The sequence below is a fragment of the Acomys russatus genome, chromosome 2, assembly GCF_903995435.1.
Source record: "Acomys russatus chromosome 2, mAcoRus1.1, whole genome shotgun sequence".
Taxonomy (NCBI): Eukaryota; Metazoa; Chordata; class Mammalia; order Rodentia; family Muridae; genus Acomys; species Acomys russatus.
Genome location: NC_067138.1, coordinates 64054014 through 64126102, shown reverse-complemented (window position 1 = coordinate 64126102; position 72089 = coordinate 64054014). Strand labels below are relative to the sequence as shown.

Here is a 72089-nt window from a genome sequence, read left to right as displayed (position 1 = left end):
CCATCTGGAGGGAGCCTGTCCAAATCAAGAGTGGGGTCCACACATGTCCAAACCCCCAAAAATCTCATCTTGAGACCAGCTGGAGTAGGACTGTTCCCTTCCTGTTCTAGGCCTGCGTGTCCCAGAGCAAGTAACCTCAAGACCCACACCTCTGCCACTCTGAATGTGGTCAAGTAGCCTGGCAAGCAGATTAAACGTCCCCTCTCTTTATAAGGTCATGTCCAGCAAAGACCTGGAATTCTGGTTCATGCAAATGAGGCATCCCCAACACCTTAGCCTCTTGCTAATGATGTACACTCACCCTGAAAACCTCTACCCACTCCCCAAAGGTTTAAATAGCCTCTGTTTCTCCACCCCACCCCACAAGCACACACAATTAAAGGAGAGCTGCCTCACTGACTTTGCCTGCCTCCCAGGAAGTGTGTTTCTTTCTCACCACTCACTGCCACCTGAGGTCTCCTTACTCCTGGCCATTCTGCCTCTGGATCTGGGCTGACCATGTGGAGAAATGAAGCCCAAATGGCATCAAAGCATTACGTCCAAAGTATTCTAGTTTTTCTATAACAATTTTATTCAGATAGAGTTCACACACTGTATATTTCCCCCAGTAATGTACACAGTGCAATGCTGAGCAACCATTATCATAGTCGGTTTGGGAACATTTTCATTAGCCAAGAGAAACGCTAGCCTCTAAACTCCTCAGCACCAACAGCCCTAGACAGTAATGGATATATTTTATCCATTCTGTGGTTTTATCCATTCTAGGCAAATCATATAAATGGCATCATACAATATAGGGGTATTGTTGGGATTTAAACCCAGGGCCTTGGGCCTTGACAAGCTAAGCAAGCACTCTAGCAATGAACTAGACCTCTAGCTCAATAGACAGTCTCAATAATATTTTGAGGTGTGTGTGTGGGGGTGGGTGGGTGGGTGGGTGGGTGTGTATCATGCATTAACAGTTCATATTCTCTATGACCAAGGTATAGTTGGTTCTATAAATAGACATTTTGTTTATCCTTCATCAGTTGGCCAACAGGTGACTTGTTTCGAGCTTTGCGATATTAGCAATAATGTCACTATAAAAAACAATTGATGTAGAGGCTTTCTTGTGATGTGATTTCCTTCCCCCTCCTCTTGGGGTCAGTGCATGCTTCCATCTTCCTGGCTATATTCCTAGGAGTGAACTGCCGGTCATGAAGGAAGGCAGTGTTTAGGCTTCTTGGGACTCCGAGGCTGTTTCCCAGAGGCTGCTTCCCAGCGGCCTTGATCATTCTAATGACTCACAATGCTGAGCATCGTCTCGTGCACTTGTTGGCCATTTGTATGTTTCCTTCAGAGAAATAATCTTAACTAGACTGCCTATTGATTTTAAATTGTGTTTTCTATTACTTTATTAGACATACGGCTTCCAAATATTTCTTTCCACTCTGAATTATATTTTTACTTCACTGATAGGATTCTTTGAAAACTTCTGAAGCAGGAAAAGTTTACATGACCATAGTCAAGTTTATCAGTGCGGGACTACAAACATGCCTCAGTCCCCAGCACCTGGTGCCTGTGCTCCCAGTGCTTGAAGAAATTTTTGCAAAATACAAGATCATGGAGATTTGCAAATTTCCCTTGGGTACCTCACATTCTGAGTTATTTTCCTCTACTGTGTGTGGCAGGAGCTAGACCTCTTTCTCTTGTATCTGCATGTCCAATTACACAGCATCGATCTACGCTTACAGGTGACTATGTCCCTTAATAGCCAAGGACAATAACCTAAAATGTCAACCTCCCACAGCTGCAAGACATCCTGTGACATTATCAATGGCTTATGAATTTCTGCAGTGGGGTCATATGTTTATACCTCTCATCTTTTATTCTAACTGTGGCTCCTGAGTTTTCTCAGTAGCTGTGTGCATCACAAACAGCCTCGAATTCCACGTGTTGCAAAAGAAATGCAGTTCACTTTCCTGAGGAGAAAAAGGATCCCAAGCAAGGCTTTGCCAATAGAGATTCCCTGGCTAGAGCCACTTGAGTGAAAGGTGTATCTTTGTTACTTGCTTTGTAACTTGAGTTACTTCTGTACTCAGTGGATGGTGCCAGCAAGCAGCCACAAAGGCATAAAGGAAATTAGAAACTTGTCAAGTGCCTCGATACCCTCCCCTTCAGAGAGGCACATCCCATAGACTAGGCAAATGGAGCCAACCAGATGCTGTCTTTTGTAAATGTTCTCACTGTTTCGTGAGATTAATGGGAATCCAAGACCATCACAACCAATAACTACCATGTATGGTTTGGGGTGACTTTCTAGTAAAATAGACGTAATACTCTATATGTTTTTTTTCTTATTTATTTATTTAATCACTTTAAAGTCTGATCCCATCCCCTTCCCTCCTCTCCTCTCAGTCCCACACTCACACTCCTTCCCTCTTCCTCCTTCTCCTTCTTCTCAGAGAAGATGAGGCCCCTAAAGGATACAAATCCACCCTGGCATCTCAAGTCACATCAGAACTAAGCACATCCTCTCCTCCTGAGGCCTGACAAGGCAGTCCAGCTAAGGGAAAGGGATCCAAAGACAGGCAACAGAGTCAGAGACATCCCCTACTCCCATCGTTAGGGGACCCACATGTTTATCACACTGCACATCTGCTACATATGTATAGGTGGCCTAGGTCCAGCCCATGCATGCTCTATATGTTTTATTATTACACACTTTGTTGGCATTTATTAAGGCACTTATATAGTTGCTTTTTTTTTTAAAAAAAAAGTCTTCCTGTAACAGTTTAATATCTTATTGTAATAAATTCCTCAAAGTAATCCTGTCTACTGAGGGATAAAGTATATGGTTGTGTTGGGTCATCTTTTGTTCTGTCTCTTTAAAAGATTGAAATTTTCTAAGTAAATAATTTTCCAGAAAAGAAAGATTCACACGTTAGCCTATGAACTATCTTTGCATTTGCCTCTGTTGAGGATATTAAATTGTGTTGCATTTTAATTGGCTTTATACTCAGGTTCTGTGTTTTACAACAGCTCAAGTGATATGGAGATCTTCTGAGCCTTGTCAGTCAGGGAAGAATACTCAAAGTTACCGCCAGCCTAGAGTTGGGACAAGGTAAGATTCAATCCTTCTTCTTCTTCTAGGAAATGCATCACTTCTTAGAGAGTCTCACTCCCTGCTGCAGTGCTGATTGCTAACTTGCTGTGTGGCTTTACTGCTAGTGCTCCGAGCCACCCTTTTGTTTTCCCCACTTCCACCTGAAGAATTTAGGAATCTGTCTGCTTCATCAGAACTAGGTCTAATATTATTCATGCCCTTCCTCTGTACATTTTTATTTAGCTTTCCTTGGATTACCAAATTGGTACTTTTTTCTGATGTTGGAATTGAACCCAGGACCTCACGCATCCCAGGAAAACATTTTACCACTGAGCTACTGTCTCTACCCCTATTTGTACTTGGTAAAAATTAGGTTCCTGGTCTTTTTCTAGTCCAATGTAGTGGTGTGTGTGTGTGTGTGGTGTGTGTGTGTACTTTAATTGTGTATTTTTTTCTACCTTGATTTCTATAAAGAGATATTTACAAAGGTAGAAATGCATGTTTAAATGTTATGTATCCTGTGGATACTTGAAAGTGCATGTGTTCTATCTTTATGCTGTTACTATAATGATGCTGATTAAAATATTTAGATAATTTAATTGTTTATTGAATTGCTCTGTTTCATGTCAAAACTGTTGAGATTTGGTGCTCTGTTATGTGTCTCGTGTTTATTATGCATGCTTCGTATTACATGAGCTCTCTCCACCAGCAATCTTTCTTCTCCCTCAGCGCCTTAGTCCTTTTCCCACCAGCATCTGTCTCCTCTAGCAGCTGGCCAGACAGCAAATTCCCACACCACACCCCACCTCAGACCTGAAGAAATGGAAGCTGGGTGGGGGCCAGAGATGGCTCTTCAGAGTCCTCCAGGACATTCCGGTCCCACTCCACTTAGAGCATCGCTGATCTAGGTCACAAACTTTTACACTCAGAAATTATTTCTGTAAACACAGGACCTCACACAGCATGAAGTGGCTTCACACTTGATTAGTAGTCAAAGACAATTTTGAACTCTTGATCCTCCAACTCTGCCTTCCTAGGGCTGGGATGACAGGTGTGTACCACCAGGCCTAGTTTATAAGGGCCTGTGACTCAAACCCCCAGGTTTCGTGCACTGAAGAAAAGCACTCTCCACACTGAGCTACACCCAGCCCAGTACGAAAGGATATTAAATGCTTGGTTAAATGAGGGCTGCCGTGTTATGCTTTCTTTCTTTTTCTTAATGTTTTATTAATTTATTCATATTACATCTCAATTGTTAGCCCATCCCTTGCATCCTCCCATTCCTCCCTCCCTCCTGCTTTCCCCCTGCTCCCCTCCCCTATCTCTGTGACTGAGGGAGACCTCCACCCCCTGTTATGCTTTCTTTCTTAATTTTCTGTTTTCCTAATATATTTTTGCATTTTATTTGTGTATGTAAGGTTTGGCTAAGAATATTAAGCATACTAGCACACCACTGAGTCTTCTTTTATGATCTAATTGTAGAGAATATTAATTTAAATAGAGAAAGACTGTCACGTCTTCTCACATGCTTTATGCTCGGTTGCTGTCACATACTCTTTCTCAGTTTGTTTCTTTGATATTTCCTTCCCATTCTATTTTTCCCAGTGAGTCACTCTGTGCCTTAACCTCCTGCAAATATTTAGAATTCTAGTAGCAAATTGTATCCAAAACTTCTAAAATCTGTATTTTTTTTTTTATTAACTATAAAGAGTGTAATTTTTACTCTGGTCTATTGAAAAAATCTAGAAATTAGAAGTTGCATTTTCATGCCCTCCTGTCCTTTCTCTATGCTGCCATTTATTTTGGATCCAGGCAGTATTTTCCCTTTTAAGGAACTACCATTTCTTTAGATATAATCTTTGCTTTCACTACAAGTGTATCTATTGCCATGTTACGTTTAGGAGACTCAAAGCACACGGTAGGAAGATTCACATTTCTTGGATCTGACTACCTTGCTCAGCTATGGTGTGTAGCTGTAGTGTGTACGTGTTGCATTACGTATTTATGTATGAATGAATGTACACTTGCCAGTGTGTATAATATGTGTGTGCGTGTGTGCGTGTGTGTGTGTGTGTGTGCGTGTGTGTGTGTGTGTGTGTGCATGTGGGTGGGTAGGTTCACACTCCTATGCATACAGGGGCCAGAGAAGGATGTCAGCTGTCCTGTTCTAGCACTCTCTGCCTTACCCTCTTGTAACATGGTCTCTTGGTGATCTTGGAGCCTGCAGTCCTTTTGCTGGGCTGTCTGTCCAGCAGACGCTAACAACACCCTGGTCTCTGCCACTCGGGTTTTGTTTTAATGCTACCATTTTTTTTTTCACTTTTATACCTCTTTTTATTTTCTTACCCTCTTTCCTCCCCCTTAGCAGCCTGGACCATTTAATGGAAGAAAGTATCCATCCACGTGTATCTTATTAGGAATTGATATTTTTTTTAAATGTGTCCTTCTCTTTTAAGATCTATTCTGGAGGGAAGTGAATACACTTAGCTACAGTACATGACTATGCCTCCTGGGCTACAGAATTACTCCATAAACCTTGCATTGATTTTCCTAGGCTCCCAACTTCAGGAGCAACTTTATTTGTCCAGTGCTGAAGCAGTGAAGCATGGCCATGAAAGAACCAGTCTGGGAATAGTGAGAGACTGGGTGAGAGAGCAGTGAAAGACTGGGGGGTCTGCTCAAACTGCTGCACCAACCAAGGACAATACATGCAGTAAACATCGAACTCCTACTCAGATCTAGCCAACGGACAGGACATTCTCCACAGATGAGTGAAGAGAGGGGACTGACTCTGACATGAACCTTCATGCGCCGTATCTGACCACTTCCCCTTGGTGGGGAGGCCTGGTGGCACTCAGAGAAAGGATAAGCCAGCTACCAAGATGAGACTTGATAGTCTATGATTATATAGTGGGGGAAGAGGTCTCTCTCCATCACAGACATAGGAAAGGGGAATAGGGTGAAAGCAGGAGGGAGGGAGGAACAGGAGGATACAAGGGATGGGATAACAATTTAGATGTAATCTGAATAAATTAATTAAATAAAATTTTAAAAAACAAACAAAAGAGAAACGGTCTTCTTAAATCCTTTACTTCCCATCTTCAGATCGAAAGGAGGAAAAATAATGCACCAGGCTGAAAATGGAAAGAGTAACCAACCCAGAGAATTGCAGGAACAGTCAACAGGCAAAGCTTTCCTGCTATGCCGTCCTCGAGTGCACTCCCGGTCCCACAGTGGTCTAGAGCCAGAAGGAAATGAATGTAAGGCGCAAGGCATCAAGTCAGCACTCCCGCTGCAGCACAGACAGCACGTGAGTCCGGGCTTCCTGACACCCACACTCAAGCCATCACTTGTAGGCACACCAGTCAGCAATCTTCACTCACATCGTTCCTGGCAGAGGGCACCTACAGCTGTGCGTAGGACCAGCCTTCCTTCATTCATTCATTCATTTGCTCCTTGCTCACTAGTTGCCTCTGTATTATAAGAATCTCTTCCATTTCATGAGAATAACAACATCCCCACAAATTCCTATCTTTAACATCCCTTCTCAAGTTACCCGCTTTTCCCTAAGTTACCACTGCTTTCCCTAGGCCGGATCCGTTGGTTCCTTCTCATCCACACTGCCTGTTCTCTTCATGACGCTGGTGGTCACTGGGTACCCACTTACATTTCTGAAGAAAGGTCTAGTATAAATAGATTCGTGGGAAGATGGGCTTATCTGCCTCTGGCCTGAGGTGAGGGGACTGTGAGACTTCTGCCTGTAAGGAGCCTTGTTCAGTAGCCAGCATCTCTGGAGGGAGTATGGATGGGGATTCCCACTGACCTCGCCCCCTTGACTCCTGCCTGCAGCAAGAAGACTATTCTGGCTTACAATACTGACCCTGCGGCCCCTTCGTTGTAGAGTTCCCAATTTCTTTAGGAAATACTCCCTCCCTTCAGTTTTGGATAGAAAAGACCCCTGTTGTTTGGGGGGATGCCTATGAGGAAGAAGGGGGGGATGGAAACAAAAACAAGGCAGCCCTGGCCAAAACAGTTTGCTCAGCATCTCCAGGCAGTCCATTTCCATAGTGCCCTGGACTCTGAAAGAGTTCTCACACTCCCCACGCAAGCCTGGTCCCACCTGTTTCCCTCTGCTCAGCATCGCCATCACAGGCCACACTGAACCCTGGGCCTCTCCAGGCTTGTTTGCTCTTAAGTCTATATAACATACCCTCTGTGTTCCAGAAACTCACCACTTTCGATCGCCTAATCGGCCACGGCCAGCCTCACTTTTTTAGGGAGCTCGCTTATTTTCAGATGCACTTTTACACTGAGTTAACTTGTTGCTATTTGCAAGGCTGGAACAGAATGACTGCTTGGACTCCATGTTCCATCTTATGCCAAAACCTGGGTAGAAAACTTCAGTGGTTCAAGTAAGAAGCACACAGCAATTTAGTATAGTCAGAACTCTCTTTTCCTTCTTACAACTTTACTTTTAAAAAATCATTACCTTCTCTTCATTCCAAAGCTTTAAATGTTATGTTTATTTAGTCCACAGTCCATGTAAGGTTTAGAAAAAGTCTATTTTCACATGCTCTATTTACAATTTATATTTTATATAATCTATTTTAAAGTCATGAATTTGAAAAGGTTCTAAGTATTTGGTGCAACCGTGGAAGCGTATTTTTGAAGGGTGTTAAGGAAACAGTTATTAGAACCGTGATTTAAAACCCTCTCCCATGAAGACATAGGGTTCAGCTGAGGTGGCTCAGGGACAAAAAAGCTGGATGTGGGAGATGCCCCAGTATTGCCGCCCCAGCTTCAGATGGGGCAGTGGGGCTCTGATCTGTGGGAGACTCTAGCTGCTGAGGCGCAGGCCGTCTAAAGCACTGTTTGCCGCGCACTGCGTCGGAAGCTTATGTTTGCTTTATTCTGAAATGCTGTGGTTTACAAATAGGCTTTGTTGTTTATTTAATAATCACTAACCAGCTGAAGCTCTTAACAATCAGTATTTATTTTATTTCACTAATTCTCTTGGCACATTTGGCCTCCTTAACTGGAACGCAGGTTTCTCCTGCCACCTGGTGGCAATATATGCCTATTGTGGGGGCAATTTCCAAATTTAGCTGGTTATCTGCTGGGGTTGAAAAGGCAACTCTTAAACAGTGATGATTCGTAGGGGGCTTTTTTTTATATCGCTGCAACATACGATGTACATATATATGCATTTCCTCCTGCAAACCTCTCGTGTGCCTCAAGTAAGCTCTTTCAGGTTGTATGATGACTTGTTTTATTGTCAACTTGACACAACCTAAGCGCCTCACCCGAGGAGAGGGGACCTCAACTAAGGCACTGCTTAAATAATATTGACCTGTGAGCATGTCTGTGGTGCATATTTCTGATTGCTGTAAGAGGGCTGAGTCCACTGTGAGTGGTTCCATGCCTGGGTAGGTGGTGCTGAGCCGTATAAGAAAGTTAACAAAGCGTGTGCCTATGAGCAAGCCGCATTACAATACTGACCCATTGTAGTGGGAGAGCAGGCCTGCCTATGGCATGGTGTAGTGTCTTCATATCATAGCAGACGAGGACTCAAAGAGTAGGCAGGAACCAGGCTCAGGCTATAACCTTCACAGGCCTGCCCCAGTTACCCACATCTGTCACCCCTAAAGGCTCTGCACTCTCTTGAAATGGCACCATTACCTAGAGACTAAGTGTTCTAATGAAGGAGCCTGAGTCAAACCATCCCAGACAGGAGGACGAGCATGTGTTTTATCAAGAAGCTTGAGTGGCTGGCAGTGAAAATGCATCATCTGAAAACTGAAAGTCTTGGTGATTGAGAGAGAGCTCGGCAGCTAGAACAATAGCTGCTCTTCCCGAGGCCCTGCCTTCATTCGGTTCCCGGAACCCACGTCCAGCAGCCCACATCACAAGCACCAGTTAGACCAACTCTACATCTCTTTAGGCCTCTACAGGTACCTACATGCATATAATGCATGTGCACAAGCACACGCATGCGCGCACGCACACACATATACACACACACACACACCATTGGGGGAAGGGGATAAAAACAAGTATTTTTAAAAGAAAATTTTAAAGTGAAAATATTGTGTTTAACAGAGAGAAAGAGAGAGACAGAGAGAGAGAGAGAGAGAGAGAGAGAGAGAGAGAGAGAGGAGGTCCACTCCACTCAATCCGAATCAAACCTAAACTGCAATGCCCTGCTTTATATAGAAAGCAGAAAAAATAATAATAAAGTGTGAATTACCCCTACACTGCCCACAGGTTTTCCAACAGTCCCCTAGACACTTCTATGACTGCTACGCTAATCATAAAAGGAAGTAATGTAAGCAGAGAGGGAGACGCTGGGGTTTGAAAAGGAGGTGCCAAAACTAAAGAGAAAGGGAAAGACTTGGCACAGGAAAGGGATGCAGAGACTTGAGGGGCTGCAACAAAGACTCTTAAGGTGTTTAGTGGGAAGCGATGCTTTGGTGTCGCTGTTCCGTGTGGAGATGGATGGAAAGACTGGCAGAGTCTCATATGGGACACCGGGGAGGGAGGAGCCAACCCCCAGAGCAGGAACTTAAGAGTATGGAGCAACTCCAGACACACAGCAAGGAGGGCAAAACTGAGACAGAGGTCAACAGCCCCGGGAGGAAGCACACCGCCTGCTAGAAACTGAGACAAAGTCTGCACCAACCAATGCAGAAATCACACCCTCAGCCCGCAGGGCTTCAAGACAACAGACGTCAGAGTCTGAGTCCCCTGAAAGAAGGAGGGAGAAGGTGGCCACGGAAGCCTTCAGCCCTCAACCTTGCTGTTGGCGGTGGTCACATGGACAGCCCTATCATACATGAAGACTTCTCAGTAGAGTCGATGAGAGGAAGGTGCCGGCTCCACCCATCTTGGGGCTACTTAGGATTTTGGAGCCACTGCCTTTACCACTTGTTGTTGGGTGTTTGCCTTTTATTTCAGATTGTAGTTTCCACAAAAACTCACTAAACGTGTTCAGCCATTTATAAAATTACTATTAAATTAAGTTATTGGTCAGTAAAGGTATAATGTCAGGCAATTCTGACCCTCCTCACTGTATCCACTGCTATCCCCATCATCATTCCCCAGTTTGTCCACGCTGACCGCTCTCCTTACCTTGGTCTCCCCTCCCATCCGTTCCTCTTTTAACATTTAAGTCATATTTCCCTCTCGTCTGCTCAGAGCTCTCCTGAGGAATAAGAGAGGCCTCAGAGAGGTTTAGAGTCTATATAGTCAGATCTTTCCGCCTTGACCAACACATCTTTGCCTGCACTCTCTACTCACTTCCTTTCAGCCCATGCTAGCCTCGCTGGCCACTTCACAAACATGACCCAGCTCTAAGTGGGATTCCAAGGCTTTGTGTCTGATCACTGTGTGGCTTAGCTCATCGGAGCCTCAGTCCTTCCCTCTGTGTCATTTTCTCTTGAAGCAGTCCCCAGTCACTGGATCTGAACTCCACAGTGCCCCTACCTTGAAAACCTTCCGATCTTTCCCATGGTAGTTTTAAACAGTACTTATGACTTCACAGTATAGGACATAACTTACTATTTTACTTAATTTCTTTCTCTCCGGGGATGGCCTTTGAGTTTATTTTGCTCGTGACTCTATCTCCAGTATTTGTCACTCACTATTTGTTGAATAAAATTCCTGGTTCCCAAGTTGTTTAATCCCAGGATGATACCTCAATCTAATAAACTAGCCTAGCAGGCAAAAATAATTTGAACTTTATACTTTGCTCTTAGAAAAATATTTTTTTTAAAAAAATGAAAGATCACAGATACAACTCAAGTAACGATTCTTAAATTTTTTTTCTTATCTCTCTATTCTTAAGTGTTAGAGCCAGCTCTCCCAGTTGGAGATTCATCCATGCTCAGTAGATTCTTAGCTGTTTCTAGGTGCTTGTTTTTTACCATCTAGTCTTCCTGTACTGACCAAGAGTGAGTCTCAGTAGACTAGCTGGGACCCACCGGGCTGTCTGTGGACTGAGAGAGCATTGTCCCCTAAGAATTAAGCTTCTGTCTGTGTGCTCCAAGTGCAAGCTCAGGGAGCAAGCGTGCCGGGTCCTGCCGCCCTCTCCAAGGATCCTTCTGTGCACTACCTAGATGAAATACTTACTGTTTACTGTTGGTATTGTTGACTCACTTGTGACCAGGTCTGCAGAGGTCAGAAATTCCCCCTTTCTTCCAAATTCTAGTTAAAGAACCTTTCTGGGGAATTTTCTGGCAGAGGGTGTGGAGTGTTCTAAATCACTGAAGAGACAAACTGAGTCAAACTCTGGCATACATAATATGAAGGAAGAAATTCTAGTGTGTGTGTGTGTGTGTGTGTGTGTGTGTGTGTGTGTGTGTGTGTGTGTGTGTGTGTGTGAGAACCTGGAGGGGGGCCAGAGGCCAACAATGGATGTCTTCACTGCTCATTCTCCACCTTATGTTTAGACTAGCTGTCTCTCTGTCTATTTCTCTCTCTGTGTGTGTGTCTCTGTCTCTCTCCCCTTCTCTGTCTCTCTGTCTGTCTCTTTCTCTCTCTGTCTTTCTGTCTGTCTGTCTCTCTCTGTCTCTGTCTCCTTGTGCATCTCCCTCTCTGTCTGTCTGTCTGTCTGAACTTGAAGCTCACTGTAGGCATTCGCCTGGAGGAAAGTGCATAGGTGACAGGACCTTAGAACTCCCACCCTTGAACCAGAGAGATTAGGACCCACGATTAAAAAGTATAGAGAAGAATTAAAACCAAGGGCAAGAGACACAGTGTCAAACACCAGAGAAGATTCACAGGGCATGACAGGGTCAGGTTGCAAAGATGTAATTCATCCATTTAGCTGCACAGCTTCTGATGCTAATCACAGGAGTCTTACACAGCTGCTGATAAAGGGCTGGGAAGATGGCTCAGTTAATAAAGTGTTGGAGGTCCTAAGTTTGATCCCCAGTATCACAAAGGAAAAAGAAAATCCTTCCTTGGTCAAAATCATTGTCAGATTTGGAGGAAAATTAAAGCTCTGGGTAAATTCACTCATTCATTCAGCCACTATCTCCAGCCACACGTTTCTTCTTTCTTCCAGGGTGTGGCCCGGGACCTGCTTTCCTCCAGCTCTTCCAAACCTACTCAGCCCATACCTGTCTGTGGTCAACTTTGAAGAGAAACTTCAGGAAGCACGAACTACTTACACAGGACATAGACTTTAATCCCAGAAAAAGTTTAACAACCAAACCAAAAATCATGTCTTGAGAAATGAAAGTGTCTATCTGTGGCCAGTTTTATTGTTATGTCCTAGGACTCTTGGTAGCCTACTCAGGACTCCAGGATTCCACTGAGCACAGTTTAAGATCTTTTGTTCTCCATCAAGCTGACCTTCCCAAAAAAAAAAAAAAAAAAAAAGTGAGGTAGGCACATTGTCAGTTCTCCAGACAGCAGTAGTGCTGAGGTACATCAGAGTGAAGTGAACTGAGTTTCATTATAGGTGCTCTGCGCCCGGACCGCGTTTCCTAAAGGGACCATGCAGACTTATAAATAGTTGCAGTAAAGAAGCAAATAATGAATTTGTGCAATTGGAGGGAAAGCAGCAAGGCATTTCTGGTGATGGGGTGACAGGCATTTTAAAGACTGCCTATGCCTGTGCCTGCGTCTCACCCTGCAGATATAATGACTTCATATCCATTCATGAGCTCTGGCCTCCCAACCCTTCTTCTTCTTTTTCATCCCTATTGTAAAAGACAAAAGGAAAGGGAAGAGCAGCCAGAAAGATAAACTTTCAGGGCCCGAGTCACAAACATAACCTGCAGTTTGTAAATTGCTTGGAGACCTTTGCAGGAAGAATCCAGAAAATGAAAAGCAGAACGTACAGGAATATTGCTGTTCGGGGGAAAGCCTGTGCTCTGGGCGTAAAGCCTTGTCTGCAGAACGGTCATGAGGCACTGGCTGAGACGTGAGATTGCTTTGAAGGAAGGACACGCCTGATTCTACACTCCGCATTCTTTCTTCCGGTCTCCTGTGGCCACCTCCAAGGTCATTTACTTGTGGAAGCTCAGAGATTCTGTGGCTTTTGTTATATTAAAAAAAAAAAAAAAAAAAACAGAAAAAAAAAACCCAAAAACAAAAACCAGGGGCCTCATGAGTCCCTGCTGTGTTCTCTGGCCTCTGCTATCCCCAAACCCTCCCAGGTGGATCTTCCAGGGGTCCAACCTGCGGCAAAGTCAGGAGTCTCCAAGCTCACCCTAGACTCACACTTCTTTAGGGTAAGTCCCAGTTTGGCCATTTTTTATATAACCCTTCATTTTCTTCCAAAAGAGGTTTATGGTCAACTGCAAAAAGGGGTTTTGGATTCTCTGCGTGTGTGCATGAATTGCCTTGTAATTTAGGTAGAGAGATTTATTGGTTTTAGACATAAACACAGAGAGACAGAGAAAGAGAGGGAGAGAGAGAGAGACAGAGAGAGAGAGAGAGAGAGAGAGAGAGAGAGAGAGAGAGAGAGAGAGAGAGAAGTGCCCACCAGTAACATGATGTCAAGTGATCCTTACACACTGGGGTCCTTGTTCTGAAAGGCAAACGTGTGTTGCTAACTTCAGCCAGAAGGAGTGCAGCAGAGCAACTGAAAAAAAAAAAAAAAAAATGAGAGATCACAGGCTGCCTCTCCAGCAGCTGGCTGTATGTTTAGACCAAAAGGGATGGAAGGTCAACTAACCAGCTCAGCCAGGTCATGAGGCCTCACTGTCTCTTTCCTGTGAGCGACCTCAGGCCCTAGCAAGCTGTTAGGGCCTTCAGCACTGGCGGAGAAGGCAATCTTCAGACGGGATATGAGATGAAGGTCGTGCCCACTCATGGTTAGCCCTGGCCTCGCAGTGGTGCTGCGAATCCTTGGCTCCGGGCCAGTGTGGAGAATTACATTTCACCTGCCTAAACCCTCCCGTGTGTTTCCCTCAGAGACCTATGCCTCTTCCACAGCTGCTGTGATCCAGAACATAAATACTCTCTCACAGGCAGCATTCTATTGCCCTGGCAGCTGAGGTTTCGCTCCTTGCAAGGAAAGCCCTTTCTCACACTCTTATTGCTTCAGCAAATGTTTATTATGCATCTCCTTAACAAGTGCTAAGCACAGTGCTGGACATGCAAAGATAAATAAGCAAGAACAGTCCGTGTGGGGGCCTTGAGAAGCTCAGACTAGTAGGCACACCATCAGTAAGAGTAACAAATGCTTTCTCAAATGAAGTCATGGGAGGAGGGTGTGAGGTTATGGGTCAGTTGGTAAAGTACTTGCCAAGCATAGGACATGAGTTCTGTCCCCTAAAATTCACAATAAAATAAAGTAGTAGTAGATAGTAATCGTAGCTGTAGTCGTAGTAGTAGTAGTAATAGTAGTAGTCGTCATAGTAACAGGCCAGCAATGGCATGCACTTGCAATCTCAGCACAGAAGAGTCAGAGAGAGACAGATCCCTGCAACTCCCAGGGCAAATAAGCCTAGCCTACTTGGTGAACCCTACGCTAATAAGAGACTGTCTCATAAAACAAAGTGTATGGCAGCAGGGTCTCTCTCTCTCTCTCTCTCTCTCTCTCTCTCTCTCTCTCTCTCTCTCTCTCTCTCTCTCTCTCTCTCTCTCTCTCACACACACACACACACACACACACACACACACACACAAATAAAATAGAACATGTCTGAGAAACGCTGAGAAACCCTACATCTTCTTCAGAACAAGCAAGTTTCCCAGGCAGGGTTCCTGACATTTCATCTGAAATATAAACAGAACCTCAAGAAGCCCAGATGGGGAAAACCATCAAAGCAGAGGCCAAGCTCCAGAGCAAGGAGACCTGAGAGTGGGTGAAAGAGGTGTGAGCTGGAGGCATCCTCCCTGGAGAGGTTGGAGCACACCTGGAACACAGTGGGCAGAAACGTGTCTACAGCAGAGTATGGGTTTAGAGATGTGAGCCACAACAACTGACCCTCCACTGGCCATCCATCCGCTGTCACTATTCTGAGAGATCAGACAAACCAGGGAAACCAAGGCCAACAGACATAAGCATTGGGAAACGGAAGCAACCAGTAGTTAGTGAGAAAGTAGGAGAATCCAGAAGACTGGATGATGAGACTAAATCCAAGCTGGCCCAGGAGGAGGCAGAGCAGAGGGAAGGAGGGAGCCAGATGGAGCCTCCAGCAGGCAACTGAAGATGCAGGACTGGACCGTGAGCTTCCATTCATGTTGTGCACTGACTGCAGAGCTCGGCTGAGTCATCTGTCTCTCGTGGCTCTGGCCAGTGGTCCTCAACACCACACTTAAAATTCCACTGGCTTGTTTCTGGGCCTGCCTGCTCCTCAGTGTCTATGACTCAGTGAATCTAAGGTATTTCTAACATGTTCCTTGATGGTAGGATGGCGTCAGTGCCATGCAATGACAACAGACTGAGCCATTTTCTCCATGTGAGCTGTTAGGTTTCTCATAGTGAATGACTAAATGTGCCAGCACTGGGAGAGATCATCAAAAGTACTTCTTTAACAACAGATTCCAAGGAATCTTTTCTAAACACTAAGCAAGTATTCGAATCAAACATCAGGTTTAAAAAACACACACAAAGACCCTAAGCATGAGCTGGTGAGATGGCTCAGCAAGTAAAGGTGCTTGCTACCAAACCTAATGACCTTAGTTCAATCCCTGGGCCCCACATGAAGGGACAAAAGAACTGATTCTAGTTGTTGCCCTCTGACCCCAACACATGCACAAAATAAATATAACTTTAAAAATATTTTTTATTTGCTCCATTGGTCTCCTTGTGCAGCTCCTGGCCCCTCCAGGTCCTTCTATCCTCCAACTCTTCCAGAAGACTCCCTGTGCTCCACCCCAAAGCTTGGCTGTGTGTGTCACTCAGCATCTGCTTGGATCTCCTGCTGGGTGGAGTCTTTCAGAGGACCTCTATGGTAGGCTCCCTTCCTGTTCCTTCTCTTCAACTGCTTCTGGTGTCTATTCTATCTGCCTCTCTGAATGAGAATTAAGCATCCTCCCTAGGGTCCTCCTTGTTATTTAGTTTCTTTACATTTGTGTATTATAGTTGGGTTGTCCTGTATTATTTGGTTAATATCCACTTATAAGTGAGTGGATTTCTGGGTCTGTGTTACTTCACCTAGACCCTCTACTCAGATGTAGTAGACAGGCAGCACAGTCTCCTTGTGGGTCCCATAACATGGAGAGTAAGGACTACTTCTGACATTGACTCAGGCCTTCCCACATTGATCACTTCCCCCTACCGGGGCAGCCTTGCCAGGCCACAGAGGAAGAGGACACAGGCAGTTCAGATGAGACTTGATAGGCTGAGGTCAGATGTTAGGGGAGGAGGGCTCCCCTTTCTGAGGACTATGAGAGGGAGGATGGGAGGGTGAGATCGGGAGGCAATGAGGAAGGGGGCTATAGTAGGGATGTAAAGGAAAATAAATTAAAAATAAAACAATGATGATGATGAAAATTTTAACCCCTAAGCCTATAAATATAGGTGCCAAGCATTTTTGCCAAGTGCTTGGCCCTTCTTAGTTCCATTGCTGATGCTATGAAAGTCGATACTATACTACAATCTCTCCATTTTCCATATAAAGATACTGAGGCACTATGCAGCTAAAATAAGTCAAGGTCTAGGGTTGCTGGTGCATGCTTTTGATCCCAGAGCTCAGGAGGCAGAGGCAGGTACATCTTTGAGTTTGAGGCCAGCCTGGTCTACAGAGAGAGAAAGTTTCCATACAGCCAGGGCTACACGGAGACAAAAGCAAAAACCAACCAATCAAACAAACAACAGCAAAAACTAAAATGTTTTAGCCAGGTGTAATGGCAGATACCTTTAGTCCCAGCACTGAGCAGGCAGAGGCAAGAGGATCTCTGTGAGTTCCGAGATAGCCTGGTCTACATAGAGAGTTCCAGAATAGCCAAGGCTATATACAGAGACCCTATCTCCAAGTCAAGGTCAAGTTGCCTGTAAATGGAAGCTCTCCACCTAGGCTATGCTCAAGATTCCGCAATATGCTGCTCCTTTTATCATCTCAGGATTCTCTATAAAATAACCTAGTCTATTCAAGGACTAGAATCTCCCTCTTCCCATTATATTGTTAACCTACAATAATTTCCAGAATCTGTTTGCAGAAATCTGCCAGCACATAGCTGGCATCCACGATGGAGCATAATAATCATCTTTCAGCTTCTTAATAACCCTTGTGCATTGAGCAATCAGGAGAATGAAAGGGTCAAGTGGAAGGCAACGCCCTGTAGTGCTATGAATTTGTTTGAGGATTTTCTGCGATAATGCCAGGGGAATACATGGGCACTCTTGGCACATGAGCATGTAAGAGCCTCACAACATCTGTCCCAACAGCATCTCCAGATAGTACAGCAGTATGTCCTTAAAAGACAATTTTCAGAAAGCCCTAAACAATTGTTAAGGACTTTTTTTTTTTTTTTTTTGCTACCTCCAAAGAGAAAAGCAAACAAAGCAATTTATGATCCAGTTCTCCCTATACAACCTACTGGTACATATCTGAGATGGACTGTATCCTATGAGAGCACAGGACATTAAAGACTATAATCACTGCCCTAACCCCATTTTAATATAAAGTCCTAAAAGCCGGGGAACATGGCTAAAATTGCCTAAGAAAGACCCAAGTACCAAAAGCCCACCTGCCCATTGGTAATATATATACTTGAGAGAAACATCCCCAAAGTATCACTGAGCCACCTCTCAACAAAAGAGCCCTATGTTCCGCAACAGAGGGAACGTGGAGTTAAGTATAGCTATCAAGACAAGTTCTTAATTATTATACTAATGACCTTCTTTGCTTTTGTAGATTTTTAAATTGGTCCTTGTGAACAGATGTGGAAGTTGCCTTTTATAGTAATTAGAAATGCCTGAAACTAGACAGAACCTCTGTTAACCCAGTTTCAAAATGTTATACAGCATGCCCTGAGTCCCATCTGAAATGTGCTCTTCCTACAAATTTTGTAAGAAGCTTGAAAGTGAGGCCTATGAACCAGCTGAAAGCAAAAGAAAGCACGTAGGAGAAGAACATGAAATGCACATCCCATGACCATGGCTTATTGCTATGCTTGAGTCTCTATGAACTGAGCTCCTTGATCAGAAGCAGTGCTACAGGGAATACCATGATGGTACAAGGCATCCTGTAAGGCCATGGATGCCACTTGCATCAGAAGTACTATCTGAAAGGATGTCAAAGCTGTACCCAGAGTAAATGCATGTTCTGCTAAGAGCACAATGCTGCCCTTTCCATAATAGAAGTGGCCTAGTGTGATTAACCTAGTGTAACTGGCTGATAACCCTGAGAAATGGAACAATACTGGAGACTTAGTACTGGCAGATAGAGTACTGGTTAGTGGAGGAAGCAGATTAGCCTCTGGGATATCCATGTGGCTGAGCTCATGCATTGCCACCATATGATTTAAGACTGATTTTACTATTGCTGCAAAAATGAATTGTTGATATTTTGATTAGGATGGTATTGAATCTTTAGAGTGCTTTGTGAAGTATGGCCATCCTAGCAATATGAAGCCTGTTATCACATGAACATGGGAAATCGTTCCATGAATTTAAATCTTCTTTCATGAATGTTAGCACTGTTTTGTTCACAAGTCCTTTATATTCTTGACTAAATGTATTCACTAAAATTCTGTTCTCTTGGATCAGTGAAGACAGGTAGGCCAAGGATGGAAACATACACACATAGAGGTGTTTATTTTAAAGAATAGTCTTGTGCCTTTATGGAGTTGGCATGTCCAAACCATGTAGAGAAGCCTGGAAATGTGGGCAGTGGTTGATATGTAGTCATGAGGAAGAAACTTTTCTTCCCTGGATGAACTACTTCAGTTCTTAAGCCTCCAAAGTGATTAGATAAGATCTAACCTCATTATGAAGGGTAAATTTTTCTGTGTAAAGCCAACTAGTTGGGATAGACTCTGATGGCTACGGTGAGAGCAGAGGTCAGAAGGCAGTAACATCTTCTATGAATATCAATCCCAACATTAGCAGTGTTGATTTCAATACTATGTTACTATGTACAGAGAATTGCATCAGACTTATAGTTCAAAGGAGAACAATGTTCAGCACAGAGGAATTTAGGTGAGCATTTAGTTCACAATAAGTACATTTAAGAGCTAACTTCCACTTCCATATAAGGTAGACCGGGAACTCCCTCTAGGTGATTAGTTAAGGAGAAGAGTCAGTAAGAAAAAAATACAGTGTTGCAAGCATGGGAAAAAAAAGGGGAAATCTTCAGAAATTTCCAGAAGTAGTATGATGGTTAGTGTTCGTTGTCAACTTGACAAACTCTAGAATCTCCAGTAGATTACATTACATTAATCAAGGTAGAAAAGCTCACGCATTGTGGGTGACACCATTCCCTATGCAGGGGAACAGGACCATAACAATGGATAAAGTGAGCTGGACACTAGCATTCATTTATTCATCCCTCTCTTATTTTGACTGCAGATACAATATGATGAGCTCCTTCAAGCTCTTGGTGCTTTGATTTTCCCACCATGATAGGCCACCTTGGATTGTAAGCTAAAGTAAACCCTTTCTTTCTTAAGTTGCCTTCTTCCCCCAAAGTATGCTATCACAGCAACAAGAAAAGAAATTAAGGAAGCCAATGACAGGATACCTTGCAGCTATGGAGAAAAGGATGGCCAATGTAAGGAAAGGAAGGCAAGTTGAACACAGCTTCAGTTTTATGGTTCCCCAAAGTGGAGAGAGAAATCAGAAGACTCTTCCAAATATAGAACTACAGACTGAACCTTCCAAAGTAGGCAGCTCCATGAGAAGATCCCCACTGAAACCAAAAGAGACAGCTGTGGGAGTCAAAGACTAGAAAAGGTAAAATACTGTATTAAGCATCACAAAGGTTTACTAGTGAAAATGCTCACTGACCTCACAGAAGACACAAATAAGTAGATGGAGTCAATCAAGGACCAGAAAGGAAAATTAGCAACACAGAAGAAAACGCCAGCAAAACAGACAAGAACATCAACAAGACAAGTGAAAAAGCCAGCAAGATGAGAGAAAAATTCAGGACAGTAGTAGAGAGTTCTTAAATTTTAGGGAGTGTGTGTAGCAAACTCAGTCTAATAAGAAACATGTTAGAATGCATCAACAAAGCAGAAAAGAAGAATGCCAGAGACATAAGGTAAGGTCGCGGAAACACTGCTCCCAAACATCAGTAAGGAGAAAAAAATAAACAAGCATGACCCCAATATCTGAGAATTCCAAGATATGATCAAGAGATCAAGCCTAAGACTTCATGGGATAGAAGGAGCTTAAATAAACAGTAGACAAATATATTTCATGAAATTATACTAGAAAATTCCCAAATCTAGAAAAAATAGACATTTAAAGACAAGAGACATTCATAATCTCATATAAACATAACCACAAAAAACCCTCTCCAAGATACATAATAGTAAGATGTCAAGAATGCAAAGCAAAGAAATGATATTAAAAGCTGTAAGGGGAAAACATCAACTTACCCACAACAGCAGACATACCAGAACGTCAGGTTTCACATGAACAAACCTAAAATCCAGGAAATGATAGTTCAAGTCCTGAAAGCAGCTGCCAATTCAGGGTGCTGTAACCAACAAAACTTCTAACGCTGATGGCGAAATAAGGTCATTTTGAGAGAAGCCCAGCTTCATGATGACTAAGCCAGCACTGCAGAAGACATCACACACACAGAGGGGGAAGACAGTCAATCCCAAGAGAAAAGGGAAAATGACTTTTGTGAGAGGAATAGGCGGACAAAGAAGCCAGGAAGAAATCTATCACATCAAACATAGAAAACCAGCAAATCTAAGATACTAGCAGGAGAGAAAGATAAGAAAAAAAAAAAAATCCACCACCCAGAACAGCCACCAACGATAATTAAAAACTCATAAAGATCTCTCGACAGTAACTAAAAATGTAAATGACTTCAACCTCACCATTAAAGAGACACGGATTACTCAATTGTACTTAAAAGTTAGCTACAACTACCTATGTTCTCCAAGAAACACACTTCACTTGTAAGATCAACTCACTGGGGATATTACCTATACCCATATTAACATTTGGTTAAATAAATGACTAATCTAGCCAAGTTTTCACCTAAAGTTGCTCATCATCACAGCTGAGTTGCGTGAACCCTGAGTTTGAGGATAATTGAAGATTATTACTATTACTTAATATTGTCCTGAACGTTTGGAGGTTTTCTTCCCCTGTAATAACAAAACTAAAATTCCCTAAGAAAACAAGGCACACCCCAAGGCCCATCTCTCACATGATTTTAGACTCTATCAAGTTGACAATTAACAGCAATCCTCTCGATCTAAAGCATATATAAAGTTGTAAAGTTAACAGCAATGGAAGAAAAGGCCTCATGTTTAAACGGCAACATGGGAAGAAAGCCTGTGAAATGACTAGTATCTTTTGTTAGGGGATTACAAATTAAAACAAGTTGCCGCTACACCCCTGTTGGAACGGCTTTCATCCAAAACCAGACAGTATCACCTACTACGGGGAATGAAGAACACCAAGTGCCTTCGTTTACTGCTGATGGGCTGTAAAAACAGTAAGGCCACTTTAGAAGGCAGCTTGGCAGTTTCCCATAAAGCTAAGCTTAGTCTTGCCATACAACAGTGCAATTAGCCGGTATTTACCCAAAGGACCTGAAAATGTGCACATTCATAAAAACCTGCACATACACATCTGCTTCATTCATGGTCAAGAGGGTGGATGGGTAAACCAGCTGCAGTATTTCTAAGTAGTGGAGCACAATTGAGAGATGTAATGAGGCATTAAAGCCACAGAAAAAGGAACAGATAAATGTGGAGTATTGCCTGAGTGAAAAGGCCAGCCAAGAAAAGCTGTTTTGATGGGTTCTAACCATAAGAAAAGTGCAAGCCCCAGCAATGATATAAGAAGATATTATAGGATGTCCAAAATGGAGGGGCCAAAGGGACTTGAATAAGTGAAGCTCGGGTTTTGGGAAGGAGTGGTGACAGGAAAACTATTTTGTAGGATATTCCAAGGGTAGCTATACACTATTATGCATTTGTTAAGTCTGTGTCACCTTCTAGTGCAAAGAGTGAACCCTAATGTAAGCAACTTTTATAAAGCATAATTGAGGTCAGCAGATCCTGGAAATATAATAATACAAATATAACATTTTGGTAGAAAGGTAAGTGAAAGATGTCACGCAGGAAATTTGTGAAAACACAAATCTGTTTGCTCCTCTAAAAAAAAAAAAAAAAAACACTGATTTTATAAAACAGGCAAATGCCCTTATTGGAGAAACAACACCACAAAATAGTGAGTTCTACAGTCTCTGATGATGGAGACATCATCACAGTGAATTTTCTGAAGTTTTGCAGAAAACGCACACACAGGAGAGAGTGCTTCCAGGAGAGATTGCCTGGCCTAGGGCCCAGTGGGCCTCACAGGTGGTGTTGGAATGATTAATTTATCACGGTCCAAAGTGTGCCTCTCAGCCTTGCAGGCCTGTAAGTCTGACTGAATCAATTTAGAAGCAGTCTCACACAAACCAAGATGCTTGATAAAAACCAGTCAGCAAGTTTATCAATTAAAAATTTAAATTATGATTATTACAATTGCCACCATGCAAATTGACGTGACTAGTTCATTTTTCTTCCTTTAGGCACCTGTATAGAAGGAATAAATTGCTACCAAAAGTTTACTTGGCAAACAATAAATTAAAAAAGATAGCAAGCAACGAATCAAAGAAGAGTTAACTGGATCTATTTACAAGCTCACTTCGTGTAATATTCCTCTGGAGCATTCCTATCCGCCATAGTCACTGCCCAGCTCAAAACAGCAGCATTCAGGCTATGGTTAAACAGCAGGAATTCACAACTTAGACCCAGGTTTTCACTAGAGGCTCTAATCTGCTTCAGTGTGTCAAGAAAAATATATGAAGTACATAAGAAGGAAGAAATAAAGCTTTTCTTGTAAACAACTTAATCATAAATCAGAACATTCTAAGATTTAGATACAATAAGATAAGGAATAACAAAGATTCAGATACAGTAAGAAAAGGAATAACACAAACGGTGTCAAATGCTTAAATATAGGAGCTAGGACTGTGAGTATAAGTAAAGACGCTCATGATTTTGGACTAATGAAAGTTGTTCAATAAAATACCCAAAATATACACAAGCTAAGAAAAATATATTGAGCCTCACCACAATTTTAAAAATTTTGTTGTACAAGCGATATGAAGGAAAAGAGAGGAGTAGTGGGAGGGACATTTACATAGGGAGTAAGATGAGGGATGAGGAAAGGAAGAGGCTAGGCTAGGTTAACAACACTATAAAGGTGTTTGAAACCATATACATGTATATGAGTTTAATTGGAATTGCCCCGGGGTTATGCTCATCCCAGAAGATATCAAACAGTAAGATATAAGACAATAAAACACCCTGGGCCAGCATGGGACACCTCCCCACCTAGTTGTTGTTCAGAGGTGTGGCAGACACCCCCACCCCAAAATACAGGCTACTGCAATTGCTCGGGGTTGCCCACCAGAATTGGATGTTAAGACCCTGTTGCTAAAGCTATCACACACTTTGGTCACGGAAGATAGAGAAGGTAAGTTGGTAGTTGGTACTGACCAGGAAGCTTCCTTCCTGCTGGCCATCTTTCACACTACTGGAAAGTTCTATGTAGGGTGATGGAGTGAGAAGTCATCATCGGTTTTACCCAGCTCTGAATCCTGTGAACTACAAGAATAACCAGCGTGCCTGTGGCAACATGTACCCTCTGGGGCAGTCAGGACTTGGCACAAATGTTATGGAGTAAAACCAACTATGTTCTGATTCCAGCACCCATGTAAAAGGCCAGGTATGGCTACACATGCCTGTAACCCCAGTGTTGTAGGGGGCTGGGCGTGGTACCAGGCATCATGGGGGATTTGTGTCCCTGCTTAGTTTCAGATTCAGTAAGCAACCCTGTCTCAAGGGAATAAGGTAGAATAATAGAGGAGGTCCCAGGCATCGTCCTCTGGCCTCTATGCATGTTCCCATCATGTACAACTCCAAACATGAACATGGAAACACATACACACAGACATGCATGCACGCACACACATGCACACGCACACACATACACACACGTATGCACGCATGCACATGCACACACATACATGCATACACACAGAGACACGCGTGCATGCATGTGTGCATGCGCGCGCGTGCGCACACACACACACACACACACACACACCTTATCCTTACATGGAGGTGGTATGATATTTCTTCATTGAGCCATCTCTTTATAGCCTGGAAATTTCTCTTCCATAAGACAAACTAACTAAACAAACAAACAAACAAAATCCTTTAATTATAACAGCAATATTGCTAAATTAACTACATTAAAATGAAGTACACAAGTTTTAATACCTGATAGGAGCATTAAAGCACAAACCAGCAGACTAGCTCGTATTTGCATAGCCAAAGCTGCTAACAGCTCTACTTGAGGCATTCAGTACCACTAGTCACCAGGGATAATGGAATTTTCTACGTGTGTATGTGCCCCCCAGAGGCCAGAAGAGGGGTGTATGAGTCCTTGGCAGTACAGACATTTGTGAGCCACCTAACACAGGCTCTGAGATCTGAACTTGGGTCTCCTGGTACTTAATAACTGAGCCACTTCTCCAGTCTCAGAAATAAAAAAATTTTTTAAAAGCTCTAGTACTTAAGCTTTCACAGGAGTTATCAAAAGACACATAACACCAGGCATTGCTGGGTGTGTGGGATGTGGGAATTGGAACACACACACACATGCATGCACACAATCAGTGCACAAACATGCAAACTCTCACAGACAAAGCTTTGGGAACTAGCTACAAAAGTTAAATATGCTCATACTCCAGTATACAGCAGTCACATGCCCCAAAATACACTGGGGAGGAAAAGGATGTGCTTCCAAAGATGTGAGCACCATTGCTCATAGCACCAATAACTGTAATCGCCCCACACTTAACACCTGACTTCCACTAACACAATGAAACAGACACACAAAATAAGGCAGTCAATGCAGCATGTGTGGTAGGAACTACAGCTGTACAATGTCACATGTAACTCTCACTCGGCATATCGCACAAAACAAATCACATACAGACTAATTCAATTTATATAAAATTCAAAAACAACAAACAAGTGGCATCAGAAATCGGGACACTGATCCCTTGAGTAGAGAACAACACAGCTCTCCAGTGGGATCCTGTTTACAGAAAGTAAGAAATCTGGAAGTGGAGCCGGGCAGTGGTGGCGCAAGCCTTCAATCCCAGCACTCGGGAGGCAGAGGCAGGCGAATCGCTGTGAGTTCGAGGCCAGCCTGGTCTACAAAGTGAGTCCAGGATGGCCAAGGCTACACAGAGAAACCCTGTCTCGAAAAAAAACAAGAAAACAAACAAACAAAAGAAAGAAATCTGGAAGTGGAACATAACGTACCAGAAAGGTAGAGGGGCATGGATAGAAGCCCAAGGTGAGAAGGGTTGGTATAGCTGCTGCAAGGAAAGGCGGCTGGGGCGAGTAAGGCTACCCTAAATACTCTACTAGAGCAAACTAATCACTCTATTAGGAGACAATTAACAGTCGTTTCATGGCCCTACAAAGTATCTCCTTTTGCAGGGAGTTACTGGGGATGACGGGGAATGGATGGGGGTTCTAGGTGAGTGTCCTGGAGGCTGCTGGTAAGTGAAGTGGCCAGTTGCTGAGAAATTGAGGTCCCTCCATTGCCCCTGACTCAGCTAGCATGAGAGAGCACCATCCTGGCACTCTGGTGGCAACTGAAGTACAGGAAATAGTCTTTGCCACCTCTTCTGGTAGCAGACCAGTTACAGGTAACTGTGCCAGCTCACTGATCATCTGTCCCCCAGGGCCTTCCCAGTAGTGTCCTAGATAAGTCTCAGTGTTGATCCTGCCACTTGCCTCCTGTCCCCATGAAGGGGCAGAGTGAGCCTGGTCGGATCTCTACTGTTCAACTCATGGTGTTAAAATCCTAGAACTCAAGGGGGAAGTGAGAGGATTGGACATTGCTAAAGGATCCCCAGCTAGGGTCATGTAGCCTCCACGAGCACTGGCCCCCATCCACAAGCACCGGCCAAGCCCAGTTAAAGTCATGTGGCCACAAATAGGATTTCCTCAGAAGCCTTTAAAAGAGCCTTCGAGCTCCTCCTCGTAGTCACCGCCATTTTGTATGCACGATGGACCCCTGCATGCGGGCTGTTTCCGCAGAATGAACGCTCTTTGTTTTTACATACTATTTGAGTCTGGGTCTTCCTTCAGGGATTGTCAGAGCCCCACACCAACATTTCCCAACTACTCCACCAGTTAAACTCTTTAAAACCTACTGACTCAAGTCAACGCCACTTTTAGGGAGTAATTATGACATATAGTCATTCTAGGATCCCATGGGTTTAGTTGGGACATTTGAAGTTGATTTATTCAGAAGACTCTGGCATGTATCCTTCAGTGTCCATAACATGGAAAACACCAGTCAGGACAAGGAGACTGGACCAAACCCCAGGTTTTATTGAATATACAAACCGTGCAGATCAGAATAGGAGAGAAGAGAGCTTTCTGCCTAATGGATTTAATTACCACAAATTTCATGGCAATATAGTGAACAACTCCAGGAAAGAATACTGTAAACTTTTGAGACTTGTATCTGAGAACATGAAAGATCAAACATGGAATGTGAATGTGATGGTAACACGTGATTAAAATGATAGAATTACTGAATGTGTAAGCCAGAACACCCTACCAAGAACCTCTATTGTTACACCATCACCCCAACATCATCAGAATAATTATGATAAAACACCAAATAGTATGAGGAGCACAAACTTCTCAATTTCCCACCCAACTTGTGAGATTCAAGCATCTGATGCAACGGGTATGCCTGGGACACATCATATGAGTCTACATACAAGTTGAGTTCAACTACTGGTTAGCCCTTCACTATATAACCGTATTTTTAAAACCATTACACCTTATTTTCAAAGCATACTACTACAAAGCACAAAGTGACCTTTCATAGCCCAATTATACATGTCTCAAGGTCCTAAGATGCCAGACATCCCACTGTCCCCAAAGGGCAAGGCGAGGCAACAGCTCCAAGTTCACCACCTCATATTAATGAGAATTGAAGATGTGGAGTCTCATCGGTGTATGAAAAGTATAAGCAAGCTTTCTATGGCATCTAGAAAAGTGAGCACTTCAGGGAAAGCAAGAAATTAAGGAAAAGTGAGAGAAACTCCCACAAGTGGGGGGAGGAGGAATTCCTGAGAGGACAGAGCCATTGAACTCCTTGCCTTGTGATGCACAGGCGACAGCAAACACAGGAAGAGCAGCCACTCACATAAGGTGTGCAGAGCTAGCAGTGAGGTGTGAGTGACTTCCTGAGTAACAGAATTCCCTCCATGCATAGCAACATTAAGTTGCTAGAGCAGTGGTTCTTAGCCTTCCTAAAGCTGTGGCCCTTTAATACTGTCCCCCATGTTGTGGTGACCCCCATAAAATTATTTCTTTGCTATTTCATAGTTGTAATTTGCTACTGTTAAGAATTGTAATGTAAATAGCTGACAAGTGGGATGCCTGATATGAAACCCCCAAAGGGATCGTGACCCACAGATTGGGAACCATTGATCTAGGAGTCTTATTTGGGGTTCTGCAGAATGGCGTGTGTCTTCATGACATGGGTCAGAAAGCGCAATAACAACTTTTTTTAAATGCTTAAAAATTTGTTGTCTTTAAAAGGTGGAAATGTGGGGGCTGGAGAGATGCCTCAGAGGTTAAGAGCACTGACAGCTCTTCCAGAGGTCCTGAGTTCAATTCCCAGCAACCACATGGTGGTTCACAGCCATCTATAATGTGATCAAATGCCCTCTTGGCCTTCAGGTGTACATGCAGGCAAAGCACTGTATACAAAATTAAGTAAATAAATCTACAAATAAGTAAATACGATAACAATGGTAAATTTGGAGCCGGGTGCATGTTTTTAATCTCAGCACCTGGGGAGGCAGATGCAGGCAGATCTCTGTGCTAGCTGGTCTACAAACCAAGTTCCAACACAGCAACAATGTAGAGAAACCCTGTCTCAAACTCCCCACCCCCCCCAAAATGAAATCTATTCATGAAAATAGTTAAAAATACATATGTTAGTCACAGACCAGAAATACAGTGTATACAGAATTGATTCGAGATATGTGAAAAATGTTTACAAGTTAATAGGAAGAAAGGTCTTGTGAAATACAGGCCGTGATCTGAGCAGATAATTCAGAGGAAAGCAGTTAGATGGTTAACACACACTAAGTGTTCCACATCATTAGTGAGGGTAATGAAAGCCTCAAACCCCCAAAAGCATCCACCGTAGATGGAAAAAATTAAAGCGCTGACAACACTGATCCCTGCTAAGGACACAGATCAATTAGAACACCCAAGACACTGTTGTGGAGCAGCAAATGGCACAACCACTTGGGAAAAAGAAACAGCGAGTTGTTTTATTTTTATGAAACCAAACACGACCCACCATATCTCCTCCTATTTGTCAAGAAGAAAACCCTATTTAACAAAAGCTGCACAAAAGATTCACAATTATTTATTAGAAACATCCCAAGTTAGAAACAGCCCTGATGTGCATCAATAGGCCAACTGAATGGAGAGCCGCAGACCACTATGAAGAAGCAACTGAAGAGGAACGGACTACTGATAAACACAAGACATCTAAATATGGTAAGTTTCTAAGAAATCTACATGAACGAGAACCTAGCACCTACTTCCATTCATACCATGTCCATTGCAGGAGGGAATCAACTGGACAGTAATTCCCTGGGCTCCTTACAATATTCATTTTCTGGTTAGGCAGACATAGTTATTGATACCTGTGTAAACTCATTGGGCCTAGGGAGACGGCTCGAGTGGTAGAGTGTTTGCTGTGAGCTCCCAAGGTCAGACCCCCAGCATCCATGTAAAGACCTGCAATGCCAGCACAGGGACCATGGGAGCAGCCGTAGGGCTTGCTGCTCAGTGTAGTCAAGCTGGCGAGCCCCATGTTAAGTAAGAAAGGCTAGATCCCCTACCTCAAAAGTGGGCCTAGGGCAGCAGGACAGCTCAGGTGGGAAAAGTACTCACTGCCAAGCCTGGACCTGGGTTCACTCCCGGTCACCCACATGGGAGAACGGACTCCTGGAAATTGTCCTCCGACCTTCATGCACACGCATGGCACTCACATGGCCACACACACACACACACGCTGAGGAAAATGTAGTTGAAAATTAGTAAGGTAGAAAATAGTTGAGGACAGCACTTAACCCTGACCTCTGCCCTCTACATGCACACCTACATGCAGGCATGGGGAGAAATCCCACAGTGTAAGGGCACTTAAAATTGTGTTTTATTCCATGCAAACTTAGGTCTTAAAAAGAAAAAAAGAAAAAAAAAATGTACAGTAAGAATAAGTTGTGTTAGCTACGCAATCACAGTACACCAGAAACAAGGATGGGAGGTCAGGACAGTCGGCACTACATTGCAAGTTCCAGGCCAGCCTGAACTAATAAAAACCTATTAAAAATTAAAAATAAAAAAAAAGGAAGGAAAAGAAAAACAACTCTTTTAAATGATACAGTGGAATTATACGTATTAACAGAAACAAATTCATTCAATCAAGTTAACCAAGAGACAGTGTTATGCTTGCCTTGCTCCATGGTACCCTCAGGTCTCTAACAACTTCATTTTAACAGATATTCTAAGTCTTGTGTTCTAAGTCCTGCTTAATATCCATTCACTGTCTTTATCCCCACAGGAACACATTTGTTTCCTGTCTCCGCCACGAGATGGTGAAGGCCATGGCGACAGGTGTTCTTCTTGTGGTCTGTATCTTCACAATCTAGGAGTCTTGACCTAAACTGCCACTTAATATTTGCTAAATAAGCAAATGAACCTGACTAAATGTGACTGATACCTGAGGCAAACACCATAAACGACTCTGTGTAGGGAAGGAGAGCATTTTTATTCTATATTTTTATTAAAATATCCTCCCAGGTCCTCCTCACATCTCCACTCTTCCAACTCACCTTCTGTCTTTACAACACAAACAGGCAAAAAAAAAAAAAAAAAAAAACAAAACAAAACAAAACAGCAGCAACAAACACACAGGAAGAAACTAAAGAAGACGAGCAAGCACAAAAACCATACACATTAAAAACACAAAATCAGAAATCATAATATGCAAGTAAAAGACGAGTAAAGTAAAAAATGACCAAGCAAGGCAATATGAGACAGATAAAATAAAATAAAGTTAAATCAAATCTCCCCAAATACCACTGAGGTCCTTTTGTGCTGGCCTTCTACTCTGGGCATGAGGCCTGTCCCTAAGTGTGGTTTGCATACCAAGTGAGACTCCATTGGCAAAAACTAACTTCTTTTGCAACTGATCGTCAACTGGAGATAGCTTTTGGGTTAGGGGTGGAGCCCTGTCTGCTTTCCCTCTCAGCACTGGGACACCATGCGGCTTAGACCTGTGCACCACAACCAACCACCACCCCCGTTCCCTCTGGCTCTTACAGTCTTTCTGCCTCCTCTTCCAAAACAGGCTTTTTTTTTTGGGGGGGGCCATGGGGGAAGACAGTTGTATCTCTTCTTAAAGGAAATTAAAATCTATATTACACATAAGTGTCCTGCTTCTTTTAGCCAGTAACATTGTTAAATAAATTTTGAATATTTTTGAACCAGTTTTTCACTTAATACTATGCTTTGACCACTTATGTTCACATAGTTACCTTCCTTTTTAAAAAATCTTTATATATATTTATATTATTACATATATACACAATAAACTACCTACAGCAAGAAGAACCACGAAATAATCAGGAATTATAAAAATGTTACATTTGGAGTTGGAGAGATGGCTTGGAGGTTAAGAGCATTGACTGCTCTTCCAGAGGTCCTGAGTTCACTTCCCAGGAACCACATGGTGGCTCACAACCATCTATAATGTGATCTGATGCCCTCTTCTGGCCTGTAGGTAGAGAACTATATACATATTAATAAATAATTTTTTTAAATGTTACATTCATAGTGTTTTGGCTATTTGTATTTGGCAGCCTTGAAGAAAAATCTTTCCTATTTTCGTGCATCTAAAATTCTGACTGTAAATCAGGATCTATCACATCTCATCTCTATCAACTTAAAACATCTATCTAGACCTAAAAACATCTTAACCCCTAAACTAAGCTTAACTGTAAAACTAAACTATTTTAAAAACGTGATTCAGTTGCCAACATCCCTCTCAATTGCAATCAACTTGTGACTTGAAGTAGATTTTTTTCCTTACGTATATTTTAATTACAGTGTTCATGCTCAAATAAACAGACAAAAGCTATACCTACAAGTGTCTCCCTTCACCCCTCACATCATTTTTCAGTCTCTATCCACTGGAAAAGCCACTGGTCAGAGTTCCCACTGAAAACCATCTACCACATATTCAGTCTCTCTCCCTTACTGGAAACTCTGTCAGCAAGGAAAAATGAAGAATCTGGTGGCTCGGTTTAGAAGTATTTAGGCACATTCTGCCAGAGGCTGCATGGCTGCAGTCAGGGCCCATGTTCTTACAGCTTTCCCTTTGCCTCTCTGGGTCAGCTGACTGGGCTGTGTGAAGCTGGCCTTTGGACTGCGCCTGTGTTTCCTGGTAGCTGACGAGTAAGGAGTTGGTCTCTGGGAGTCACCAGAGCAGATTCAAGGTGGGAAGTTTTAAGCCTAATCCATTATGGCTATCTGCACAGCCTGATGAAGTCCCGTTGCAATGTCATCTTCAGACTGTGCTAAGTACATAATGGAGTGAAAACAACACAGGCACTCAGAGGAAGGACAGCAGGTTACCAAGAAGAGACTTGACACCCTATGAGCATATACAGGGGGAGGTAATCCCCCTCAGGAACAGTCATAGGGGAGGGGAATAATGGGAAAAGGGGAGGGAGGGAAGAATGGGAGGATACAAGGGATGGGATAACCATTGAGATGTAACAAGAATAAATTAATAAAAACAAAACAAAACAAAACAAAAACAACAACACAGGCTCCGAACTCCTTCAAAACAATGAAAGGAAAAAAAAAAAAAAAAAAAAAAAAGAACACTCCTCAAGTGCTAAAGTACTTATTTTAATGAGTTTGTTTTTTAACACAAATGTAAAATAAGATTCTTACCATTTTAATTACAGTTAAATTCAAACTTCAGAACTAACCAGTAACATTTTTAATTTTGCAGTCTTTAACTACAGATTATCAAATATATAGTAGAGAATGCAATTTAGTGCCTTTTGTCACAATATCAAAAATAAGCACTTTCTCATACCAAGGTTATCAAAAGTGCCCCACTCAAAATCTTACTCCTAAGTAAGTAAAAATATAGAACCTGCTAGTGCTCATGTTTGTTAAAAATTAAAAAGGAAAAATTCTGGGCTGCTACATAGAAAAAACCTGTCTTAAACAAACAAACAAACAAAAATTACGTATTGAATGTCATTTAAGTGATTCTTAACCAACCAAAAATGCCTAATACAGGTGCCAGGCTCATTAATGTTATAACAAGGCTTGCATGTACCAAGTAAAGCAAATAATAAATCTATCATTTAGTACCTTTTCTTGTTTGCCTTTTTATTTTGTCAATAAGAAACCAGATTTAGTGTCATGTGATTTCATTCAAGTACTCTACCATGTGAGGTTAAGTTTCGTAGGTCACATCAAATGTACAAAGATGGTTCTCACGAGAGCTGAGCATTTTCACATCAAAGTAGTTTTCATTTCAGATAAAACTAGAAATTCATGTACATGTTTATTAAGCAAAGATACCCATATACAAACTCACAAGAGACAGTCAAACGCCTGAAGCAGAGGTCACTGGAGAAGAGGTACAGAAGGCGACGTTTTCAGCCGTGGCAGTGCTTTTCGTTGAGTCACTGAGACATGCCACCAACATATTCAGTCCAACTGAGGCAGGAGGAACGTATGATATATGAAGAATCTCTCCAGCTGTTGAAGTGGGGGAAGGGCAGACGAAACGCTGCAGGTTCCAAACACAGTACTATTAACACTAAAAACTGCACCCCTAGCCTGGCATGGTGGCCCGTGCCCATGATCCCAGCACTTGGGAGGCAGAGGTAGGAGGAGGTTTGAGGCCAGCCTGGGCCACAGAGTGAAACTATTATTGCAAAAAGAAAAAGATAACAAATTGTAGCTCTGCTTTTCTGAGGAAAAATAATTTTTAAATCAAGGACATGAAACAAATTTCAAACTGAGACTCATATTAACATTGTGGCCTCCCTGAAAAATAATACTTGAAATAAAATAAATTAAATTTCAGGTACTTTTAATGTGTATAAGATAAATAAAACAAATTTATACAACAAATATACACTATCTGTTTATTTTTGGTTAAAAAGTATTTAGGAAAAGTTCTCCAAGTTCAAAATTAAATAGAAATATTTTTTTATATACAAGAATTATACTAGAAATATGAAGTAAAAGTTTAATTCTGTAGAATTAAAACACAATTAGACTCATTCAAAGGATAAAAAAATACTGAATTTTTGTGTTAAATCCTTAGAATTTTGCAATAACAAGTGAACTTTTTCTAACATTTAAAAAATTATTCTTTGCTCAATATAAAACTATTCAAATAATTATGAGAATCGCTTATACCAGGAAAATAAATTCACATGATACACTCATGGCCCCCAGAGTTACAATCAACAGAGCGGTGTCCCTGAAACAAAGCATTTCTTCCTGTCTGTCCCCTCCGTCCTGACAGATAAGGTTGTTTCACATCATTCACAGAGAAAGGCGACCACACTCTGAACCAGAAGTAACTCTGTCTGCTCCTTGGCTTGGGCAAAGTCCTCAGTCTTCTTTCTTGGTGTGTCTCTTAGCAGCACGCGGAGTCTCTGCAGCTGGCTTGGACACTGAAGAGGCAGAGCCATTGGAAGACGGTTTCGCTTCTGCTTTCTTTTCACTTGGTGAGAACTGCTGCTGTCGCCGGCCAAACAGCATCCGACTCAAGGTGTCCTCCAAGGGAGCGAGAGTCATGGCAGAGTCCGCTGTCAGCATCATGGTTACCTAGCGAAAAATAACTTTGAATTTCAGTACAAACACTTTCTGTTTCTCAAAATGAGAGAGAAAAATAAATAATGGGCAAAGGGATTCAAAATGTATTTTTTTTTTTAATTTACTCTACAGGATAAAAAAAAATAAGCTCTGTTCTGTGAAAATGTCTGACTGCTATGAATTTAAAGAATATGATTCATCAAAATTATGTACCTGGTACACCAAATAAAGTAAAACCATGGCTACCAAGAAAGAAAAGAAAGAGATAAGTACATAGAAAAAGAAGTCAAAGGGAATGAGATCCTCTTCCCCACAGTCTGCACCAGCAGCTACCGTGACTGCAGGTCTGGCACAGGTCAGAACTGTGGTAAATACTTTACACTCCTCTCTACTTTCAACTCCATCCAACAATTACTGTCGACTTCATCACAGAGACGGGCAGAGTTGCAGCTCTGACAAGCTACGTAACTTGCTCCAAACTGAAAGGAGAGCTGAGTGGTAAGCAGGATGCAGTGCTGATCTGGGTTCCATTACTACTTAGCAGCACACTATTGCAGACCATTTCCCTGAGAGACGCTGCAGAAAGCGTCTCCCCACCAATCTTTTCTGTTTGAATAATGATTTATGTCTAGAACAAAGATCTCGGACTATGAACTGAAAGTGCTTCCAATCCTTTCCCTAGCAAATCACATTGCTCAGAATTGTTCAGATTTGAGGGAGAAATTAGAGTGAACGCAAAATGTATCTGCAGGGAGAACTTTCAAATCCCTGAAACTGTCCAACAGTCAGTGCTTCCAGATCCCAGAAAGAAATCAAAGTGGAAACGTTTGGAATGACATTCCTAAAACAGGCCCATACACAATCAACTTTCTTGGGGGACATGATATCAGAAGTAAAGTACCATTCGGTGTGGCACCATCTAGGGGCTGAGACGTCGCATGAGAGTATAGCCCATCTTTAGAACAGCCAGGTGGAATGTGCGTCGTCCAAGTTAAATGGTAATAATTCAGATAACTTAGAACACATTGTTAGATGAAAATGGCACACTATCATCTATAGAATACTAATACTACCACATATATAAATCAAAGCTCCCTGAATTTGAGGCCCACTCCACAGGAGGGGGTTCACTTGCATCTCATACTGCAGAACTTCATCAGAAGCCATTGGCGACAGAGCTCATAGGACCTAACTGGGAGGCCACTGCCTTTGCTTTGCTAAATGGACATGGTGCGCCTATCACACTGCTTTCTAAGTAACTATGGTATGCCTGCAACTAGCGCTGCTGTGAGCCTCAGTCTGAAGCATCTTTTTGCAAGGAGCAGTATTAAGTACAGGGACTCATAACTGGTCAAAGTAATAAGAGTAAGTGACTGTTAAATATTCAGGAAAAATTGGGGCATCTATCCTACTCCCTCTAAGACTTAAACATCAGAGAAGCAATGTCAGAAAGAACGTAAGGAACAGAGAAAGTGCAGGAGTGGTATGGAATGCTGACTTCCAGGTGTGACCTAACTTACACTCACAGCATCTGTGATGGATTGTATCAGATGTGTGTAAGACTGGACCTGCCAACATCCAGCCATGGGAGAGGTAGGCCCTCATGATGCCCCACCACTGTTCCCTGAGGATTTATATGTAGTTAATAGTTGCTGGGAGTCAGAGAGACATTTACTTCAGTGGTGTAAGGACCCACATTCACAAAACCACAAAATCTTTTATTTAGTTTAGTTTATGTGTACGTGTACTTTGTATGTGTGTCGATGAATCATTTGTGTTCTTGGTTCCCAAGTAGGCTAGTAAGTCATCTGGCACGGGAATAGCATATGACTGTGAGCTGTTATTTGGCTGTTAGGAATTGAACCTGGGTCTCCTAGAAGAGCAGCCAGTGACCTTAATATAAAAATGTACTCTCTGGATTGAGTAGACCTTATTACACATAAATTATTCTACTATAAAACTGATTTTCTTAAATAAAAGTGCCCATTCCTAAGTATTTTGTAAATACACACTAATTAGTACTTTGATATAGAAGTTTTATTTATTATATGAGTCTTTTAAGTGACCTTAATAAAGCTGGTGTCTACACCACATCTGGGATATGGCTGCTGGTTGTACCGACAGTGGAATTAACAGGCCACAGGATAGCTGAATCTGCAACAATCCACAGTTGCCAAACTGCTCTCCCAGGAATATTCTTGTTTACACTCCCCCAAGTCCCTTTAAAACATTTATACTCCTCATATTCACTTCCTTTTATTTACCTCAATTAATTAAAATCACTTTACAGTGCTACCAGTCTTTGAAACTGCTTTCACCAAGGGCATCATGCACAGTTTAATTTTAAGCCAGAGCTTCCTGACAGCTTTAATCATTACTGGTCAGTCCCTTTGCTCTAGCTCACTGTTGCTGCTTCAGTATAACAGCCAATAAGTTATGCATGGTTCTCAAAGTTCTTTCAACTGATGGGAGAAAAGATCCACATTTGATACACTTCAAAACAGGTGAAAGTTTAACTTAAAAACTTTATCTTATGCCAGAGGGCAGGAGAGATGGCTCAGCAGTTAAGAGCTCCTCTTCTAGAGGATATGGGTTCACCTCTCAGCACCCACATGACAGCTCACAATTATCTGTAACTCCAGTTCCTGAGGATCCAATACCGTCTTCTGGTCTCATTGGGCACCAGACATATACACGGTACATATATGCAGACAAAACACCCATACACATAGAATAAAATAAAATAAAATCATTAAGCATATGTGCATTTTACCCAATAATTCATTTAACATGTTTAAAATTAATTACCATTGAGATCAATTAATGGTAGAAAATATATCACACGTATAACTTAATACAGACAATGCCAGAAGCCATGTATCTCTTGGGGCATGTGTAAGCCTAGTTAAAGAAATACAGACTTGTTCAAGACTGCAAGGCCTCCGTTTCAACATTAGTCTGTGTATCAACAATACTCAAGGGCTTTCTCCTCGACTGATACTCTTTCCCATTTATCTTGTTTCCCTGTGGCTTGGGTTTTATCACTCATCCAGCACTGGAGACATTATAAAGGTATACGATCTCCCCTTTAATGAACCTGGCTGAATAGAGCTGAACATGGATGAATGGTCAGATTGCTTGAGTTCTGGGCAAAAATAGGAAAAGGAAATTGTAGAGGAGAGATGGAAGAAAGAAAGGAGGAGAGAGAGATGTTTGATATACTTCTATCAAAGAAGAAGAGAACCATAGGTAGAGATAAAGAAAAATTAGCATCAATATATTCGAACCAGAATGAACAAATGTATCTGTAAAAATGTGTGATTTCCTCTATCTCCAAACTTAACAGCATACTTTTGACAAAAACAAAAAATAGTATCGACTTACATTCTACCCTGATTTTACACATGAAGCAGGCTTGTCTGCGCAGCTCCTGACCTTCCTCTCTCTACGGCTCTCCAGCCTTCCACAAACCCCCTGCCCATCCTGCCCAACTGTAAACATCTCCTGATGGCAGCTGAAGAACCATAGTAGAGCTTCAGGAAATCCGGATGCACTCAGCAAGCTCCCCCAAGCTCATCTTTTTATACTCGATAATAAAAAGATAAGCGCCCTCGGTACTAGCTTCGCCTGGATGTGTAGCGCTCACAGGTGGACATCTGGACCTTTCTTACCTTTATGGACACAAGGAAGACGGTGTAAAGGAACATGAAATCGTGCTTTGATATTCCCAGATGCTTAGTGTGCTGGAAAGTGAACATAATTGACCCCAGCAGCGTGACCTTGGAAGGGCTGAAAGGAAATAACATTTGAAGTCAAACAAACGTGCTCTGTGACAAACAAACGTGCTCTGCCTGCACTTTCCTCAGAGTGCACTACTAACATCGACTTAGTGGATTGTTAAAAGATATTAACATAAAATGATCTGTGTGAATATATGTTTAATGTTTCAGAAATGCTGAGTTATATAAACTTAAAACCCTTTTCTCACAGCATAAAGTACTGAGATTTTGTGTGTGTGTATATATATGTATGTATGTATGTATGTTGTGTATGTGCCTGTATGCCTGTGTGTGTGTCTGTGTGTGTGTGCGTGCGCACGCACACGCATGCACACATGCACACAGTTGCGGAAACCAGAAGAGAACATCAGATGAGAGTTGCAGGCAATTGTGAGCTGCCTCACTTGGGTACTAGGAACCAAACTCGGCTCTTTTGGAAGAGCACTGTGCTGGCTGGTCTTATGTCAATTTGACCCAAGCTAGAGTTATCTGGAAGAAGGAAACTTCAGTTGAGAAAATGCCTCCCGAAGATCCAGCTGGAAAGCATTTCTTAATTACTGATTGATGAAAAAGGACCCAGCTACTGTGGGTGATGTCATCTTTGGGCTGGTAGTCCTGGGTTCTATAAGAAAGCAGGATGAGCAAGCTAGTAAGCAGCACCCTCCATGGCCTCTGCATCAGCTCCTGCCACCACATTCCTGCCCTGTCTGAGTCTTGTCCTGACTTCCTTTGATGATGAAAACTGATGGGAAAGTGTAAGCCAAATACACCTTTTCCTCCCCGTGGTTCTTTGGTTATGTTGTTTCAGCACAGCAATAGCAGCCCTAACTAAGACAAGCACCACGCGTTCTTGATCACTGAGCTAACTCTTCAAGCCCAAGACCTTTTAGAATGACCCTTATATTTTCAGTATGGAAACATATTTATCCATCTAACGCTTTTTTTAAAAGACCTGAAGGTCTCATGCCTCACCACACAATCTGGAATTGGTCCTAACAACCTTCCATGATAAAATAAAATAATAAAATAAATAAAAACCTTCCATGATAAACAAGGCCCCCAGACAGATAAGAGAAGTGGGGGAATGTCTTCCTGTTCAGTGGTATAAATGCCACCCTTGGATAACCTCAGGCCGCCACACAGAATGACGGGGAAGACGCAGTCACTCTCAGAAAGCAGGATCAGCAAGGCATGATGGTACACACCTTTAATCCCAGTACCGGGGGAAGCAAAGGCAGCGGATCTCTGAGTTCGAGGCCAGTGTAGCTACACAGTGAGACCCTGTCTTAAAAAAAAAAAAAAGGCAGAATGAGCCAGCTCTAGCATAACCTTCAGCTACCTTGCGCACAGCAGGTCTGTCTTTTCTAATATCTTAAATATTAATTACAAAACTACTATACTACTTAAGCAGTATTTTTATCTTACACGCTTGTCACATACTTAAAAGTACCTCAGTAAAAGATCTCTGACCAGCTTCTCTGCTACAGATGATAAATTATAAACTATGAGAACATCACACTGTAAAAATTATAAAAGCAAAATCTATAAGCCAATTTATTTGTTTGCTTGTTTGTTTGTTTTGTTTTCTGAACACAAAGTTTCTCTGGGTAGCATTGGCTATCCTGGACTCACTTTCTGGACCAGGCTGGCCTTGAACTTAAAGAGATCTGTTTCCGTCTGCCACCAATTTGTTTTTTAAGGGTTATTTAGGTATTATAAACTAAGGATTGAGTTCAAAGCAGTATAAGGTCTGGACTTTACATAATATAATTGAATAACAATCATGTCTAGGAATAGTGATCTCTAAATTTTTACTGTATATTCCTATTTTTTAAAACATATTTAAAACAATTATTAATATTAATATATTTACCAGTTATATGTATAGCTATGTTATGAAATGTACAGAAATTGAACATTAAGTAAAGTAAAAGGCAAATGAGGGGTTGTGGTGATGGCTCAGTGGTAAAAGGCTTATTTTACAGTGTGAAAACCACATTGGCTCCCTAGAACCTATAAAGCCCACAATTCCAGGGCACAGAAGGCACAGATAGGAAAATGCCTGGAGCAGGCTGGAGCTAGAATGGCCGAGACAGAGAGATCCATGCTCACTGAAAGACCTCACCTCACGATATAAGGTAGAAACGCATCTATGAAAGCATCTGACACCAGCCATGGGCTTCCACATGCACAAGCATGCATGATGATACACGTGAGTGCACACAGTGAACACGCACACACACGACCCCCGCCCAGTGGGTTAAGATTTATCCTGACGTTATTTTTGTTACCCTAATAGTCTGGTTCCTGTGCTACCGCAGCTCTTTAGTGAGATAGCTTTGATACACACGCTGACCATTTGGGGTTAGATTTTCTTAAAGAGTGACTCTAAACCATAAGCAGTTTGCAAATAATTAGGAAATGGCATTGACGAAGGACTTAAGGAAGATTTAAATCAAAGTGTTCGGTTTATTATCAAGATTGAGATGCACTGGAAATTCTAGTGTTGTTTCCTAAGAAACAGGAAGTAAGATCCTCCTTCCAAACCACAATGGCGAAACAGATGGCAGCAGACATTCCTCTTCCAAAAAGGGAAAGGAGAGCGCCCTGGCACCAAACATCTCAAGATCCAGCTCATCAAGTTCCACAGGGATCCAAGGGCTGTGGCCTCAGGCTCCATGCTCCAGCCTCACACAGCATGGCCCTGGCCTCCTTCCTCTACTTTCCCGCTTCTCTTGTGCCCTTCCTAGTCTCAGGACTTATCCCCAACTCTTACCTACACATCATATATATTAAAAGCTAAATCTGCCTACGAGATAAGGCATGTCCATGTCATATGTCTAAATAGGGTTTTGTTGTTGTTGTTGTTTTCAGTATATGGGTACAGTGCATGCAGGTATATACTGTGGACTACACGGTGCCTGGTGCCCTCACCGTCCAGAGGAGGATGTGAGATCTCCTGGAAGTGGATGTGGGTACCAAGAACTGAACCTGGCTCCTCTGTAAGAGCAGCAATTATCTCAGCCTTTGAGCCATCTCCTCAGCCCTAAACTGTTTCTTATAAAGAAGGGGGTCCATAGAAAATGGATGTTTAATACTTTATCTTATAAAGCTAACTCTTTTTTTTTTTTTTTTTTTATAAAGCTAACTCTTAGTGAATTTGCTGTTTTTCTTCCCAATGAGAAAACGCAGGTATATCTAGGTCACATCCACAGTTCTGACACGGTTCATGTCAAAGACACTGGGTAGTATCTAAGGCTGTAAGTCCGGCTCTCAGTATAATACAAACTACTTACAAGGACATCTTCAGCCACTCATCACCTTCTGGTCTCCAGTCCCCTCTTAGCAACTGTTCACAAGCTGTGACAATAGCACCACCTGCACCTAAAAACAAAATAAAAAGGAAACAAGAATATTTAACCAATTTTCTTAAGAAAATACATGGCAGGGGAAGTCAGAATTTCCCTTCCCCATTTAAAATCCAAGATTACCAAAACAGAATTCTCAAGAAGAAGAATGCAGTCTTCTGTGCATTACAATCTGAGACAAGAGCAATCTCCCTCCCCAACATGACAACTGTCTGTCTTACTATAACCTAAGGTTAGGTTGGGATTCCAAGCACAGATATGTATACAAAGAATTGTTTTAGGGAAAGTAGGACCCTCTCTTTACATTTCTTTCCTTGGTATGGTTGGTTTTAGGTGCAGTACACTATAACAGAGCTTACAGAAAGCTGTTCAATTCCTACAGATGGAACAATGGGGTTAGCAACATAGTTCACTGTGAGAAGCACTTGCCTACCATGCATCAATCCCCAACACTGCACAAACCAGGCATGGCAGCATTTGCCTGAGATTCCAGCATTCAGGAGGTACAGGCAGGATGGTCAGAAGTTCAAGGTCATCCTCAACTACATAGTGAGCTTGAGGCCAGCCTAGAAGCCTTGAGATACTGTCTCAAAAATGAAAGAAGAAAGAAAGAAGGGAGGGAGAGAGGGAGGGAGCAAGGAAAGAAAGGAAGGAAGGAAGTGAGGAAGGGAGGGAAGGAGGAAGGAAGGGAGGGAGGGAGGGTGGGAGGAAGGAAGGAAAGAAAATTGAGGGCTGGAGAGACAGCTCAGAGGTTAAGAGACTGGTTGCTTTTCTAAAGGTCCTGAGTTCAATTCTCAGCAACCACATAATGGCTCAAAACCACCTATAATGAGATCAGATGGCCTCTTCTGGCACACAAGCATACATGTAGGCAAAACACAGTATATATAATAATTAAAGAAAAATCTAAAAAGAAAGATTCAAAGAAAGAAAATTAAAGAAAAATATAAAATAATAGAAAGCAATTAGAACAATGTGAATAGGAGGAGCTGGAGAGCTGGCTCAGAGGTTAAGAGCACTGGCTGCTCTTCCAGAGGACCCTGGTTCAATTCCCAGCACCTACACGGCAGCTCACAAAGTGAATATGAATATTTGCTATTTCCAACAACTCACAAGGAAGGAAAGAGTATAAGCAATTTGTTTTCATTTTCATTCTAGGCTGGCCTAGAATTCGCTGTGTAGCTCAAGCTGGGTTCAAACTTGCGATCCTCCTTCCTCAGCCTCCCAGGTACTCAGATTATGGGTGTGCATCGCCATGCCCAGCCTCAGCCATGGGCTTTGTAATTTGCATCTGTTATTAAACATATTTCATTTATGGTAAAATAATTAATTGTGATTCCATCTGGTTCAGTGACACCTAAAGAAATTATTCATAAAAAACTTTATGAGGCCATCAGACTCAAAATAATGGCTGATCACTAATACTGATGTAACTTTTAAATTAATATTACTAGCTAAAAAAAGAGACAAGGTTTATTAATGTATGTGATCCGCATTCCTGTAAGCAGAAAGTATTGAGGAGTTACAGTACATCACACTCATGTTACCAACATAACACTCATGAACACATGTTGTTAATATTACCTCGGGCCCATCCAACAGCTATCATGACTATCCAGCCATTTCTGTAATAGCTACTAGCATGTGTGACTCCACCTACTATTTTCCAAGTTCTCGTCACCTCCTTCATTCCCGCAGCCAGGAGTTGAATAGGTAGATATGAATAGCCCTGGGAAACTAGGTCACGTGGGCAAAAAAATACAATATACCTGAAATTAAAAGTTAAATTTTTAATATATAAATAATATCAGAAGAATAGAAGTAAAAATCTAAATCGTCATCACTAACAACATGGCATAACAAAACCAGTGCAATTATCCATACAATCTTGAGCCTGATTTTTTAAAAAAGTAGACTAGATTTTGGATTGCTTTTTAAATCACACAAAACATATATGTCTACTTATGTCAAAATGAGGGGAAGAAGCCATACACATTGCAATATTCTATACAGTTTTTTAATTCACCCACAGTTTTAGAATAAAGTTAGGTACATAATTTATATAGAAAAGGAAACAAGTGTATCATCAGTTCCCGGAGGTGTGGGCTATGGCCATACGGTGTCTTTGTTCTTAGGGAAAAGCAATTAGACCAAGGAGCCTTTCAGTAAGTAGGCAAATGTCGCACTTCAACTCCTACTAACATCTTGGCCTGTGTCCCTTAGCCTAGGCCATAAGTTAAAATCAATACAAAAAGAGAGACAGCTCACAAGGAAATGGGTTTATTTATAGAAAATGTATGCTCACGCAGCAGAAAGAATACGAAGCTCAGTCTTTAATTTGGTTAAGTAAGCTTAGTTTTAGCCAATGACGTTGTTGCTAACTTAACCATAATTCATCCACTCTGTGGCGAATCACAGTTTTACACTTCATTTGTTCTCCAGCATCTCCTCAAATACTGCCAGCAGGACTTACTAGAAAAATACAGTTTTCCCCTCCATTCCTAACAGACAGTTTGGTGTGTGAAGCACAGCAGATCTTTTTCTAATAGAGTGATACAGAACACGCGGCATGGAGAAGGGCTTGGGGAGCTTTCAAAAGCAAGTGTTAATTTTTATTCTAATTCGTGAATCATAAACTCAAAACCCTCAAGTGCATTCACAGAATATGAAATACTTGCCAATACTACTCCAGAGACCTAATACCACAAGCAACAGTTTGCTCGGCCTCCACACTCCTTCTTCATCTTCACTTACTAGTCCCTTCTTATCTAAGGTCCTGCACACACACCAGCATACCATAGACCGGGGAAGGCCTGTTTCATTCGGCACAGACAAACAATGGCTCCGTACAACTGGAGCCACTGGTTCTTATGCCTCAAAACGTCCTTTATACATTGTCCTTTACAACATAAAAGTAAAGGCTCTAGTGTTCATCTGTGGTCGCTGGATGGCAGGAATCCTGCATCAGCCGTCCTCTAACAAAAAACTCAGCATAATGTAAAATAGCACCGAACTGAATAGCTTATTAGCATTCAATCTGGAAGCAAAGGAGAGAAAAAAATGAGGTATCTGGAGAAATTTTATCTTACCTGAGATAAGATTTTATGGTTTAAAATTTTTACATAGTCATATAATATTTTGAAATTTTTAAATGTAGAAATGATTTCCAGGAAGTTAGACAATGAAGAAGAAAAGGCATATGCACTTAAATAATAATGAAATCAAACACGGGGGCTGGAGAGATGGCTCAGCGGTTAAGAGCATTGACTGCTGTGCCAGAGGACCGGGGTTCAATTTCCAGCACCCACATGGCAGCTCACAACTGTCTGTAACTCCAAAATCTGACACTCTCACACTGATATACATGCAGGCAAAACATCAATGGACATAAAAATAAATAAATGAAAAAATAAAATAAAATAAAATTATACTGTGGTATCTATTATAGATTAGATAAAGAACAAATGATATAGTTTTACTTTACTGGTAATTCATGCTAAAAATAACATACTCAAAAGAAGACAAAAACAGTATTATAGCGACTCCATTTGCATTCCCTAATTCTATCTTTAACATGTGTTAAAACGTATTACCACAACAGCAACTTTGGATTTTTTATATTCAACTATGTGACATTATAATACAAAGTCCATAATTTATAATTATTGCTTTCCCTGAGTCCTCCATTTTTATCCTATTTAATCAAATAGGACAAATTTTTTCTTTTTGTTGTTGTTGTTGTTTCTGTTTTGTTTTTTTATATATATTTTTTATTAATTTATTCATATTACATCTCAATTGTTATCCCATCCCTTGTATCCTCCCATTCCTCTCTCCTTCCCGCTTTTCCCCTACTCCCCAAGACAGGCTTTCTTTGTAGTCCTGGCTGTCCTGGAACCAGCTCTGTAGACCAGGCTAGCTTCAAACTCACAAGAGATCTATCTGCCTGCCTCTGCCTCCCACGCATTGGGATTGAAGGTATATGCCACCACGCCCAGCGCTAGATATTTCTAAAGTGCAGCTACAACAACCTCACATATTAACAGAACCCCTTGTACTCGCCTGAGTTGCCCTGGAGCAACAGGGACAGCTCTCTGTCACACTCAACAGACTCAAAAATAAGCATGTCAGACAACTGACTCCAGACAAAATGGCTCTTGTTCTGTATGTAACCTAAGTTAGCTACATAATGTGGATCGGATGAATTACTGGGTCAGTGGTCACTAATTAAACAGCATGGCTCAGGCCGGGCGTGGTGGCGCACGCCTTTAATCCCAGCACTCGGGAGGCAGAGGCAGGCGGATTGCTGTGAGTTCAAGGCCAGCCTGGTCTACAAAGTGAGTCCAGGATGGCCAAGGCTACACAGAGAAACCCTGTCTGGAAAAACCAAAAAAAACAAAAAACAAAAAAAATAAAAAAATAAAATAAACAGCATGGCTCTTCTATAAAGGTTGTAAATTCACCCACGTCTGTAATATCTAAAATACCTTTACCTCGTAAGCACCTAAATATATATACAGTACAGGAGAAGGACATAAAATGAGAACAATGGTTTCCTGGGTGCTTTCAGTCCTCTGGGCCAGAATAATGCAAAGAGAAAAATGACAGAGTAGAAATAGTCTAAAATAGGACACAACCAATAAGTATAAGATAAACCAGTGTAAACAGGCTTTAAGATGGGAGCAGAACTTAGGTTAAAACCAGGGGCCGAGCAGAGAGGAGCTTTGCTGGGCTGATGACTGAGAAGACCACTTCATTTACCATCAACTCGCCTTCCCTACCAAAGGCAGAAAGGCATTGTCACTTAACTGAGACAAACAGAACCCAAACTACAGCCTTGTTGGTCTAATACAATAGCTCCGTTTTGTGGTTAGGACACCAGCAAACTCAGAATTTCATGGATATGTCTTGAAAAAGACTATAAGACTATGACTCATATGTTCCCTCATCAAAATGTAACCTCCCTACAGAATGCTTGAAGTTTAAGGAAAAAATTCTGATAATCAATAGATAGAAGAATTATAAAGTATGCACTGTCCCACAAATGGATTTTTTTTTTTTTTTTAAAGAAAACTCAAATGAAAGTTTGTGGAGTCTTCGGACAGTAGACACACTCTGGCAGAAGGACACTCTTGTTGTCTTCCCCAGCAGATGGTGCTAGCCTCCATCTGCTGGCAACGAGTATCCTGAGAGGCTACCTTTCTAAAGATGACCTTACTTGAGTATATGATTCCCCAAATCATTTGACTCTCAAAGTCAAAAGAAGCAAAGACATAAATTTTATTGTAAATTTTCAAACTCATAACTGAACAGTAAAATGCACTGCCTTGAAGCCAGCATCATTTTTCATATTTAAGAGATTGTAAGGACAACATTCTTGTTCCAGAGTTCAAAAGGATTCACTATTATGCACCAACTAAAAGATTAAATAACAGGCTCTAGCTGCTCAGTGTCTCTGATACCTTGACTAGGTCATTAATCTCTTCATGTCTCACCTTCCTGATCTGTTAAGGATAAAACAGTACTCAACACAAAGAATTCACCAGACCTTCTAAGAGGCAAAATCCCAGGGACCAGATATAACTAGCAATGTGCATCAAGTACACAGTAAGCAAAACAGGAGTAGATAAAAACTAAGCAGGGAAGAATGGCACAGTGGCCACGAAACTATGACAGCGTAGAACACACTCATATTTTAAAGATGAATAAAATTAAATGTACATGAGCAAAGAACAGAATAAAATTAACTAGCGATGTCAGAATATTCTAATTTTGTTACATCCTTTGCCCAACAAATACCAGAATTCTCATATCTAGGCAAATTCTAACCACTGCATATGTAAGAGACAAGATAAACAACTCCATAGTCTCGAATTTGCACTGGAGACAAATATCAATAAGAACTCAGATCCTTTTCTTTGCTCCAGCTCAGCTCAATGGCTGCCCCAGCAGTGCCTCCAAAGCTCCGAGTGAGCTGTGGAAAAGCTATTTCCACTAAAAGAAACTAAAACTAATTCCAGAAGGAAAGTCTAAGAATCTCATAGTACCAAGAGGCAAGGAAGTTAACCCCAGGGCTGAGGGGGTCCTCTGAAAAGGCTCCAATAGCCAGAGAGGGGGCAATTGGTTTCAATTAATGACAAAAATTAAAATCTGTAGAATCTCACAAAACATCCTTTAATCTGCGTTCATAGTTTTTTTTTTTTTTTTCATTTATTTTTATTTTCTGTGCACTGGTGCCTGCCTGTATATATGTCTGTGAGGGCATCAGATCTCCTGGATCTGCAGTTACAGACAGTTGTGAGCTGCCATGTGGGTGCTGGGAATTGAACCCAGGTCCTGTGAAAGAGCAGCCAGTGCTTGGGACATCTCTCCAGCTACCATACTTATTTTTAAAAAAAAACTGATCATCTTCGTAGGATGATCAGCAAGTAAAAGACAAGCAACTGCCCTGCTTTTTTATGGGTAGTACAGCAGGCTCACCCAAAACCAGGCAATTCAGAAGTGTCTATACATACACATGCATGTGTGTGTACTGAAAATGTGTTCTTCTGTTCTGCTTCTAACATATCTTTTAAATGTAAAGGCATCCATTTATAGGCATAAAATTTTATTTCATTTACTGCCTCAAATTATCAAGATCTGTAATTCTGTGCTACTCAAAACCAGAGATCACAGAACACAGCTGTCTGTTGCTTCATAATTACACTTACTGACTTTGAACGGTACTTGGTGGCACAGTCAGCAGAGTGATGTCCCTGCTCTGATACACTTTTAGTCTAGAAGTGAGACAAGCCAGCATAAGAATAAGACAACTGAGAATATCTCCAGCGCTAGTGACTCTGAGCGGAACAATAGGGGAGGGTGACAAGGCAGCCACAGAGGGCTTCTGCGCTGTCTGGGGTGCGGGGAGCCACGTCACAGAGGTAGAAAGGTGCTCAGGCAGCAAGTTCAGTATGCTAGAAGGGAGTAAGAGGAGTTGCCTGGTAACACATTACAGCAAAGCCAACAGAGGGGAGACTCTGTGGGGACAGACAGGTCAAGGTACATTAAAGATGCCATTCCTAATAAATCACTGCACACCGGAGTGACATACTATATCTTACTTTAAAATTATCCCTTCATCATTATGTCAAGGTTAGATTTAGGGGGAGGGTAATGAAGGAAGAAACTAGCCCATTTAGGAAGTTACAGAAAGCCCAGGCCAGAAATGAGAGGGTTAGTATTTGATCCTAGAAGCAGAACAGATGGAAAGCATGAGAATCAGCCAGTTGACTTTTTATATAGTTTCAGCATTTACACAACATTAAAAAATCCAAAATGCTAGTATGCTTTTAAAACGCCATTATAGAAATGGAAGTCTTTAGAAGTGCTTTTGGAAGACAATATTGTGTGATGAGTAAGCAAGATTACAAGCTGCTGTAACTGCCATGCAGGGACGCTCCACAGGCACACTTGCTCTGATTCTAGCCTTGACACCTACCTAGATATGAGATTACAGCAAATATTCCCTGTGTCTCAGTTTCCTTGCTGTCAAATGCAAGTAAAGACAACAGCTGCCTCTGGAAGCATGGTGGAAAGAACACATTGACACAAGACAGCAGAGGGCCATGGAGGCCAGGAAGAAGGCTGAGGAAGTCAGGCAAAACTAGGCACGTATGAAAATGCCATAAAGACACCTGTTACATGTAAGCCATTTTTTAAAGGGGCTGGAGAGATGCCTCAGCAGTTAAGAACAGCGGCTGCTCTTGCAGAGGATCTGGGTTCAGTTCCCAGCATGCACATGATGGCTCATGACTATCTGTAATTTCAGTTCCAGGGCATTCAATGTCCTCTTCTGGCCTCTTCAGACACCAAGCATACACACTCATGTTGCACACACATTCATTCAAGCAAAATGCCCATACACATAAAATAAAAATAATAAATCTCTAAAGACATAATTATAATGGCTACTTCACAAGCCTCCTAAGTATAAAGAAAGATATAAAGAATTTACCCAATATACAATACTAATTCAATACATACTAGCTATCAAATGGTTACTTCCACTCCACCTACTTTCACATGGGGGGGGGGACTATTACAGTAGAGAAGGTGATGTCTTTACTGAAAGCAAGCAGCAACCTATAGTCACTTTAAGACTTTGCTATTTAGTTTAAAATGGTGTCTCTAACATTCTCGTTTGATAGTTTGAGTCATGATCTTAGAGACCAGCCACTTGAGAGAGAAACTGGCTGTATTCATTGTTAGTTTTAAAAAATCCCAATTCCACAGGCAAGATTGGATTTTAAAAAAGAAAAACACAGTAAAACTTGGATTCCTGTTCATATGGAGGAGGGCTATCCTGCAGAACATTCCAATGATGTGACTATTATTGGATGTTCAGAACAACTGTAGATGAGGTCTACAATATTTAGTCACAGATCAGAGAAATGCAACCTACTACCTTATAGTATTTAAGTAACTTTTCTCTTAATGTCACCAATAAAATATTTTGTCAGAAAAAATAATCACAATGCTGTAGAACTAATAATTAAATAAGAAAATAAAGCTGAGCTGCTATGTAATATTAATTCAAGAGTTACTATTCACCTGCTTTCCACAGCCACAGGTGCCCACTATTACTTTACCATTACTATTGTTATTTATAATCCCCCTGTTTATAACTACTTAACAAAGTTAAAATTATTACAATAAAATGAATTCTTGATTATTTTATCACTGAGTTGTATGTGCATGATGGGCAGAGGGCTGCGTGCCACAGTGAGCATGTGGAAGTCAAGAGGGCTGCTCTGTGTAGCCATTTTCTACTTCCTCCTTTGTGTGAGCTCTGCGGCTGGAACTCAGGCTGCCAGGCGTGTACAGCTAGCTCTATTACCCACTGAGCCCTCTCACCAGCTCCAGTAAAACTGACGCCCAAATGTGCCTAATACATGTTAAGTTGATAGGGTTTATAATAGAAAGCATAGTTTAAATAAAACAAAGCACAGTGACTTGTATCAATAGTCAATATTAACTTAATTGATTAGTCCTCTTAAGAACATCCAAATTTGCATGAGGAAGAATCCAAGCCAATTCCTACTAACATTTTCCTTCACTTCAAAAGTACCAAATTCATGTTTAAAGATGTCAGACATCTTTAAATAATCCAATAGCCGGGTGGTAAAGCACGCCTTAACCCCAGCACTGGGGAGGCAGAGGCAGGGGGATCTCTGAGTTGAAGGACAGCCTGATCTATGTACTGAGTCTCAGGACAGCCAGGAATACACACTGAGACTTTGAACCAAACCAGCTAGCTAGAAACAAAGAGTCAATACAACACAGAGGAAGAAAAGACAAGGAAGCTATGTATAAGCCCTAACAAGCACTTGGACTCCGTCTAGTTGTTCACATTTAGGGGTTTTTTATCATGTCATAATTTTATGTGTTTGAGATTGTTTCACAAAAGAAAATATTTAGACCAATATTTGATGTTCTCTCATGTTAAAATGTTCCCACAGAAACTGTAAGAACAAGTGCAACTGGGAGAAGATAAAGGGAGAAAGGGCAAGAAACAAACTTTGCACTTAAGAACTTTGGCACTACTTAAGGACATAAAAAAAAAATTTAAAAGAAAGCATCCACTTTACTACAATCTATAAAACAATTCTTAAAAGACCTCATAGTGGAACATAAGGGCAACTTACCAGATTGAAGATGCCAGCAAAATATTAGTGTGGTTTGTAAGAAACTTCAGCGGCGGCTCTGCCAGCAGGATACAGGATAAAATCCCCCCGCCAAAGCAATGGAGCATGGCGCTGAACCAGCTGGACAGCGGGTTACTCCAGGCCGTAGCCACTGCTCCTGAAACGGCAGAGTGAAAACATGCTCGAGATAGTTGTATATTTACATGAAAGCACCAAGCACCCATCGCACTAGAGAAATAAACCAAGTTAATAATTTCCAACAAATTGTATCCACAAGTGTGCAAGTCCTGGTCATTTAAACCAGCATTCTTTTAAGTCCATGGCTTTCCTGTGTGGGGTGTGATGGGATGGGTGAGTCTGGGTGCATATGCACGTCTATGCAGGTATGTTGCGGAGTGTTCTCCAGTACAGACACACGGAGGCCGGCAGTTCATGTCAGGGTATCTTTCCTCCATCATATCTTCACATTAGTTCTTGAAACTGGGACTTGCCTGTACCTAAAACTTGCTGCCTCAGTTAGACTGACAGGCCAGTAACCCTGCAGGATCTGCCATCTGCAGCCCCAGTGCTGGCGTTACAGGTATGCGCTGCTCTATTTGGGTTACGGAGACCCAAAGCAGGTCTTTGTGCCAATGCCGCAAGTGCTTTATCACTAAGCCATCTAACCCTCAAACAATGTATTTTTCTATTAAAAAAAAAAAGTTGGTGGAGGGAGAAAGTGAGAGATAGCACACAGATCTGTGCACACTGATGGTGCAATTGCCTGTGCACGCACATGAGGAAGCCAGGGTTGACTCAGGTACCTTCCTCCCTCACTCTCTGTCTTTATGGGCTTTTGGTTGTGGTTTTGAGTTGTGTTTTGTGTTTCTAGGCAGGGCAGCATGTAATCTTGGCTGGCCTGAAACTCTCTACATAGACATGGCTGGTCTCATACTAGAAACTACAGCTCCATCCACCAGCCTCATCTTCCTGAACGTTGGCATTAAAGGCATGCACCACTATGCCTAGCTCTCCACCTTACTTTTCGAGACAGGGTCACTCATACAGCAGCACACCGGCTTTAATATGAGGCCAGGGATATGAACTCAGGGCTTCAGGCTTGCATAGCAGGCACTTCACTCACTGAGCCATCGCCCAGACCCTACAAGGATTTTTTAATGACAGATTTTCACATCCTTAAAATATCATCCAAGGTCTTCTTACCAGTTTCCTGGTAATAGATGGCTTATTTAAAAGGTTCCCACTTGGTGTTTCCTCTCATCCCAAATCTTATTGTAAGCCCTCTGAGATGTGTTATAGGAATATATTAAGAATGGTAGGAGGCTGGTGAGACGGCTCGGCAGGAAAAGGGACTTGCTTCCACGTCTGACAGAGTAAATTTGATCTCTAGGACAGACACGGTGGAAGGAGAACATCAAATCCCACAAGTTGCCCTCTAACCACCACACACAGGCACGTGCGCACACACATGCAGGTACACACACACATGCAGTGTAATTAATTTTTCAAAACAAAAGTCGGGTCAGTCAGACAGTGCAGTGGGTGAAGCACCCTTCACACAGGCCTGACAACCTGAGGTCAGTGCCCAGAACCCATGTAAAAGTGTAAGGAGAGAATCACTCCACGGTGCTGTTCTCTGAGCACCCCGCCACTAGGAACAGTGAAACCGCCTTTTGTTTTGTTTTGCTTTTTAAGAAAGGTTTGTAATCTTAGCTATTTAAAAAAAAAATAAGTGACTATAGTAAACAAACTAAGTTTTCAACATATCAGGCTGGAAATGGAGGAACAAACTGAAAGGTTAAAGATAATGGGGCGGGGAGCTGCGGGGGAGAACCAGGGGACTAGACAGTAAGAGGACATTCTGCTCTAATGGCTAATCTTGGCTGTCAACTTAACTACAGCTGGAATCAACTAACACCCCACACAGCTGGGCCTGCCTGTGAGAAATGTTCTTGACTGGATCATTTGAAGTGGGACAACCCACCCTAAGTATGATACTGTATCTCCAGATAGATATATAAAGGGAGAGAGATTGGCAGATAGTTAATTAGCTCTCTAAATGGGTGTACAGGAACCGTTCAGTTTCTCTCTCGCAGTGGTGACTGAGCATCATACTCACCAGTGGGCACAATGAAGAGTGTGCCCTTTGATCTGTCAGTGAGCAATAACTAACAATGAATAATGTGACACTAAACACCTAGGGCTAAAAGCACTAGAGACAGCTTACGGTGCTGGATTGAACTTAGGTACCGAGAAACACACTGTGGCTCTAGCACCTTCTCTTATGTTAACTCTTTTTTTTTTTTTAATTTTTTATTATTAATTTATTCTTGTTACATCTCAATGGTTATCCCATCCCTTGTGTCCTCCCATTCTTCCCTCCCTCCCCTTTTCCCCTTATTCCCCTCCCCTATGACTGTTCCTGAGGGGGATTACCTCTCCCTGTATATGCTCATAGGGTATCAAGTCTCTTCTTGGTAACCTGCTGACCTTCCGCTGAGTGCTACCAGGTCTCCCCATCCAGGGGACATGGTCAAATGTGAGGCACCAGAGTACGTGAGAAAGTCATATCTTATGTTAACTCTTAATTGAGTGCTTTCCACCTTTGAAACAGAAGTGCCTCCATTCCCCAGCTACATGGGGGAATGTATGTGGGGGGCGGGGGTAGGGGGGCTCCGACCTCACAGCACTACTGACAGGGCTGACAGCCAAAGAACTTTTTTGAGAAAGTCTGAGTCTGGCACTCTTCTACCATCACACAAGAAAATTAGGACAAAGGAGTAAAACATCCCTTCTTCCATGGTCCTGCTGTTCAGTCACAGTCACGTTTGTCTTCTGGGGAGTGACTTTATCTAGTCTTCTAGGCTATGTATGTATATATACAAAATTCATATACATTCATGTGTGCAGACTCATGTGCACTTGCGTCTTCCCTCCCCCCTCCCTCCCTCCCCCTTTTGCTTCCTCACATACATAGGTATACCCTGGTTAGCAGCAGAGAAGAATTCTCCAAACAGAAGCTCAATCTGCATGAGATTTAAAGTATGTCACAGCGCCATCACTATTAAGATAAATTCCTGAAGTAACTGACTACTTCTGGTAAACTCACACTTAGACAGTTTAACTGGCTTAGTGTTACCCTAACAAAAAATTAGCATTACCCTTATCCTGCACACCTTTATCCTACCACTGGCTAATAAGAGGACTCATGTACATCCAGATTTCCCTTTACCCATCAAAGCGATCCAAAGCCAATGTGTTACATGCTTATTCATTTCTCATTAAGCCTGACAAATAACATTTCCCACAACTTCAAGCTACTCATTGCATTTAAGACATTATCAGGTTCTTGATCTTGTTCACAAGTTACAGCTCCATTTTAAAACTCAGTCTTTGAGGTTTCTAAAAGAGACCTTCATAAAGAATGGGTGCTCTAAAAGGTGTTCATATGACAGAAAACCACATGAAATAGTTCAAACTGTTTAAACATTAACATTATGCTAACATTAGCTTCCCTTCCCTTGCATTATCACAATTCGAACAGGGAGTTAGGAGTACCCAGTAGCAGGGCCTCAATCTCTCTCGCATTAAATTGCATCTTTTATAAAATGAAAATATTATATACTTTATATATGCTGAGTACACGGTAGACACTGCTGGCTGATTTACTTGTTGAATGGACCAATCTGGAAGCAGAAATTTTTTTTTTTAAGGCTAAATGAAAGTGTTGAGTTGCTACTCATTCAATTCTCCTTGTCAAAAATATAATTCTTTTATTGAAAGGCTGGGGTGAGAATAATGTGCCATGTCAGTGAAAGTAAATGCAACAGTCCTTAAGTCAATGAACTAGGATGTATTAGACAAAAAGACCCAGGAAGACAACAGCTTAGGGAGGGGAGTGCCCCTCATACTGGTCCTACTTGACCTCTTTTTCAAAATTATGTCAGCAAGAAAAGCCATGTGTGTGTGTGTGTGTGTGTGTGTGTGTGTGTGTGTGTGTGTGTGTGTTTTATGTTTGTATGTGTATGTGCATGTATGGGAGTATAAGTACACATGTGTGTAAACATGTATATGCATGTATTTGGAGGCCCACAGTTGATATTGGGTAGGATCCTTAATTTCTACCCACTTTATTTACTGAAGCAGTCTCTATCTGAACACGGACTCACCCACTCCAGCTAGGCTAGCCAGCCAGGTTGCTCAGGAGTTCCGTGACTCTGCCCAAGCACTGGGATTACAGGTGACCACCACACCTGCCTGGCTTCTAGATAGGCTCAAGGCTTTTATGCACATTTCCCTAGGCCCAAATTACTTGTTTTTAACATACATTTAGGAGAGAGAGAGAAAAAAAATTCTCTGTCCTACTTTAAGATATTTCAAATATGCTATCAACAGAATTATTTTCCCAAGATCTCTGCAAAAGCTGTCACACTGCAATCTAAATTAAATTTCAAGATGGCTGAAATATAAATAATCATGGATGAACTTTATTACTGAATGCTTCAAGTGAGCTGTGATGGACAGCTGGAGGAAGACATGACAGGCAATAGTGCAACCACTGAATGAGGTCTGCTACCCACAGAGCCTCCTGGAGCGGGACAGCAGTGGTCAGAGACACAGAGAGTAGCCCAGGCCCATGGTCCATGGTTACAGCCCTTTGTGGGTCACAGTAGGAGCTTCCGTGTGCACTCTAACCAGCAAAACCAGGAGCTGGCAAACTGCTTCTATTGGGTAGATGTAAATATTTTAGACACCATGGGCTACACAGTGTCTGCTCAATCATCCAGCTCCTATGTGGCAAAAAGTAGCCATGGATGATGTGTAATTGAGCGAATACGCTACATTCCAGTGCAGCTTATTTTCACTAATAATGAAAACTAAACACCAAATCATAATTCACTTCCATGAACTCACTTAAAATCACACCTGCAAAATCCCACATGAATCATTGGACTGGGCCTAAACAGGATCTCTAACTTGGTTCCTACGAAGTTTAGACGGGTTATTCCGTGGGTAGCAAGCATGGCCTTTCTGCTTTGTTGTGCTCAGTCTATTTTCAGGGCAGTAATGGGTTTCTATTTTTAAGAACCACTGCACTATAGTTTTCTTTTCTTTTGTTTATTTTTTAGTTTTAAAACAAGTACACGTTGGACATTGAGCATCTTTCCCTCGGGCTTCTGTTCCCTCTTTTCTTCCCCCTCCCTGTGGAGGAGCCACTGCACTGCAGATATTTTCAAAACAGTTAACATCCAGCCGGCCAGTGGTTGCTATGGGGCATGGGAATGGCCTGGCTTTCTCAGAGCTTCTGTTTGCAATGTTAGGTGCTTGTGTGAACACTAACATGATTTTATTTTGGTCTTCCCCTATAGGCCCTTTAAAAGGGGGTGGGATTCAGTCAGGCTTGCTATACATGCATGAGGACCGAGTTTAATCTCCAGAATTCACTTTAAAACAAACAAACAAACAAAAGAAAACAATAAAAAATAAAAAAAAAAAAAAAGCAGGCTAGTGGGATGTGAGCTGGAGATAAGCTTCTTCCAGAATCAGCCATCAGTGAGTTCCAAGCAAAAGTGAGACTGTCTCACACCTAATGCTGACCAATGACACTCTCTCTCTCTCTCTCTCTCTCTCTCTCTCTCTCTCTCTCTCTCTCTCTCTCTCTCTCTCTCTCTCTCTCTCTCTCTCTCTCTCCCCTCTCCTCTCCTCTCCTCTCCCCCCCCCCATAAATACACACACACATACACACACATGTGCGCGCAAAAAAGAAACAGAGAAAACAGAGCCTGGGGAAATGGCTTAGTGTGCAAAACACCTGCCTTGCAAGCACAGACACCTGAGTTTGATCCCTAGCACTATGTTAAAAAAAAAAAAAAGGCCAGGGGTAGCAGTACAATGTTCCAGGTCACTGAAAAGCTCAGAGAAGGTGGGATGGGGAGGGTGGAAGGCATTCTGGAAGAAGAAACAGTGGTTTGAACAAGAATGCCCCTCATGATAGGAGAGAAGGGCTCCCCCTCTCTCAGGACTAGGGGAGGGGCAAAGGGGGGAAGAGAGAGGGAGGGTGGGACTGGGAGGAGACGGAGATGAGGAAGGGGGCTATGATTGGGATGTAAAGTGAATAACTTTAAAATAGATAGACAGATAGGAAAAATATTATATAGAGGCAAAAAATAAAAATAAAATAAAATAAAAAAGAATGTCCTCACAACACTTGATGCCCAGTTCATGACATTATTCAGAAAGGTTATAAAGCCTTGCTGGAGGAAATACGTCACCGGGGCAGGCTCTGAGATGTTATGGCCTCACCCCCCAGCCTGCTTTCTGGTCTTGTCTACTCCTCTTTTCATCCCTTCCCCACCATGGAGGACTCTCATCTCTCGCTTGCTTTTTGTCAAAGTAGCAGGCAAGTACCTGACACACTCTCACACACAAGCTCATGCTCTATAACACTTCTGAGGGATGTAGTGCCTTCAATAAGAATCTTTTCCAGAGCGTCTAGTATTTGAGTATTTGGTCACCAGTTATGGTGCTGTCTGGGGGTGGGGGCTTGATGGGGAGTATGCCACTAAAATCCATCTGTGAGAGCTAGGATCCTGCCACGCCACGTGCCGTTCACCCTCTGTTCTGTGCTTGCATTGGCAGATGTAAGCTCGTAACTTCCTGCCCCTGCCACATGTCTCACACTGTGCCCACCATTACAGACTCTAACACTCTGGAACGGAAGCCGAAATAAACTCTTTTTTCTGAAATTGACCTTAATTGTGATGTTTTATCACCTCAACAGAAAAATAGGTAATACAAGTCACACATGATTCACCAGCAAAAGCAGTTTTTGAAATTTATCATGTAAGTAACTAAAGTTGACAGAACTGGTGTCTGACAGAATTCAAGAAGTTTTTAATCAACTTTTAATACCACAGGAAAAGCAGATAGACAGAACCACTGTGTGGTTATTTCCCCAGTTCCATAGTATGTAACTAGAATAAATATACTTCGCAACTAGCACAATCCCCATAATGACCCACAAATCATTACAGTAGGAAAGATCAAGTAAGAGCCCATAGAGATTCCTCTCCTCACCAATGCAGGAAAAAAAAATAAGTATGCACGCATACACGTGTACACACATGCACACATACAAACTGGTGCTGTAACTAAAGATTTGAAAAAAGAAAAAATGGTGACCATATGGCTAGGCTGCTCGGTCTTTTTATAAGCAGATGACTCCTAGTGAGGGGATGTGAATTATCATCGAGACAGGCAGTGCTCTAACAGCAGCTAGCATCTATGATGCAGTATTTCCTGGATCACAGTAATGCAACTAGTAACCTAGTAGTCAAACACTTTTTTCTCTGTACTAGTTTAAAAAGGGGGAAAGGCAGAAGCACTTCACTTCACTAAACCACACCAGTCTTCAGGTCTATGTTAACTTTTCTACATTCCAACATGTTCCACAGACCATGATCATATTGGGCATCTACACAGCATCACATTGGCTTCCTACATAGATGACATTATACTGACTAGATCTGATGATTGAGAAATAGCATGGTGGCGCACGCCTTTAACCCCAGCACTCGGGAGACAGAGGCAAGCCGATCAATGTGAGTTCGAGGCCAGCCTGGTCTACAAAGTGAGTGCAGGACAGCCAAGGCTACACAGAGAAACCCTGTCTCAAAAAAAAAAAAAAAAAAAAAAAAGGAGGAGGAGAAGCGGGTAAGGAGGAAGAAGAGGAGGGGAGGAGGAGAAATAGCAGTGTATGTCTTAACGGGATACATGAAAGTCCTGGATGTGGTATAAGCCTTTTATTCAGCACTCAGGAGGCATAGGTAGATAGATCTCCATGAGTTTGAGGCTGCCCTGGTCTACATAGGAAATACCAGGACCACCTGGGTCACCCAGAGACACCTGCTTTCCCTTAAAAAAAAAAAGAAAGAAAGAACCCAGACACAAACAAAATCAAAACCAAAATACCGGATAAGAGACATGCAAACCAGAGTATGAAGTTAAGCTCTACTCCTGGGTTTCTGCTATCAGACGACTGAAAACATAGTTACTTTAACAGAGAGAATTTAGTATAAAGAACTAAATACATATAGAACTGTCAACCAGGCAGTTGAAAAAGCAAAGATAAGTATGATATAACAGAAGAATAAGCTTCAGAAAGCAGTTACTATTCTGGGGGAACAAAGGATAAGTTGAAGATATTAAAACTTCAAAACAGAAAAAAAAACTCTTTAGAGCCAAAACTGAGACCCCTGAGGAAGAGATAGTCTAGCTGGCACTCAGTCCAGCCTACTCATTGCACAAACAGAATTCTGAATTTAAAGTTCTCACCCCACGCTACCCAACGTATTACTGGTAAAGTTCAGACACTGGTCATAAAGTCAGGAGACCAGCAACCAGCAACCAGCAGCCAGCAATCAGCAACCAGCAAAAGCAGCAGCCACCCCGAGAACACCTCTGGGGATTTAGCATTATATACGCTCTGAAGAGTCCCCAGAATTCCAATCATAAACTATCTCCAGCTGGCAAAATCATGCCCTTACTAGAGCATGAGGCAAATTATACTCAGCTACTGTGGTCAATCTGAAGCAGCCCCATATTCCACATCTGGGATTAAAACAAAAGCATATTCAAATAACTGGGTTTTTTTTTTTTTTTTAAACCAAAATTCTCACTATACCATATCACTCTCTACATACTATCTTTTGTCTGGTCAAATATTCTTTTTTATTTTAATTTCATTAATTTACTCAGATTACAACTCCATTGTTATCCCATCACTTGTATCCCCCCATTCCTCCCTCCCTCCCGCTTTCACCCTATTCCTCTCCCCTAGGTCTAAGACCAAGGGGCATGGTCAAATATTCTTTCTGTTCACACACATACACACACACAAATAGACAGATAGATGATTAATAGATAAGAAAAAATAATTAAATATATTCAAGCAATAACTCTAGAGTTAGAGAAATAAATTATAGACTGTGTGTATACACACAGAAGCATATGGGCGCACATGTGCGGGCACATGTGTATGCATGCATCTATAGATTGATAGATAGGTAGGTAGATGAATAGGTAGGTGGGTGGGTGAGTGAGTAGATGGATGGATAGATGGAATGATGGATAGATGGATGGATGGATGGATGGATGAATAGGTGGAAGGATGGATGGAAGGAAGGAAGGATGGATGAAATGATGGATGGATGGAAGGATGGATGGAAGGATGAATGGATGGATGGATGGAAGGATGGAAGGATGAATGGATGGACGGATGGAAGGATGGGCGGATGGATGGATGGATGGGTGGAAGGATGAATGGATGGATGGATGGAAGGATGGAAGGATGGATGGAAGGATGAATGAATGGACGGATGGAAGGCTGGACAGATGGATGGATGGATGGATGGGTGGAAGGATGAATGGATGGATGGATGGATGGAAGGATGGATGGAATGATGGATGGAAGGAAGGAAGGATGGATGAAATGATGGATGGATGGATGGATGGAATGATGGAAGGATGGATGGAAGGATGAATGGATGGATGGATGGGTGGGTGGGTGGAAGGATGAATGGATGGATGGATGGATGGAAGGATGAATGGAATGATGGATGGAAGGAAGGAAGGATGGATGAAATGATGGATGGATGGATGGAATGATGGAAGGATGAATGGACGGATGGATGGAAGGATGGACGGATGGATGGATGGGTGGAAGGATGAATGGATGGATGGATGGATGGATGGATGGAAGGAAGGAAGGATGGATGAAATGATGGATGGATGGATGGATGGATGGATGGATGGATGGATGGCTGGCTACACATGTGTATGCAGAGGTAGAAGCTGGGTATCTCCCGCAAGCTTACTTTTTGAGACATGGTCTTTTACAAAACCTTAAGCTCACCAACTCAACTAGACTGGCTGGCCAGAAATCCCCGCCCAGAGATTCTGAATGAGTGCCACAGCACAGAGCTTCTGAGCACAGCTCATGCTTGTGCGGCAAGGGCTTTACCAACTGAGCCCTAGCCTGTGTCACTTGTATACATCCTTTCTCACTCCATGCTAGACAGAACCCATTCCAGCTTTTAAAATCATACAACAAAGAGTTCTTCTGAAGGCCATGGATGCTGTCTTCTTATCTACATATTAACTGCATGGATATATATACATTATGAAAATCCGCAGTACATTATGACTTTTGTATCCAAAAAAACTGCAAGGTATGCTTCCTACACTTTCCATATGTCCATAACACCAAGATTGGTAAATAAATCTGTAATATATTACCCCTTTCACCCCCCACAAAATAGATAAAGAAACAATGGCAACCTTTGTTTCTGGATTTAATTATAAAAAACAGTGGAGAAACTGCTTAGTAGTGTATAAATGACAAAAACAATGGAGGAAAAAACGCAACAAATGACAGCTTATTGAGACTTGTAAATATTGAAAAGCAAGAGCATTCAATAGGGCCGCCAAGAGAAAGCGAACAGTGAACGGTAAGAAACTGGAACTTGCAAGATCTGGAGTCAAGAACTGGCTCCATAATTTACTACCCATGTGGCCTAGGAAAGGATACTTCATTCCCACAAACTTCGCATCTGTCCAATGAGCTCACTAATACAGCAGTGCTTAGGGATTAGAAATATCCCTCTGAAATGGTCTTTAATAGCTGTTGTTACTGTGTAAGAATGACAGTGCCACTGTATGCGACACTCGTAAAAAAGAACCAGAATAAGGACAATGGAGGCAATGAGAGAAGACCCAGCCCACACACGGATGCTTTTTATACACGGATGCTTTTGTGTCTTTGATTATGAAGCAAAAGTAATCTCAAAAGAAGAGAAGGATGCCACTGTTTCCTTAGGTTTAAGTAACTGCAATTTTAGGGCCACAGAGATGGCTCAGTGGTTAAGAGTACTCGGTGTTCTCTCAGAGGACCTAAGTTTGCATGCCAGAACCCATGTTGGGTGACTCACAACTGCTGGTAGGCAAGCGCAGTTCCAGGGGATCTAGAGTTCCCCTGGGAGCTCCGGCTTCCCTTGGCTCCTGCACTCATCTACACATACCTCCACAGAAACATAATGAATCTAAAGAAATAAAAACCTTCACTCTCAGCTACGCAAATGAGAGGAAGTTCTCCAAACCGTTGGAAAGGAATATGTTTAAAGCCACACAAAGAAACATGGGAACAATACAAAAGTAGCCCAGCGAGGCAATGCCCTTCAGGAGACGAGCAAGGTCACCAAGCAGGAAATCTGACACAGTTTCAATCCCCACACAGGACAATCAAACCTCTCCCCATTGGCTGGGTTACAGCCTCGAGGTCTTTTCCATGTTGGCTAATTGTAAAAGAACTGAGACAAACGGAAGAGGAAAGGGACCTATTACTCTGGGATGCAGACAGCCTCTCTTAACAAGTGTTCTATCAGGTGAGAGAGATTAACGATTTGCATGGATGGTCTTACAGTGTGCAGGATAGTGAGAAATTTGGATTTCTTGGCATGGAAGGTATAAGTCCAGTTGGCCCGTGGCTAGCTGGCCAGGCTGGGCAGAGAAACAGCTTTTCACAAAACCACTTTTACTCTAGCCTACACTGAAACTTGTAAAACCTACACCGAGATTACAAATGATAGGATACAATGGGAGGATTCCGAGTAGTGAAATGTTGGCAGAGATGGGGAAATAAAACCGGGGTCTTAGAGAATAACAAGTTTGAAAGGGGAGAAAATATGAAAAGCAGCCAGGGCTGGAGCTCGTCTGGTAGAGCGGTTAGCGCGCATCATGAAGCCCTGGATTTCACACCCAGTACCACATAAAACCAGGTGTGGTGACACAAGCCTCTAATCCCAGCACTCACTCTGGAACTGGAGGCAGAAGAACTGGAAACTCAAGGCCATCCTCAGTGACAAAGCAAGTTCAAAACTAGCCTGGAGTGTATGCGATCCTGTATCAAACAAAGTGAGCTGGGCGCTGGAACCAAAGAGTGGCCCAGTCTCTTCTCTGTTAGCAGCCCTGGGTCCTACACGAGCCCATGCTGGTGGCGTACAGCTGACCACCCTTCCATTTTAAGGGAGTCTATAGGCTGCTTTGCTTGCTTGCTTGCTTTTCTGTGCTGGGGGCTGAACCCAAGGACTCCACAACCAAGCTACATCCACAGCCCAAGACTCAGTCATTTTAATCACCAGCTAGAAAATCCTCCTGTTAATGCCTTTGCCTTCTGGAAACTCTTGGATAAGATCCTGAACCAATAGTATTTTAGTATCTGCTATAATCCACTGGGCTATTCTGGAAACAGCTCTTCAGTTGTATTAAAATGACGTTCCCTAAAATAGCAGTCTAACCGCTCCTTCCACATCCCACTTACTTACTGTTGTACATGTGAAACATGAAGCCTTCCTAGCATCTCTCCTCAATAATCTTTCCTCATCCCCAACTCTTGAACCCCTCTGTTCACAGACACAGCTCATGGCTGCCCCCGAGCCATCTCTGAGCGGGTTGGAGGTCTGCCTGCAGTGTGGGCTGTGAGTGTGAGATGGAACTCAACATCTGCCAGCCGCACTCCAACAGGAGCCTGTCATATCTTCCTCTGGTGGGAGCTGGCCAAGCTGGAAAGAACTATGGTTAACAGAATTAACCCACCCACGCTCCCTCCATCACAAAACCAGTGTTAGTGTTTTCTGCATTTGCTGCCAGTGTCCAGATGTATAGCACAGCATTAAGGTGAAGAGTGTGTGTGTGTGTGTGTGTGTGTGTGTGTGTGTGTGTGTGTGTGTGTGTGTGTTGTGTGTCTATGCATTCTGCTAAATGTATTCTAATGATAGTAAGGGTCGTTTTAAAGTGGCCTGAATTTTAATTGCTGGAGAAAAAGTATCTTGAATAGAAAGACAACAGCTACTCAATAATATTCTAATGTTAGTCAGACACGCTGTTTTCAGAGTTTGCTGAGGGAGGGGGTTGTTAAGACAATGCCTGTTGTTGCCCAGGCTAGCCTTGACATCAATGTATAACTCAGGCTAGCTTTGGAATCCTAGGGCTCAACTTCCAGCAGAACAGAGCAGGGGCTATAGTTCAGGAGATGGAGTGCACTAGGCCCTACAGCACACGCCAGGGCTGTGACTAACAGGCCTGTGACGCCAGCACTCAGGAGGTGGAGGCAGGTGGATACCTTCTATCTCAGTGAGTGGAATAAAGCAGATGTGATAGTGTGTTGTTACCCTCAAGGGAAAGGGACAAAGTCACTGCGCTCTCCATCTCTTACTATCTAATGTCTTCATAAGGCATCTGACCAGCCCCACAGGAAGGCTCTCATCATGAAAAGCTAAGGCCGCTTGCCAACAGCTACAAAGATTCTCAGGCCTGCAGACAGCACAGGGAAGTCATCTGGAGCCACCCAAGTAAGGCATTCTCAAATTCCCGTTCTCAGAAACTGATTTATTTTAATCCATTAAGGTATTTTCCAGCTACCATTTGGAGGTATTTTGTTATGTAGAAGTAAATATAATTACAAATGTGTGTTTTGAAGTAAATTCTCAGTCACTGAAGAGGATAAAAAGCTAATTGCCTTGGATTTTTATTTATATTTAGTGGTAGAGAAGTACATAAATATATTTGATAGTGAACATACACAATCCAATGTGACACCCCACAGCTTCAGAATGGCTTTTCTAACTGTACAGAAGTTCACAGAGATGTATAGAGTTTAAGTATGGTTAATTTTGCTTTGTGAGTTTCTTTTTTGCAAGGTGTTTGAGGGTTGAGTTGGTTTGGGTTTTGCCTGCCTCTCTTATGTAGCCCTGGCTAGCCTCAGAGATCCACCTGTCTCTGTCTCCCAAATGTTAAAATCAAAGATGTGTGCCATGGGGCCTGGTTGCAATTTCTTTATAATAAAAAATTTATAAAGTTTTAATACATTTTAAAAAATAAATAAGCAAAGCCCCACAAGAAAGAAAGAAAGAAAAGGAAGGAAGCCCTAGGGCCTGTTGCGGTGGGAGAAGACTGCTCTATTCGCAGGCATGAACTGTAGCTCCACTGTACTATGGGTTCTAAAGCTCTGGAGAACTAGTCACTGGGGAATTGAAAGTGTTATGGAGTTCAAGACCACCTAGAAAAGACCACCAGATTCAATTCAGATTATACTTAGCCAAATTTATTAAAACTGCTAGCAGAGCTAGAGTCTCTAACCCAAATCAGAGACTGGCCACCCGGAAGCAGGTGAAGGAAGGGCTTTTAAAGGCAAGGGCCACACATACTTCATTTCTGTGGAATGTACAGATCCATGAGGACCCCACTCCCCCTACATACAGCAATGAGCAGCTTTACAGAAGCCAGAGCAAGCAGTTAATCATTTTACAACAGTTACACAATTCGGGGGGGGGGGGGGTGAGATAAGGAGTCAGGGTTGCGGGGAACCTATCTTTCAGGAATTTAGGTCAGCGACAAGTAGCTACTAACATGTGTGCCTGGCACAAAAATGGAGTTTTCCTTGGTCATCACAAAAGCACTGCCAATTAGTAATGCATGGATATATTGAGTGAAGATCTATTAAACTTTAGATGAGACTCACAATTACCAGAGCTTCTGTTTTAAATTAAGGAAGAGAAATGCTGACTGCACAGACAGAGAAGACAAGCTAATCACTATATCTACAGACAGAGGTCTGGGCAAATATATTTTATTCAAAATGAAAAGAGAACCTATAAAAGTTATCATAAGGCCAGCTGGAGAGATGGCTCAGAGGTTAAGAGCACTGGCTGCTCTTCCAAAGGTCCTGAGTTCAATTCCCAGCGACCACATGGTGGCTCACAACCATCTATAATAAGGTCTGGTGCCTTCTTCTGGCCCGCAGGTGCACATGCAGGCAGAAACTGTATAAACAATAAATAAATATATTTTTTAAAAAATTATCATAAGGCATAAGAAAGATCCACAAGATTCAAAGAAACACTTAAGAATAAACAAGGAGTGGAGTGGGGAGGTGTTTCCCCAGTGCCCACAGAGAAGCTGGGAATAGCAATGCACACACCCATATCCCAGCACTTGGCAAGCAGAGAAGCAGACCTCTGCAACCCTGAGGCCAGCTAGCCCAGCCAAGCCAGGTTCGGTGAGAAAGCCTGTCTCAGCTAAGATGGCCAGGAATCCAGGAAGTTATCCAACACCCACTTTCGACGGCTGGTGCACTAGCACCTGTGCGCATGCATGTACCCATCTCCATGAACACATACATACACACATACCAACGGTACAGGCTAAACTAGTCAAAGATCTGGAGACAGACACATCTGCTCTGACAAGCCTGATCTAAAGGAGACAGGTGACTCCTGAGAAAAGGTAAATTACCAAGCAACTTACAACTGATGAGAAAAGAAACACCTACCCACTACAAAGTACCAAGGCCAGGTTGGGGGAAGTGGGAAGGGGATGCCTTTAATCTCATCACTCAGGAGACAGAAGCAGATAGATCTCTGTGAGTTTGAGGCCAGCCTGGTCTACAGAACGAGTTCCAGCACAGCCAAGGAGACACACAGAAAGCCTGTCTCAAAAGACTAAAAAAAAAAACAAAAACTAAACAAACAAACAAAAAATAGTTTACTAAGAAATAGAGACTCATAGACTTCATAATTGAAGTCTACTAAATACCTAAAAACAGGCAATACCTGTTAAATAAATCATCTTGACCTAAACCTGGTTTATAAAAACAGCAGAACCTTACTACCCAAGCTAGAAATGGAGAGCACAACAAAATAATCTAATTTGAAAAAAAATCAATTATAAACATGAACAAAAAAAAAAATTTAGACCAATTATTAGCAGGTCAAATCGCAGATACACTGAAATAATGCATAAAGCAAGTAAAGTTTGTTCCAAAAATGTAAGGGTGATTCGTAACTTTTCAAATTACATTCTTGAAATCTACATTATATTCCCACCGGGAAAGCAATACATATAATCATTTATGTCAATAGATTTCTTCTAGTTTGGTTTTTGAGACAGGGTCTTGCTATGCAGCCCAGGCTTGCCTTGAACTTTCTCCAGTCGCCTACCTGGGCCTCCCAAGTACCAGGATTACAGACATTACCCACCAATCTTGGTCAATAAATGTCCGATTAAAAAAAAACTTGATCAAATCTAGCACGTTCTCTATTAGGGCGGTAAATAAAGAGGGACAGCCTAGAAAGTTAACAAATACAATCAGGCTTTCTTACGAGATGCCACCAAAAAGCCTGTGGGGAAACATCACATTTCACTAACCTCTAGAAGCATCCTCAGTAAAGTCAGGAGTAGGGCAAAACTACTGTCAGCAGTACTGCTGGTCATTCCGCACCCGTACTGTGTCACATATGGAGGCAAGAAAAGGAAATGTGGCTCTCGGCTACAATCAATATGACAAAGTTAAGGCAGAGAGGAGCTATGGAAGAATTTCAGTAACTCCCAAAAGAAATGCCAGGCTGAAGAATGCAAGTAGACCCTAGGGGCCTGCAAAGGGTCACGCAGAAGAATGTTCTCCATAACACGCAAGCCCAATTCAGCTAACCACTCTGCCCAGACCACTGAGTTCCAAGTGCTCTTTGGAATAATTTACCACTGAGATTCAAAGACTTAAAAGGAATATCCACCTACCACCAAACGGTTACAGAGAAATTAAGAAGGGTGTGTGTGTGTGTGTGTGTGTGTGTGTGTGTGTGTGTGTGTGTGTGTGTGTGTACACACACATTCATGGACACTAAAGGAAAACATCAGGTGTCCTATCCCATCATTCTCTCTTATTCCTTCCACACAGGGTCTGGAATTTCACTGCACCTGAAGCTAAGCTAGCAGTCAGCAAGCCCCAGCAATCCTCCTGTCTCCCCCAACCCCACAGAGCCGAGGTTACAAGCACATGTAGCTATCCTCAGCTTTTTACATAGCTACTGGGGATTCGATCTTAGGTCCTCAGGCTTGTGCAGTAAGCTTTCTTACCCACTAAGCCATCTCTCCAGCCTCAAACTTCCTTTTGTACCATTCACTTAGCTTTGTCTTTTAGTGAAGAAGTCAAAGGAAAATAAAAAAAAAAATATATATATATATATATAAATAAGCAGCTGCTGGTAAGAGCACTTACTTCTCATCACTTCTCATATGGAGAACCTGATTGGCTTCCAGCACCCTCATTGGATGGCTCAGACACACCTGTAACTCTAGTGTAACTCCCCCTCTGCAGGCACCTGTACACACACAAACACATGCGCGTGCGCGCGCGCACACACACACACACACACACACACACACACACACACTAAATTAAAAATAAAAATAAATATATTTTTAAAAGAGCATAAGTCAGTATTTCTATAATCCTCAGCATGAGGACCAACCTTCCTGAAACAATAAATAAATCCTCAAAGTCATAAAGGAGATCTGTCTATAAAAAACAGATCGGTCTGAAAATAAAAATAGTAAACAGATTCAACCATGAAGTTTTTAAAACTTCTGCACGAAAAGCTAAAATTGAACAAGCGAAAAACTAAAATAAAGTAAAATAAAAAGCTTTAGCCCTTACAGTAGAATGTCCATGATGCATGAAGAGACTCAATAAAATAAAACAACAATCTACATCCTGACAAACAGGCAGAAGATATTAGGTGGTTACCGGAGTTAAATAAAATAGCCAATAAGCCAAGGAAGCACACACATTAATAACCATGAAAAATGAAAACTGTTTTCTATGAAAATGACAAGAAGTTGCGGACTGAAAATAATCACTACTGTTAAAGAGAACAGGCACTCTAGCACATGCCTGCTTATGCAGGCATTCTCCTGTGAACGCTTTCCTTTACCAAGTATTGAGAGAAAAACATGTTTCCCTCCAAGTCATTCTCAAATTGTGCCTCTCCACAGACCCCTAAGATGTAAAGAGATCGTAAATGGGTCGTAAGAGTTTGGAGGAAGAGACTACAAAAGGGCAAAGGGAACTTGGAGTAGACGAGGAAAATGCTCAACACTTTTATCATGACCGTGGTTCTATTACTGTTTTTACCCAAAATCATGTAACTCTGTGATAAAAGTGAACATCCTTATGTAAATCATACCTTTAAAAATGACTTTTTTAAGCCAGGTGTGGTGGTGCACACCTGTAATCCCAGCACTCGGGAGACAGAAGCAGGCGGATCACTGTGAGTTCGAGGCCACCCTGGTCTACAAAAGCAAGTCCAGGACAGCCAAGGCTACACAAAGAAACCCTGTCTCAAAAAAACAAAACAAAAGAAAAAAATTACTTTAATCTCAGCACTCGGGAGGCAGAGACAGGCAGATCTCTGTGAGCTGGAGGGCAGCCTGGTCTACACAGTGAGTCCAGGTTAGCCAGGATTACAAGAGAAACCTTGTGTGGGGAATGGGGTGGGTGGAGGAGACTTTAAAAACTCCGAGAGCTGGGGCTACACTGGGTGAAAGAGCATTTCCCTAGCACCCATCTCTAGTAACGACAGGCCTGGAGTTTGTTTACACTCAGCATTTAGAAATGTCAACCACAAAAAAAAAAAAGAAAGAAAGAAAGAAAGAAACGTCAACCACTTTTAAAGTTTTTACATTTGGGTTATTAAAACAATACATTAAATGTTAAAATAAATAATGTGTTCTTTACTCAAATAACTGTATTATCCAAAGCAAAAACTATTTCATGAGAAAAGGCTCGTTGCTCTGTTATTTAGGCGTATCTCCTTAATGCCCAGCTTCAAATAGGAATGGTTGGCTGAACTCACCACTTGTTTCAATCATCTCTTACAACACAGCCACTGGGAAACTTCACTGCACACTCATAAAGGCAGTGAAAAGACGAATAACCTCTAAATATCATTATGAAAATAATGAATCTTACAGTGTGTGGCAGGGAAGTAAGTGACGTGAACCACCCTTTGAAAGGGTCTAGTCAATACGGATACAGAGTGGTAACAAAATCTCTTTAATCAGAGACGCAGTATCCCGTGCAGATAAGCTGTCCTTCAATGAGTTAGACTTAGAAACTCTCAAAAACGTATGAAAGTCAAGGATTTAGAAAATCAGTAGTCCATAGAGGTGAGGCAATCAAATCAGCCTTAAGCCTTCACACTTCACCGGCTGGACACGGGAAGGCAGCAGGGAGCAGAGGGCAGTGAAATGCCTGACCTCCACGACAAAGAGTCAGAAAAATAATGGACATAAAAGTAAAGCCACATAGTCAATGTCGGAAGCAGGAGAACAAACATTGCTCTCTAGTCACTTGGTTCATGGAACTCACTGTTGTGAAAACCACATCCCTTCCCACACGTTTCACAGATGTTGAAATACACGCCAAATGACTGTTACCTGGTCCACGTCTCTCTCTAGTGAGTGAGAAAACGCAAAGCCACCCACTCTTGTAGTTTTAACACCCTAACAAGGTGCCAGGTCCCACCTGAGACGTTCTGTTCAGGGGTCTGCATCATTTTCCTAAGACTAGGTCAGAGTCCGGTGGGCCGCAGGGGATCCCGACCTGCCGGCCCTGGGCCATCCAGGCAGAGAGGACGCGGAACCCGGAGCCTGTCCGGCCCCCTTCACTCACCTGGCCGCTGCTTCAGCGTCATCACCGACACCAGGTAGTGGGCGATGTCAAAAAAGGGAAACATGGACGTGCGGGAAAAGGCCAGGGTCAGCTCATCCCACGGGTACTCCATGACGACTACCTACCCCGCCGGCCCGAGCAGCCGCGGCTGCCGGTTCCCCTCCGGCGGCGGGGGTGGGGGAGGGGACGGCCGCGCCAGCTCCAGTCCGGCGCGTGCGCTCTGGCACCCAGGGGGCCCGTCGAGGGCGTGGCCAGTGGCGAGGGGCGTGGCCGGAACGAGAGGCGGGTCCCGCGGGTTCTGGGCCTTGGGTAGGGCCTGGCCTTCGTTCTCCTAATTAAGGTATGATATTTTCTCTGTGTTGCAGTCAGTGCCAACTGACCAGAGGGCCGACGTTCAGAGTCAGATTCTTTATGTAAACGGATGCCGTTCGTCTTTTTATTAAACAACCACGATGTAACTCTCCTACTGAAGATATTAAAAATAAAACAGTAATGATTTATCCGTAGCCTCATGAAACTTGAGTTTTCCCAGGGGGACCTATTTTTTTTTTTAAACGACTCACAGAATTTCACAAAGCATAAAAAAAGTATGGGAAGACCATTGCAGGGAAATGCAAAAAGTATTAAGTGCTAATCTGAAAATGGTAGACGGTATTTTGGCTACAAACTGAGAAATAAAGTTGGAAAAGAAATAAGCCTTTCATAGTAAAGCCAGACGGTTTAACCTTCTGATCAACCACTGCATTGTTTACCAAAAGCCATACCATTGTGGTAAGTTGGTTGTCCAAGTTAAAACTGTGGGCACGGCACTGATGTTGCAATCCAGTACCCAAGATTTATGGGAGGAGACTACCGGTCCAAGACAGAAGGTAGTGAGTAGTACACAGAGACCCAGCTAGAGAAAGACTGTCCAAGCACAGTGAGGTGGAAGCAAACTCCACCTGGAAAGACAGCAAAAAGAGCCAGGTTTTGGAAAAACAAGGAAAAGAGCAATCTGAGAAAATTGCTTGCAAAAAGAACTAGAAATAAAAGAAAAGAAGTAAGTCTGGGTGAGGGGGAAAAGTGAGTTTGGCACATTTTTTATTTGACATGTCAACACATCTTGCTGTTACTTGGAACATGTCAACACAAAAGCTATTGAGTGAGGACATAGATGACCGCTGTGTCACTGTAAAGGACAGTCACCTTCTTTTCTCCCAAATTTAACCTTTGATATTAAACTCATTTAGCAAATGTGACTTGCATATGTGTTTTGTACCAGGCATTTTACTGGATGCCAGAGTCAATGTCCTAAACACAAGGCTTCAAACGTAAGAAAATGATAGCAACTGTCTGCATTTCATAACCTACCAAGAAACAACGGCCTTAAACAAGTAGATTAAATCCAGGCCGGCTTTTCTAAGCAAACACCTTCTATAGAGAAGCATTCTGAACCTCTCGCATACTTTGTTATAAAAATAACAAAATAAGAAACAC

The 72089-nt window shown here is 42.3% G+C and overlaps 1 protein-coding gene across 1 annotated transcript; it reads right to left on the bottom strand.

The window, feature by feature from the left end:
- Nucleotides 1–33165: 33165 nt before the first annotated feature.
- Tmem38b (transmembrane protein 38B) lies at nt 33166–70822 on the bottom strand. The gene is made up of 6 exons (XM_051162116.1): nt 70614–70822; nt 51050–51206; nt 42948–43132; nt 41292–41379; nt 37888–38005; nt 33166–34228 (listed from the first exon to the last, which is right to left on the bottom strand). The coding sequence occupies exons 1-6, from the start codon at nt 70723–70725 to the stop codon at nt 34013–34015; spliced, it is 876 nt and encodes a 291-aa protein (XP_051018073.1). The 5' UTR covers nt 70726–70822; the 3' UTR covers nt 33166–34012.
- Between the last annotated feature and the right edge of the window lie 1267 nt (nt 70823–72089).

Bases quoted from the DNA above. Each gene is read 5' to 3' on its own strand.
- Tmem38b (XM_051162116.1), bottom strand. From the start codon at position 70,725: ATGGAGTACCCGTGGGATGAGCTGACCCTGGCCTTTTCCCGCACGTCC. The intron at 41,380-42,947 runs GTAATATTAACA...TTTTGTTTTTAG, and splicing joins AGCTGTTGGATGGGCCCGAG to GTGCAGGTGGTGCTATTGTC. The intron at 38,006-41,291 runs GTAAGTAGTTTG...ATTTCCTTTCAG, and splicing joins GAGTGGCTGAAGATGTCCTT to CCCTTCCAAGGTCACGCTGC.